At 40.3% G+C, this 72,089-nt stretch overlaps 2 protein-coding genes across 2 annotated transcripts in view; both read left to right on the top strand.

Moving 5' to 3' along the window:
- Window positions 1-12,853: 12,853 nt before the first annotated feature.
- On the top strand, window positions 12,854-20,582 carry LOC146730152 (homeobox protein HB1-like). The gene is made up of 2 exons (XM_085494626.1): window positions 12,854-13,361; window positions 18,372-20,582. The coding sequence occupies exons 1-2, from the start codon at window positions 12,926-12,928 to the stop codon at window positions 18,725-18,727; spliced, it is 792 nt and encodes a 263-aa protein (XP_085350752.1). The 5' UTR covers window positions 12,854-12,925; the 3' UTR covers window positions 18,728-20,582.
- Window positions 20,583-70,195: 49,613 nt separating this feature from the next.
- The window catches only part of hox6 (homeobox 6), a 3,530-nt gene continuing 1,636 nt past the window's right edge, over window positions 70,196-72,089 (top strand). The window contains 2 exon segments of the mRNA NM_001164939.1: window positions 70,196-70,661; window positions 72,049-72,089. The exon segment at window positions 72,049-72,089 is cut by the window's right edge and continues 1,636 nt beyond it. Coding sequence (NP_001158411.1) covers window positions 70,229-70,661; window positions 72,049-72,089 — 474 coding nt within the window. The 5' untranslated portion in view covers window positions 70,196-70,228.

The following is a 72,089-nucleotide window of genomic DNA, read 5'->3' on the forward strand; positions in this document are numbered from 1 at the left end:
TTTAATTTCTAGAATTTAAAATCATAATTCCATATTATTGAAAACATGAAGGCGTTTCGGGAGAATACGGCCTTCATCTGTCCCTCGACATACACGAGAAAAGTCGATGCCTCAATCGGTGCTCTTCGGCTATAATGAGACAGAATTTAACGAAACAGTTATGTCCATTTCACAATTACTGAACTACTTGATCCCGGGAGCAAATACGCGACGAGAATGTGTTAACGGGCATGTGATTCGAACTTGAAGTTTTCCTACTTTTTTTAGTCTCACACAGACGCCATTTTGTCGAAATAAACATTTACTACATTCAGAACGCTCCCACTCTTTGTTTATATTACAGTTTATATTACAGTTAATATTATATAAGTGCAGAAATTAATACTTTTAAATAACTAATTTTAATTAGTTTTAATTTAAAGAAATTAATGATGAACTGCGAAACCAGGACAAGTAGAGGTCACAGCCTCGTAGTAGCGTCAACACATCGCGTGGGATTCGACAAACGCGAAAATATTTTGGGGACATTTCCATGCTTAGTAATGTGCTGTACACATTTGGTGGTTGTAATTTTGATGAAGTGGTGATACTTTGACGCCATATTTCCCGCTGAAAAATCAGCATTTTAGCATACAGCTATAATAAACAAATAGTTTCAAGCTCAAACTCATACGACTTTTGTGACAGAAGTTCTCGCAACACGCGAGATCTCGCAGCGATCTTCTCTAATGAGTATGTAATGTGCCAGATATGGGTTTCATATAAACAGAGATGGCGATTTCGACTGTTGTGCATACCAACAAGTCAAATCGACTAGTTACCAAAATTTGCATTTTGAGAGAAATTTCGTACTTGTGATTGCAATAATAATAAATCGCAGTGGATTATGGGAAAATCAATGTCTATCAACACAAATGCCACACAAGCGCGGCGCGACAAATACTACCCTTTAAAAATACGAACGGACAGGCACAATATCTTGATGCAATATTTACAAAATCATCATTTTTAATATTGTAGACTATATCGAATTATGACTTAAATGCAGGACTCATTGGGTGAAATATTAACACCGCTAATACGCATGCGCACTGATTGTTATTGTACATATTGAAATACCAATGCACATACGTATTAGAGAATTGTGTTGTTTCATCAAACGAATATGTGCACTACAAAAACAGCGTTCTCAAGTTATGATAAATCGTGGTTCAATGGAATCCTCAATGTATAGTATCCAACAATATTAAAAAATCAAGCAAGTCAAAACAGTTAAATGAGTGTTTTCGAAATTTTTGGTTTGATAAAGAATGTTTAGTCACCAAACGTGCTGTCAGTAAAGCGCTTAATCATTATATACATACAAAAAGTCAGAACAGTCTTGAATATTACCTTCTATCTAAACAATCCTATCAAAAACTCATTAAAGAGAAAAAAGCAGAATTTCAAAAGCTCAGAAGGGATGAACTAATTAACCTGTCTAAACAGAAAAACTCTCATAAATTTTGGCAGAAACTTAAGCAACATAAAATTAATGTTTCAGAAAATATTACTATGGAGGAATGGTCACATTATTTCACTAATTTGTTTACCCCGGGTCTTGTGGAAAATGAAAATTACAATGATTTTTACGCTTCAATCGAAGATTATATGACTGATTTTGATATAGAGAATATTGGTATACCTGATGTAGATTTGGAATTAGCAGAATTTAACCAACCAATTACTGTGACAGAGGTGAAGAAAAATTTGGATAAACTGAAGGCTAATAAATCACCTGGCCCAGATGGAATTCCTTCTGAGTTTTGGAAATTTGCACCTTTAGATATCTGTGATCTGTTGTACAGTCTATATAACAAAGTTTTTGATCAAGGGGAGTTTCCTATAGAATGGAGCAGGGGATTAATTTCCCCAGTGTACAAAAAGGGTTGCAGGGATGACCCAGCAAACTATCGAAGTATAATGCTTTTGAATACTATAAGTAAAGTATACACAAGTATTCTCAGTAATAGGTTAAGTAATTGGTTGAATCGATATAATAAAATAATTGAGGAACAAAGTAGATTTCAAAAAGGTAAATCAACTTTGAATAATATTTTTGTTCTCTATACCCTTGTAGAAAAATATGTTTATACTCTTGGGGTTAGATTCTATTGTGCCTTTATTGATTATGAAAAGGCATTTGATAGAGTACACCATTGTTCATTATTTTATAAGTTGTCAAAAATTGGGATTAAGGGGAAACTGTTTAAATCATTTTATTCTATGTATCAAAATATTAAGGCTGCTGTGAAAAACCCAAAGGGAGTTACTGAATTTTTCCATATTAATGTTGGGCTGCAGCAGGGTTCTGTTATTTCACCTTTACTGTTTTGCTTTTATATAAATGACCTTAAGAGTGCCCTCCAACAAGGACGGGAATCAGTTGTGTATATAAATACTTTAAAACTTTGTTATTTGTTATATGCGGATGATTTGGTGTTGTTCAGCAGCACACCTGTTGGATTACAAAGATTACTTAATAACTTAGTGGATTATTGTCTAAAATGGAGACTGAATATTAATCTGAAAAAATCAAAAATAATTGTTTTCCGAAAAGGGGGTCGTCTGAAAAAATATGAAAAATGGTTTCTGAGGGGTAAAGAAATTGAAATTGTAGCAAAATATAATTATTTAGGCATAGTTTTTTCGAGTTCGGGAAAATGGTTTCAAACACAGAAAGATATCTCGGCGCGAGCTAGAAAAGCACTATTTTGTTTGGAAAAAACCATTATGGGGTTGGGGGGACTGCAGCCTGATCTTGCATGCAAAGTATTTGACTGTAAAATATTGCCAATTTTGTTATACGGTAGTTGTGTGTGGGGAATGCGGGGTGTAATAGCTGACATAGAAAAAGTACAAAATAAGTTTTGTAAATTTCTATTGAGAGTTAGTTTCAACGCTTCCAATGCTGCAGTAAGGGGTGAATTAGGAAGACACTCAGTTAGAGTTTATGTTAATATTGAAATGGTCAGATTTTGGCTGAAACTGATTCAAGAGGACGGCTCAACCATTTTAAAGGAATGTTATAATTATCTATACCATAAAGCAGAAGGGGGGTCTAGGTGTTGGGCTTTAGAGGTAAAAAATATTTTATGTACATCTGGTTATGGACATGTATGGTATGAACAAAGAATTGATAATAGCGAGATGTTCTTCAGTGAATTTAAAAGAAGATGTTTTGATATATCTAGACAGAATTGGTGTGCAGAAATTAATAAAAATGTAAAGCTTCAAACATATTGCATGTTTAAACAAGATTTAATATATGAAAGATATCTTGCTGCTATTTCGTTGGCTACTCCTATCTATTCATGTGCTATAACTAGACTTAGAATTTTCTGTCATCCCCTAGAAATTGAAAATGGTAGAACACTGGGTATTCCACGTGACCAAAGATTATTTATGTCCATTTGGTTGCAGGGTCACAGAGGACGAATATAATTTTACTATGGTTTGTCCAAAATATGAAGCACTTAGACAACAATTCTTACCAAAATATTATTTTTCACCACCAACCAAGATAAAATTCATTGCATTGCTACAGAGTACTAACTCGTATATTTTACTAAGTTTGGGTAAATATTTGTTTAAGAGTTTTCATTACAGAGAAACTGAAATGGAAGTATGATTTGAAGTATATGTATCTTGTAATTTTAAAGCGACCGTGTGTAATTTAAGTTTTGAAAAGTAACAGTACTTTAGGCCAGTGGCCATATAGTGCGGAATAAAGAAATAATTAAAATAATAATTAAATAATATTAAAAAATAACTCGTTCTCGTCCATATTGCATCTTCAAAATGAGATACAGAGTTTAGAAGATATTTAAAGCGCGGCAGTCGTCGCGCTGCGCATGTTCGACATTTGTGTTGATAAACATCGATTTTCCCACAATCCAATGCGCTCTTCAAATGGAAATGTATGAGGTTTGACCTGGGCGCGACTTGTACTGATAATCGCCGGTGACTTCTCGATACCTTCCAATCACATGAAAATTACCTAAATAAAGCTTGGAAACGTGTCAGTTCGTACTCGTTGATCTGCGCAACAGTCAAAGTCGCCATCTTTGTTTATATGAGACCCATATATCTCGCACATGCGCAGCGCGACGACTACCGCGCTTTAATAACACAAATTGTGGTTTATGGAAACTACTTTTAAAATTAATTTTTTGCGTATCATTAGATAGATTTTCCCCAGGAAAATGAATACTTTTTGATGATATGAAACAAAAAATATTCTATACAGATTTTTAAATTGAATATTGGAGTATTCGCTCTTTGAATGCCATGTTTTGCTTTGTTTTGCAAGCTGTTCTCTGATTGGTCTGTCTGTTAGATGTTGGAGCTGGTTAGCCAATCAGGTACAATCTTGTACGTAGCTTCGTATCAAATTTTGGTACAACACTTGACAAATGTTGTTGTTTGTTTCTATGATTTGGGACCAACAAGATTTGCCTTGCGTCTGTGTATTGATTAAAGCGCGGTGATCGTCGCGCAGCGCGTGTTCGAATTTCATGTAAATAAACAATGTATTTTACACGCGTTGTATACGTCGCTATGAGTCCCATATCGAACAGGACGCGACTTTAATGTAACTTTTAGACTTGAGAAACTAAGTTGTGAAAACTGTTATTAAAGGATTACTTTGTCGTTCAAATGGTCAAGAAATGTATCCAAATATGGCGATTAGAACGAGAAATAAATGCATGTTTCATTTATGTTGTTTTTATATTAGTACAAATACCATACTATAATCTATATTATTATACATCTGTCACCGCAACGCCATAAGTAACAACGAATCGTAATTTTGCGGTATTTCACGGGCTATTTTCATCTTACAATATTAGGAAATGCGAATTCCAAATATGGAATGATTACGCGCATAAGCGTCCTCTAATAATAAAAACAAACATGACTGCCACCAGGGTTTGACTCGAACATTACACTGTCGCATCGACCTCCGCTGCGCGTCGGTCGATACTCCCGCTGTACTGTCTTCGTGCATACTTTGAGGTATCCTCGTAATAACCTTATATTATTTCCATAAGACTGTTAATGACAAACTAATATATGTTTATATCACTATGAACTGATTGTTTTTTAAAGTTAAAAATGTTATAATGCAAAATACCGTTTCCCATTTAAAACGACGAGATTCGTTTATACCTTCAAGTTGAACTGAGCCCATTGATCATACGGCCTAGATAAATCAAAATGGCTGCCTAGATGACATTTTTAACAGAATCGAATTTCGAAATGGGAGAAATGAAAGTGTTCATGATATTAGTCTAATAATTGTATTCCTGGTTAAAAAAAATGAAAAATATAATGAATCGCAGCTCTCCGTGATATTCATGTCAGAACTAATGGGTAAAACCAATTAAATTGGTGGCGATAACAAAAGATGTGACGTTGAACCTCAGTTTCTCATCAAAAAATACGACGCCATATTTTTTTTTGAAATTAACATCTAAACGTTTACGTGGCGCGAAATGATTCAACGCAAACAGCAACTGTTCCCGGGGCACTTTTCGTCATTCAATTTGCGCCACAAGCAGTGTTTCCTTATCCCGGTAGCTAATTTGTCGCAGTGTTTCTTGTTTTACTGAATAGTAGTACAAATTATGATGAACTTGTCACGACATTCAGTGATTAATGAGGTTGAATTGCACGAACGAACTATATGACTGACATTAGCCCAATTTCCCGCGCCAAATTATTGGCACACAATTTTAATATATCTTTTTCACTGTGTTTTTTTTTTTTTTTTCAACTTTTGATCAAACGATCAAAATGTATAACATTAAGTCCGTTTTTGAGAATAATTAAGTGAGTTCTATCTTGTGAACTCGGTTAAGTCTAAAAACAATATTGACCAAAATATTGACCGCATGGTTTTGGGTTTTGCTAAAGTGAACCAATTCCGAAAACGCTAAATATTGGGGATGTAAACCATTGTTGGCTCGTCCCTATTTACAGTGTATGTGCCTTCCCTATAGTACCCCCCCCCCCGATCATTGTCTAGTTATGAGACGTTAATGACCGCAGTGAAAAATAAACTACATTCCAAAAGTAAGGGAATATCTTCCCTTGCGTCCATTGCCATATAATTGCACGCAACAAGCAAACATCTCCACGGGAGTATGTTTGGTTGATGGAAAAGCGCAAGCTTCCCAGTGGCGCGCGCATGTAGGCGAACGAAACCGTAATTGCAATTTTGTTTTTTTGTGATTGTCAATAATACTTTGTCGTAAAATTTACGACAATATGAGAATAATGAGACGCTGAAACTTGTAAGATTTAAAACCGAATCAGATGCATGACCAGAAGCAATGTGTTTTGTAATAAAGCAATAGATCAAAAACAACGAGTCTGTCAAAATGTACAGACTCTGGAGAGCCAACCTGCCTCGCAGCCAAACATCTCAGAGGACACCGAGACGCACGGGCCAAACATATAATTGCCAGCGTCGAGTTTACAGCGATAAAGAACTCCTGGACGTGAATTAACGCTTTTGACAGCTTGCCGAGTGCTAGAAAAAGAAAACTATTACCAACCACTCATTGACCTACGACCTGAAATAACATTAAAGACAATACAAACTGCGCATGCGCGTTTGAACGTCATATTCAACGGACGACAAAAAATATATAGGTTGGCAACATCAAATTGTTGGGTGATTATTTTGTGTTTGCAGTGAATCCACGACGTATATTTATAGATGCGCGATGTTATATGTATATTTGCATAATACAAATTTGATATTGATGTCATAAACTCGGATTATGATTTATCAAAAACTAAAAAAAAATGTCGCATTTGCGAGACAGCAGTATTCTTTAGATGAAAAATCACTGATACGCATGCGTAGTACCAAAACAAAAAGGTTTCTCAGATATGTGGTCAGTACAAGAAGAGCGTTCTCTTGCCATGACAAATCAATGTAACATGCAGTAAAACATCACTATATTAAAAATGCTCTTGTCGCATGTCGCATCTTTAAACGATAGAAAAACAGGTTAAAAAACTGTATGCACTAACGGGTGCTTCACCGCCGAATCAATAATATGCAATACATTTTACAAATCTTTGGTTTTAATTTGGTGTTAACTAACTGTTAGCAAATTTCAAACTAGCGTTTTAAATTGTCAATTAGATTTTCAGCGATATAAGCTGTTCATATTTTGTCAAAACATAATAATCACTTTTAAATATGAATAAACAGGCAAAAAAAAGTGTTTGTTTGAAAACACCTCGCGGTTTTTAATATCACCATGGGTTGACCTTCGAAACAAACTTGAGAGCGAGATATCCACAAAACTCGTTTGTGACTTCCAAATAGTGATCTAATGTCTCCCCGTCATCGTCGTTATTCACATGACCTGCGTTCTCGACCTCGACGAGATTTCGACGAGATTTCGGCGGCCATTATCGTCTACGAGCTCTATTGTGCACTATATTATTAATTGTTGCCGCATCACTACATGTCACGGTGGCTACGTCCTGAACAATAAACATGTTATCAGGCTTGGGAGGATTTATACCGTGACCTTCGGATCATTGGTCAAAAATGAAAAATATCGGAAACTACTATTTGTCACATGATACCCATGCATTTGCTTTCATTATATTTTGACTCATCGAAATTTTGGTGCAGACGATTTGTTTTTCTATAATGTTTTAAATATTTGTTATAACTATATAAATAGTTCAAAGCTGGATAAATATTTTAAAAGAAATACAAATATGGAAAATTTAGTGAATTGTAATAATGCAAGGCGATAAGGTGACTTGCAACTGAAAACCGTGACGTTTCCACGCTTTCAAACAGTTGCGCATGCGCTGTATACGACGAGGTTAACGTTAGTTTCGTAATTCGACTTCGATAAATAGAAAAATTTCGTCTCAATGCCTGCTCCAATTACACACTTGATTCCGCATGAGAGAATGTGCCCGTGTATTTTTAGTGCTATGCAGATGTGCAAATCCCCTGATGTCTAAGGGTGTTTGTTGCGAGTTTTATCTCTATTTAATGAAATTATTACACATCGCAAGAAGTCCAAATGATAGCTGTTTTACTTGACACACTTTATATTGACATACTATATTATTGTTAGTGACCATCACAGCATACACGTCTCTCGATAACTTACGCTCTGCTCACATTTAATGTCGTTTTTTAACCACGCCGATTTTATTTTTGATTTTTCTCCGAGCTACTTAAATAAAAATGCAATGGAAACATCGACTCACAAAGAACGTTTCATGATACTTAATTCGATATATATAATGATCGGTAATTCAATGTTTTAAAAAACATACGATTGTTTCCAGTCATGTTATGAACAAATACTAGTAGTGCTTTTCAGATTTCACTCGGCTGCTCTTCTTTGCGAATAAATAATAAATTATTCGATGAATTAATTAATTAATTAATTAAAGTACTCAAAAACCTATTTTACCGGACAGTTATTTTGTTTACGTTTCAATGCGATATTATTGGTATATATTGGTTTATTATCTTGCACTGTCCACTTCCACATCTAAGACTCGTTGCAAGCAATGCGTTTTACATTATGCAAATATATCAGATTTTATAGCATAAAATGTTAGGTATAGTAATGAACAGTAGATGAGCATAAATCATTGAATATACGACCATTTTCTTTATTTTTAGACGTAAAATATAAAAGATACTCAAAGACAATATCGCCGAGTGTATGATCTCGTGTTTCTCATATTAATCATTATGGCGGTGAAGCCAGTCATTTATTTTTAACATTAGAAACATTTAACTGAGTGTTACACTTGACTGCGTTCAATTAACTCACTGCCGTTTAACCGTAAGCTGTTACCAAGTGCAACAGCCATGTGACACCACTCGTCAATGGCACGAGCTTGGTTTCAATTATCCGCGAAGCCGACGAACGCGTGCGCTGCAATAATACCAGTCATTGTACCAGCCAAGGTCAAGAGAGAGGGCACACTTATCGTGGTTTTGAGAAGCTAAACAAAGCATACCACAAAAAAACGATTACAAAGTAAAGACCTCGATGACGGGTGTATGTATACGTGTATAGCCGTTATACGCACAGAGACACGCATTTTAAGCGGGTATTTTGTTCGCTTCTGAAATCTCGATCCTTACTGCAGTGAGATGGCGTACTATTAGAATCAAACTAAGGCAAAAGGAAAAAACTGTAAATATATAATTGGATTAACAACTGATAACAAATGAAAACTCGCATACTACGTATACATGGTGCAGTACTTTGGCCCTCTCCGCTCTAAAGTTGGGAATCGGGTATTTGTCCATTTGTCCATTTGTCCAACTTCGCCGCCCATTCACTTACCGGTCGAAAGCGGGCTCCATAGAGGAACTGAAGCTAAATCAAGGATTTTGTTGTATTTCAAAAAAAAAAAATCGAATTACAGATTTTCTTGGTTCATAACTGATGCACGAATAATTAGCCCTGTGCTGTAAGAATTACGTGTTTTGTTTTCAATCATGATAAATTATTATTCAATGTATTGATAAAAGTTTAGTGCGAGAAATAACTATTAAAATGGCATGTTGCATCTTTAATTGCTGACATGGGTTGTAAATTTCATGTTATTTATATTAATCATATCACCGTCACGCGGCCATAAATTACATCATTGACTTTTTATAGTACAGTACGTGGTTACAGCGAGTGATACGTAGTAATTTATAAAGTTGTGGTATTTACACAAGGTTTCTACGTCTTACTCGTGAATTAGAAAATGCGAAATACAAATACGGAATTTTAAAGATGGCGGACGCTTTTAATAATAGCATACATGACGAGAAAGTTCCAATGATTTCGGACCCATCCTCTTGTTCATTTCTTGGCGTACTATACCAAGCAATTAGACTGGGAAGATGTATAATAATAATATGGTTATTAGATAGTACCGCAAAGTATTCACTCGGACAGTACGTAGTCACATCGACCTCCACTGTGACTGTGAGTTGATAGTCCCGCTGTTCTGTCTGTATGCACAATTTGTGGTATCGTTTTAATACCATTATAGTCTTAATATATATTTTAAAACAAATACTTTAATTTATTGAGTTCCCAGTGTGATACGATTCCGCTCTTGTAATGCATTACCCATAACTCAGGAGTGCGCAATTTAAATTTTGTTCGAAATCTCTCGATTGCCCTTGTTTTTGTATTAGTAAAACAAAATTGCAAAGCTTCAACGGTGCTATCATAATCAATGAAAAAACATCTCCCATAATGCATTGCGTATATGACTGCGGTCAGAACTCATTTCTCAGCCCGATATTTTTTTTAAACAAAATTTTTCTTCAAAAACGTGAAATGGCGAAAAGCTCGGTTACGGTATTGACTATAAAAATATAAAATAATAATTAATTAAAAATATCTATTTGAGACATGCATCGAATCGATTCTGTCAACACGCCTTGTGTATGGATCTGTCTTAGAGAATTACGAGTAATACACTGCATTTAATTTATAGCGGAGATTTACGACAGAAGCAGATCGGAGTTGAACTGGTCGGTTGTAAAATCGAGCAATAAAAAATACGACTGCCTCTGTGGTTCATTCATGATTTCAGTTGCCTAGTATGAAGCCTTGATTCATAAATGTAAACTACGGAACCTGACTTGAGATTTTCCCCAAAAGGGGCTCATCGGCTATTCGTTAAATCCGAGCACGAAATAGTAAGCGTTATTAAAGCGTGGTGGTCGTCGTGCAGCGCGTGTTCGAATTTCATGTAAATAAACAATGTATTTTACACGCGTTGTATACGTCGCTATGAGTATCATCTCGAACAGGACGCGGCACGACGACTGCCGCCCTTTAAGTTACGCTTTTGAAAGCAAGTTCGTTATTCGTACCCGTTAATACAGTACACAGTAAAGCCAGTGGGGAGCCTTAATCAACAGAAATAATGGAGCTTATAGTTATTAGTAAAAATCCAATAACTGTAAGTCTACGATTGGAGTGAGCACCCCTCCCCCTATATTCTCATCAAGGGATTTTTCTTAGCGTAACTTCTCAGAAGCCAATTCGTCCACAGGAGCGCGTCAATGAAAACGCCATCGGTGTTTTTCAAGCACATATACGTATTACTAGCTTATTTAGTGCTTGTTTTCACACCTTCCCAACCAGCGGGTGGTTTCCAGAGCCAGTTTAATAGGATTACTGTCTAGATCCTAGTTTGAGTGTTTTAATCATTTGGGTACACTGATATCGGCTGTACAATTTAGCTCGGGGTGCTAGGCACACCAGAGGTGGGTGACGTTACACCTGTGACCATATCAGGGTGTGTCTGGTCGACACATTTCTCTGTATTCAACGTCGTGAGTGATAAAACTCACCCATCAACCACTACACACAGCTCTTGAAAGTTGACACCACATGTTACATGTAATTTATTGCCCCCAGTGTTTCTATTGTTTGTCTGTTTTGCCAACTTCTTGATCATAAGTGGAAATAAAAAGTGTCATAATTTATTCGGGTAGTTAGCGACAAGTGTGACTTACCGAACCGGTTTTGGCACGGCAGGACAGCGCTCTAAACGAGCAATTACCTGTTGTAATGGTCCTCATGGTGTACACATTTTCAACATATTTTTATAATTCTTATACAGGTTCCTATACTGTGGACAAGCGATCACTCAACTTACTTGAAACAGTCAGTCAGTCAGTCAGTACAAAGGGCACGCAATTGTAAAAAAACGTGAGGAGCTTACAAACACCGCCAACGAAATTGACGTAACGTCATTCATAATTATTTAGAAATGTCTTCGATATGTCACTTTGTTGCAAGTTAAAATACGCTGTATTGATACGACCGTTATCAATCAGCTCTGGTATTGGCGAGTTGTACTGTAGTTAAAATGAAAACGTTGCCAGCGGACTCGTTCTCCTTCTCCAAAAATCAGACATGAAGGGAAAGTGGCAGGAAATGTCAGCAGACGATATAATATGTTCATTTTTTTTAGAAGTTGGTTTATTTCCCGCTCAATATTCTCTTTGCGACTCGCGTAATGTTTGTAAATGAACACTTAATGATACAATTGAGATCCAATTTAGAGGCGGTTGAGGAGCTTTATCACGGCTACGGTTGAGGGGCGACACAGGTGTGGAAATTCTCAACTTGGCCGTCAATGTCCGTATCCTTCTCCATATCATATTACAATACAGACGACTTAGTTTTACAACTTCACATGGAAGTTGAATTCAATGAAGTTTTGAAGACAAAACCGTTCGAAAGATGTTACAATTCCACAGAGAGGTAACGGACGTGGTTTTATGGCCTCAACACATCGGGGTACCTCATTTGGAGAAAAATTTAAACGACATCATAAAAACACCCTCCGAAATCGAACAATTTGCGCGGACATAAAATAAATATGGTGAACGTTTTAATTGGCTCTCTTTTGTTCCCTGAGCTCTGGTCTCATACACGTCCCAAACTTTCTATGTTTTACACTACATCGTTCCCCACTTTCACTTGCAAGACAAATCGACTTACTCAGTCTGCCACCAGGAGACAAAAGGGAAGTTTATTGAATGTGTTACAGACAACGTTTCGCAAGAGAAATGGCGTGTTTGACCCTTGACCTGTGCAGCTATAAGAAAAGTCAACAGACAAACATCTGAATGATTCCTTGCTAATGAATATTAATTTCTGCTCTTGCGTGGAAGACGGCATCTGATTGGCTGCTCTTGCGTGGAAGACGGCATCTGATTGGCTGAAACAAGGTAGTAAGTATGTACGATTCCTTGTGGATCTATGCAGTGTAGTCGCGCTTACTATACATCAACGGGCAGTAAACGCCACTGTAGACCACAAATCAACCCCCGAGTACTAAACTTGTGATGAGTTCTTACTTCGTAAACTCGTTATTCGCGAAATACCAGCCAGGCGATTCGCTGTATCCAAGCGGATTTGAGCTGCCGTCCTGTGCCTATAACAACGGACCTCCAAACGTTGCAAAGAGAAGACCCAATGGATATCCGGGAGCCGCTTACTCGCCCAACGGTACCAGTCCACAGGGCTACTGCGGGGCAGTTACCAACGCAGCCGGGTACGACACAGCCACGAACTACGGCGCCTTGAATCAAAATACGACGTCGATCGCATCGTGGGACTCCCGCTTACAGGGCTACACGACTGCCTGGAGCACGCATTCTAATGATCTGGTGGACGGACTGAAGGACCACTGTTCGCAAATATCGAGTGCCGACAGTATCAACAATGTTATGTCTGCAATGCAGAATCCAACAACTCTCTACCCCTGGGTCAACGCTACAGGTATGTTGCGTTTACTTTTTTTTTTTCATAATTCGCACAAAATATGAACGCAGACGACAACTTCGTTACAGAAACACGTATGATAAAATGCTGATCGAAACTACAAGCAGTAGTGCTCGTCGGTGGCTTGGATTTATGAAAGTTTTCAAAAACGACTAAAAGTTATGTAGCCAGGACCATTGCCGGTGAAATACGGATGCGTGTGCGCGGCGAAATAGTAAATAGTAGTTTGAGGGTATTACGTGTGAGTGTGTGTAGTGTGGCTCTTTTATTAGTCCATAAAGGCACACATTAAGGTCAGTGGAGACAAGAATTACAATGTAACCTATGACATCGTTCACAAAAGACTTACAATTAATGAGAAATCATGTCAAGTGAAGCAGAAGAAAAGAACAAACTTTGCCGGTATCGATCTTAAAAACTCTGAGCAGGAACTAGAACATCCGGAGAAAATTAGGTTTTCGCAGAGTTTCGGGTTGAACGCCGGATTAGGACGTTTATCTACGGGGCGTAGAATCGTTTTACCAATAGAGCAAACCATTTACAGATCGTAGGTTCATGAACTCGGCAAATCGTCACAACGGCTCGCGCTGTTTCACGAATTATTGTCGCTGCATTTTTAGAACTCCGACGTAAGTGACTCGCAGGTGATTTTGTATCGTCGGTCAAGTTCAAAAGCGTCATACTAAAAATAGTTCGATTTCGATGTTAGGTTAGTATTAACCCTCAGAAAGCCAAAGTCTATTTTTTCACATTTCAGAAATCAAATCTGCATGTTTTTTGTTTTTTTTGTGTTTTTTTTTGTCATTTTTTTATAAGAACTTGCAGTCAATGAGAAAATATGCCCATTCTTTCCAAAAAACAACAACATTATATTAGGTAAAACTATGCCCCACAATGTAGGCTGAATGAAATATAGCGTCCAAAAGGTTTACGATTAGGCGGCACTCCAAAAGCAAGCTCGAGAAGATGAAGTGCAAACAACATTTACATAAGCGGCTCTTTGCAGTATTAGTTAGCCAATAATCGAAAATGAGAATTCGTCAAATTATCATGATTTAGAATACGGTACTAAACTTGTTGAGATCTTTTGTCGCCGCGAGCGGTTGATCAATTCGACCAGTTTCTTCACAAAAAACGAATCGTACTCGTGTTTAATTGTTCGCTCCATGGTAACAATAGACCGGCGTGTTTCGGTGTGTGAAAGCTGAAAGTGCCGAACTAAAACATAGTTCCACGTCCGAGGCGGCAAAACCTGGCACCTAACCTCATACGTAGTTCAGTAGTGTGAAAAATTGGTCTCAGCATTTCCACGAGTCCTGACGTTTTGTTGGTTGTTGAAGTGTCACGAACTACTGACGGCTACGTCACTGTACAAACAAAATCGACGCAAATACATTCACTGGTTTGCTTGGCACACTAGATCATTAATTTGACTTTAACCGTCACATCGAGCTCCAGACAATGTCGCGAGCGTTCTTCTGTTTCACCCTGACTTTTAACCACGAAATACCAGCAATTTAATCTTTAACCCTGTACCGATCGATCAAATTGGAATGGCATGGCCGTTTTCATCTGACCACCAGTCGTCCCGTACGCACGTTGTTCTACTTTGGCGTGCATGCTGGTTCATTTATAAACCATTCGTTAGGGCTGTCCTATCATTACCGGGACTCTCTGAATTTTAATAAATGACATCTACCCTACCGTTGACTGATCTCATTTCTGCGTGCTGGTTGCACCATACGGTTATAGTTATTGCCCGCGTAATGCGTGTTTTTGAACTAACTAATGTCGTCTGCTTTTCAACGAATTAAAAAAAAAATCAAATTCGTAAATATTGTTGATACTGCACAATTGTGATTAATTTGTTTTATTTTGACTTAAATTTACATTTTCACTCTGCAAATTTGAGAAATATAACTTCCAGAAATTTGTTAGAAAAATGTTAGCTTAATTTAAGAGAACCGCTTAAATTTATACTCTGAGTTGATTTCTCCTTCCTTGCTCATCAACAATCTAAACATGTTATGGTGTATACATTGGTCAGTTGATAGTACGTCACAGATATGCAAAGTGGGAAAGCATCGTTAAAAATGAAAACAAATACTTTCCGCACAATTAAGAATTTATTTTGAATCTGCGTGAATAGTTGCACAGTAATATAGTTCAAAAATGAATTTCTTTGGTGGATGGGTTGGTGGTGATGGGGGGGGGGGTAAGAAAAATGAACAACCGCTGCTAAATTAATTTCCGTCTGCTATTAATTTCAAATATTTTAAAATAATTAATTTTCTGTGAAATTCAGAATCAATTTGAATTGAGCGCGAATAGTTTATATAATATAATATTAACACGACCCCCAAATGTGCTACTATGGTTCAAAATTTAAACTTCGCACAAATAAACAACCGCAGCGGTGGTTGATTGTCGTCCACCCAAATTCCGACTAATATACTGTGTTGATATGATTGATGACGAGAACTCTATTATGCCAGCGTGCCGGATGGTGGACATTTCCGACTTAATAAATGTTTCAATATTCTTCAAAAAACACTTTGGTCGGAGTAATTACAGAGTACCGACAGATGGAACAATGGCCGTTGTAATAATGTTTAAGGAACTCGAAAACGTTAACTTTGCATTCCCATTCACGCCGTGTCCCTTTGTCCGTGAGACTCGGTTTTGGTTTTTGTAAATAAACGAAGTGCAGGTAATTGGTGATAAAATTGAATTGTGTGAGTGTGCCTAACACGTCATTATGTCGATTGCCAACGGTTATGCCATGGTATATCTATTGTCAACGTGTCCCGTAAAACCAGTTATTTAACTGCGTTTTAAGTTCACGGACATGGCTGGACAAGTTTTGAGTTATTTTACGTGTTAATTTTGGTTTAATTTAGTTGATTTTTCTTATCAGCAAATATAGTGCATATATATAGTAAAAATACAGCAAAAAACACAATACTGGATGTGTTTAAAATATGTAACGATATACCTATTGCTGACGTTTATGTTACGATATACCAATTATCAACGTTTATGTTACGATATACCTATTATCAACGTTTATGTTACGATATACCGATTATCAACGTTTATGTTACGATATATCTATTATCAACGTTTATGTTACGTTATACCTATTATCAACGTTTATGTTACGATATACCTATCGCTAACGTTTATGTTACGATATACCTATTATCAACGTTTATGTTACGTTTTACCTATTACTAACGTTTATATTACGAGATACCTATTATCAACGTTTATGTTACGATATACCTATTATCAACGTTTATGTTACGATATACCTATTATCAACGTTTATGTTACGTTATACCTATTACCAACGTTTATGTTACGAGATACCTATCGCTAACGTTTATGTTACGATATTCCTATCGCTAACGTTTATGTTACGATATATCTATTATCAACGTTTATGTTACGATACACCTATTATCAACGTTTATGTTACGTTATACCTATTATCAACGTTTATGTTACGACATACCTATTACCAACGTTTATATTACGTTATACCTATCGCTAACGTTTATGTTACGATATATCTATTATCAACGTTTATGTTACGATATACCTATTACCAACCTTTATGTTACGTTATACCTATTACCAACGTTTATGTTACGATATACCTATCACCAACGTTTATGTTACGATATATCTATTACCAACGTTTATGTTACGATATACCTATTGCCAACATTTATGTTACGATATACCTATTGCTAACGTTTATGTTACGATATACCTATTACCAACGTTTATGTTACGTTATACCTATTAACAACGTTTATGTTACGTTATATCTATTACCAACTTTAAGTTGCGATATACCTATTACCAACGTTTAATGTTACGATATACTTATTACCAACGTTTATGTTACGATATACCTATTATCAACGTTTATGTTACGATATACCTATTATCAACGTTTATGTTACGTTATACCTATTACTAACCTTTATGTTACGATATACCTATTATCAACGTTTATGTTACGATATACCTATTACCAACGTTTATATTACGTTATACCTATTACTAACGTTTATATTACGAGATACCTATTATCAACGTTTATGCTACGATATACATACTATCAACGTTTATGTTACGTTATACCCATTTCAACGTTTATGTTACGATATACCTATTATCAACGTTTATGTTACGTTATACCTATTATCAACGTTTATGTTACGTTATACCTATTTCAACGTTTATGTTACGATATACCTATTATCAACGTTTATGTTACGTTTTACCTATTACCAACGTTTATATTACGTTATACTTATTACTAACGTTTATATTACGAGATACCTATTATCAACGTTTATGTTACGATATACCTATTATCAACGTTTATGTTACGTTATACCTATTATCAACGTTAATGTTACGTTATACCTATTTCAACGTTTATGTTACGATATACCTATTATCAACGTTTATGTTACGATATACCTATTACTAACCTTTATGTTACGATATACCTATTATCAACGTTTATGTTACGTTTTACCTATTACCAACGTTTATATTACGTTATACCTATTACTAACGTTTATATTACGAGATACTTATCATCAACGTTTATGTTACGATATACCTATTATCAACGTTTATGTTACGTTATACCTATTACCAACGTTTATGTTACGATATACCTATTATCAACGTTTATGTTACGTTATACCTATTATCAACGTTTATGTTACGATATATCTATTAATATTAAACAAACATATATATTTAGTCAGGACCTGTGAGCTTTTCAAATTTGCGCAGTAACGCACAAATATTTTAGGCAAACAAAAAATTGTGTCACTACAACTTTTAAACTAATAGTTATATACTGATAGCTTAGCGCACGTACTGTATATTATTAGTGTGTGTGATTAGAATGAAAACGTGCACCCACTGCATTGTGACCTATTGACCTATTGACCTATGGCCTTCTTTCCTCTACAGGTGCACCGGAAGTTCCCAAAAAACGATGCCGCCAAACGTACACCCGATACCAAACTTTGGAACTGGAGAAGGAGTTCCATTACAATCGATACCTGACGAGACGGAGGCGAATCGAACTTTCTCACCTTCTGGGGCTCACTGAAAGACAGATCAAAATATGGTTCCAGAACAGGAGAATGAAATATAAGAAAGAAAGTAAGAAAGATGACGGTGAAAACAGTAACCAAGACAACAACGAGGAAGATGAGAAGGACAGTGAAGATAAATTGAGTGAGACAACAGTTGTTGCCGTGGCAATGAAGGGAGATTCGTTAGAAGAAGACATTGTTCTCAATTTGAAGGTAGAACAAGACTGATTTGAATACAACAGAAAAATTTATTTTGTAACCCCCAAAATCTCAGATGATAAACAAATTTGGGTTACGTTGGAAAAACTACGTGCCAGACGGAACGTCGTCTGTTGCATCAAATCACAGTCAACCCACATTTTGCTACGTCGGACCACACTGGTCGTTACTGATATGATCAGTTGGTTTATTCCCAGTGTGAAATACCACGTATCCTGCTTGTTTTCGTCATTCACATCATTCGAACCAAGTAACCCACCATATCAAACAAACCCGTATCTGAAGTGTGATTCCTCGAATTTTGAAAGATGCGAGCGATAAAAATAGTGCCAGGTCGGCCGGCTGTAGCTGTGGAAGTATTCTGCGATTATGGCGGGCTGTGCTACATACAATTTACGGGAGACCATTAAATTTAACTGTCTTCATGATCGAAACACGTAAAAGTGACTTGAGTCAATGAACACGACCAGTGTATCACCAGGCACCTCGTCTTCTCGGTTCATTCACCTACCGAGTCCACTCACGTTATTCGTTTCAGCCCAGAACGAGCCATTTTTATAAACATACAATTCTGCGCACGCTCGGTAAAAATCTGAATCGTTCATCGTCGTTTGTTCACGAGCTGAGCTTTCGCGATAATTGATAACCGAATTACAACGGCGAAGTGTCGCTGGTATTACCCGGCAATCGCAAAGGATTGTGGTATTGTAAAATGGCGTGTTGTACTACTTTGTTATGGGCTAAACATTTTTGTCACTGTGGATGGCTTGAGCGCAGTTAGCTGTAGACCGGACCGACATATGCGGAGACAAGCAATGGATATGAAATGATACACGGGAAAGGCAAGCTGTTCCAACGGAACTATATTCTGGTACGCGAATGAATACATACCACTGACAGAATAAATGGTCCGTTCCCGAGAAGAATTTAACCGACCTTATTACTTTTTAAAATTAATGGCGTTCGGAGAAAAATGTTATCCAATGAACACACGACTACGACATTCAATAAACCATTTGTGGGTTTCTAGCGCGCGTAATATTTTGGCAATTTGTAAGCTTGTCCGATGTCTTTAATCCTGTTCGTACACATTTTCACCAAACAATTCCCCCAATTTAAATCGTCCAGTCGTTGTTCCGCGTCTTGTTTGATATAGAACCCATGTTAAGTATTTAAGCATTTAAAATACATTGTTTACACGCAATTCGAACGCGCGCTTTGCAATTGTGGCGTTTCAAAAGATCTATTTTTGAACGAGTCGCAACTAGCTACAAAACACGATAAACAAGATGGCGGAATTGATGACGTACTCGAGTAAAATCACGTGACACTGAACCCCACAAATGGTCCACGGACGGTAAAATCAACCTTTATCACGTGAAACTGCGTATTGTGATATTGTTTTCATCCAATGTGAAATTTTGTTCATGTGGCTCACAATTAAAAATAGGCGTCAACATATCCAAATTTATGGCGGGAAAAGAATGGCGTTCAAAAGGTTAAATTCCGAACCGTGCCTTCAGAGGTATCAGAAGTTTGACTATTTTAATAATTATAGCCAGATTACGTCATAATATATATCAATTATATATATATATATATAAATATACATTTTCCGTCTAGTATTTTTAAATATTTAAAAAAAAATGTTGATATTTAGCATTTTCTAGAAACTAGAAGTTTTTCTCCAGAATTATTTAAATTTTCTTTGTTTATCAAATATAACTTTTTTCCGTCACGGTGCCAGCGTTGGTGCTAATATTACATGAATTTTGTTGCAATTTTCTTAGTAATTATGCTCTATTTTCGGTGTCTCAGGATCTGTGTGTTTATTTCGGAGGAATAAAATGTTTGTTTAAAAGAATATCGATGTACAGAGATTTGTGTTTGTGTGTGTGTGTGTTGAGTGCCGTTACCACTAGTCTTCTGGTTTCGTAACTATTTGGCGTCGGCTACAGTATCAGCTCCGATTCAGAATCAATGCGAAGACTGTGTCTGATTGGCTGCCCAATCCTAACACCTAACAGTCAGACCAATCAGAGAACAGCTTTCATTGTGACAAGATTGGCTACCCAATCCTAACATCTAACAGTCAGACCAATCAGAGAACAGCTTTCATTGTGACAAGATTGGCTACCCAATCCTAACACCTAACAGTCAGACCAATCAGAGAACAGCTTTCATTGTGACAAGATTGGCTACCCAATCCTAACACCTAACTGTCACACCAATCAGAGAACAGCTTTCATTGTGACAAGATTGGCTGCCCAATCCTAACACCTAACTGTCACACCAATCAGAGAACAGCTTTCATTGTGACAAGATTGGCTACCCAACCCTAACACCTAACTGTCACACCAATCAGAGAACAGCTTTCATTGTGACAAGATTGGCTACCCAACCCTAACACCTAACTGTCACACCAATCAGAGAACAGCTTTCATTGTGACAAGATTGGCCACCCAACCCTAACACCTAACTGTCACACCAATCAGAGAACAGCTTTCATTGTGACAAGATTGGCTACCCAACCCTAACACCTAACTGTCACACCAATCAGAGAACAGCTTTCATTGTGACAAGATTGGCTACCCAACCCTAACACCTAACAGTTAGACCAATCAGAGAACAGCTTTCATTGTGACAAGATTGGCTGCCCAATCCTAACACCTAACAGTCAGACCAATCAGAGAACAGCTTGTTAGTTGACAGATTTCGTTTCGACGCATCATATTTGCCTTTTTTTTTACCGATTTCAAATATCATTTGTGTAGTTAGTATGTCATCCAATCATAATATTCAATTTTTACTTCAACCTTTTGTTAAATAATTATATTTCGCTGGAGAACAGTTGTAGTTTATTGAATAATAGACACGTTTATCGAGCGAACGCATCCACACGCAGGGTCGCCTTAATTTGCATATGATTATGCACCTGTCGTGTGTCACGCGCGAAGGAATACCCGGTCAGGAAATACACGCAGACGATATTGGCTGATCTTGACTTCGGTCTTGCTATTTTTCTCAAACGGGGGGGGGGGGGCAATAATCATCTAAAACTCTATATTTGTCACCGTCAAGACTGGGTCCAAGTACGGGACTAGTATGCACAGACATGAGTATGTTCGTTAAAAGAATGCACGGACGTCTGGGTTCAATTAGACGGCAACATTTCGAAGGTCTATTTGCCTATGTAATGTTCAAGTTAGTTCTCCCCTCTCTCGCACAAGTGTGTGATTCACACCTCGGGACAAAAGAACAACAGACTGGCAACCTTCGAACATGCTTTCTCTATTTGAGTGTTTCTGACGGTTTGAAGTCACCGCGTATTTGAATAAATACAAAATATGTATTCATTTATTTGACTGAAAATATCTGGACCAAGTACTGATGTTGCACCCTGGGATTGGAGATGACAATTTACTAGGGTACATATGGAGAGCATTTGGATTCGACCCTGTGCAGGTATCTATGGAATGTTCGATATAAGTCAACATAGCCGTGTTTTAAGATATTCACAGGCCCGGATGTAAGAGGGTAACTAGACGGTAAAATTCGATTAACAGCCTTGATAATCCTAGACACATCCGCGCATATTACCCATCATGCATAGAGTCCAGATGGACCGGATGTATATTTACAATCCAATCATGCAATATATATTTTAGTCAATAAAATCGCTTAATTCTGCGAACCAGACCACCGCCGATAAAAATGCACCCATCGAATAAATATGCAGGTAAAATTGTACAACTCTATGGGGGAAAGAATGCTCGCCTATAATCATAGCGGCCGAGTGAACTTTTCCCAACCAAAGATCGAATTGGACACGCCTAAACAAAGAGCCATGTTGAAGTTCGGTTGCGACTGAAACTGTTTTTAAACATATTCGATAATAAAGAGAGGCAAGGCAAGTCGTTGCCGTGATAATATTCTTGACACGTCAAACTGCGAGACGGGGCCTTTTCGCGCAAAATTGCGTTCTAGTTTTAATAAGGATGCAGCATAGACGTTGACATCGAAGCGCCCCAGCCCAGTTTACCATGGGTGGAAATGAACTACGACTTGCAAACTTAATCAGACTACTAGTATAAATCAAGGTTGGACACACTATCCGACATAAAATGGCGTCAACTTAACATACAGAAACACGCGCAGTTTATTAGAGTGACTTTGTAATTCACACGGACAACCTCCCTGATCCACCACTAAGCCGCTATAATCACTATTATGGCGTAAACTCTTACTGTAATTAACAGGAAACACACCAACTGCATTTTACTTTGGGGTCAAAAAACTTGATCATGATATTTACGAGTCTTTTTTTACGACACGCCAGACGTTTGATTTATTGTCACCCGAATCCGAGTCTAAGAAAATCCTTGATATGTCACGTGGCATGTGCGATAGTGAAAATGGCCGGCGTCCACGTTGTCTCGTGATTTACGACCCCTGATTGGTGAAATGCGAGGAGTAGCTACGACACTTTTATTTCTGTGCTGTGAGATGAAATTAAGAGCACATGTTTTTCTAAACTTAGAACGGGGGCATCTCATTCAATAAGGAATTATCTATAAACTTGGTGGGTTTCTCTGGAAATCAAACTGACATCTGCGCCTAAATAATCACAATGGACAACGTCAGATACAAAATAGAACATACAAAACTGATACACATCACCGGGGGGGGGGGGGGGGCAGCAACAACCATAACAAGCCATCGTCTCCGAAATAAAAATACTACTTCGAAAGCTAAGTGAAAGAGACAATAATTTTCCCAGTTTTCTTTTCAGCTTTCCTTCCCCAATGATCACCCCTCTCATTTAAGTTCAATAACGGACCTTAGAATACCGACCCTTTTTTTTTTCAAAGACGTATTTACAATTTGTTTAAAACCAAAGATGGTTCAAATTTATTGAACATCGACAAAATGAATAGAAATGCAACGGTACGTTCTGCAGACGATTAGCAGACTCACAGGGAAAGTATCGCACGGATTTCCTGTCATCTCGCCATTTTGTGGCGTCCAAGTAAAGATATGTGCGATAACCCCATTTTCTTTTTTAAAAAAAAACTTTGAAACGTTGTCTTGTAGCAGTCCAAACACCGTCATATATTACAGTAATTCGGAATGTATACTGCGCTCAAAACATTATTTTAGCGGGAAAGTATCCGATTCGTTGAAGTGGTTTAGATAGTGTATAACTACGTTTTTGGCGCGTTGTTTATGAGTGAGCGGGTGACAGTAACGAGGAAGTGTGTCAAGTGGCAGGATGGGTTAAACCGATATGCTCTACGACCGATCGAGAAGCGGGCAAGGGAATAATTGTGGGACATTTAAAGTTAAATAAAAACCTCGTTTAAATCCTTATGGCGTCGTTTTCGCCTGCTAACGAGATAGCGAGTTTGACTGTTAAACGTTTAGAAATTGATCTTCAACAGTGAGCAGAGTTCATTTGGAATTTTAGTGTATTCATGCACGCGTTCAATTTGTAGTTTTGTCATTCAAAAAAATAAATTTCGTAAACGAAATAACATCTTTCCTGAGAATAACTTGAAATTCACGTGTTTGATTAATTGCGCGCATGGATACAACTATATTCATTGAGTTAACAGGTGAATACAAACAAGTATATCGTATGAAGTATAAATAAAATACTAGTCCAATATTTTATAATACAAGTTAAAAGTTGACGATTTTGAAGACGGTGGTGCCTTTCTCGTCAATTATTAATGAACCGACTAAGTTGTGTTGTTCCACGCAGGGCGGGTGTCAATGGCATGTCTTTACGATATATAGTTGGCAGTGAGTGTCGCGGTCGACGTTGGACGTGGCGCGAGGATTATTTATCTAAACGTCGAACAGTCAATGGTTACTATATTATATAATGTACTAAAATGCAATCTCGCTCGTCGGCTGACTTTGTTAGATGTTGTGACAGTTGTGCGTGTACGGTCGGTGACAGCGTCTTGCCGTCTGTCGTTGAGCTTAAACAAAACGACATGTTTGAAGCCCGAGGGTCTGAAGTACATTTTACCCGCACATTGTCGGTTAAACGATGAAGTTGCACGAGGCATTGTAGTCAGTAGACAATTCAATATCGGCAGCCGCCCGTGTAGTCCTTAAAAAGACTGCAAGGCAGTTCTATGCGAACGCGCGCCGCCATTTTGCGTACGTCATAGCCTCTACGATGGCGACACCGAAAGACGCGGGGGGGGGGGGCATTATCTACTGTATGTGTTGAGTACAGTTTTACACAATTACAAAAACATGTGTGAGAGTGAAATCTGGCGCATGCCATCAAAATAAAAGCGAAGTTAGAATCAGCACTATCAAGGCTTCAGGGGAAAACCCCAACATGGCCGTAAAAAAGTCGACGAGATTTACGATCATCCTTGGACACAACATAAAAATGTCACTCACTTACGGCGTAATAAGCGATGGGAAATCCCAGTCAGATGTTGTGATTTTGAGGGAAGTTACAAAATACGTTTGAGGAGAAATATTTTTTTTTCCGACTTCGAGATGGGGATGATGGGAATTATCAACGAAAGTTAGTGTTGTGCGGTTAATAGCCGCAGTCTAAAACGATTTTATTTTTTAACTTTATCAGGGAAAATTTTAATCCATTTTCTGTCCTGAAATTAGAAGGCCCAGGCACTGTTCATGTTTCGCGTATACTTGTGGCGTCTGGGGTGAGAACGTTGCCATGGTGTTTAGAGCACTATAAAGCCGAGTCTACTGAATCCTAGCCTACATCTTGCATATACAAGAATTTGAGCTTTTCGACCAACCAATTATGTTTTTTTTTTAAAAAATAATGGAAATCCGACATTTGTAGTTCGAGTAGATTCAAGTAAGTGCAATTTGTGTCCATTCTCGTTCACAACAAGTTGTGCTATAATCACAAAAAAGTTTCCAAAACATGACATTTATACCACAACTAGGCAATTCTGATATGAGGTAGCCGTAATGCTGAAAAAATGCGTTATTTTGTTCAAATTGTTGGTAGCGTGACATGAGCATGTGAGTAACCACCGAGCAAGTGGAACTTACGAGGTTGCAAGTTGATGACATAATCAAAAGAATATGCCACCATGACGCACCGGGAACCCGCAGGTGGTGTCTCGCGTCATCCGTAGCAGAAATAAGTAACGTATTTGGGTATCAATTTAACATCGTCACAACTAAACTCGGAATTATAGTTCTCGATGGCACAGTGGTTGCATCTGAAAGGTTTCGGCTGGTTTCCCGGAGCCGCCTGGTTACTTAGAAGCATAACTAATAAAAGACTACTCTACCTTGAAAACACGCGATATTGGTTTGACAGGTTTGCACGCGCATTTGTAAGTAGCATCGATACAAAACGCCAGGACAGAGAGAGAATGCAATGACATATGTGCGGAATTGTCGCCTGAAACAGACAATATTCCAAAAACGAACGAACAATAACATCTATCTAGCAGTGAAACTTAATTTTTACATTGCATAACTTTATAACACGGTGAGTTTTCAAAATCACAAATCAAGTTAAATTACCGATTGTTTTTTTGAACATCTTTAAGTGTGTTTGATATTATATTTTGTTAAATAGTAGAATAAAAATAAATAAAATAAAAGCGTTGTTTTCACTCATTCATAACGCTTGTGTGTGTGTGTGTGCATTTCAATTTGCCCGTACGTAAACCAAGCCATATATGTTGTTCAAGTTAAAATCACTCTTTTATTTTGCATTAAATAACGTTAAATCGTTTCATTATTTAAAATTTTTAAATAAATTTTTCTCACTTTACAACGAAAACAATCATTTTAAGGAAAATATGCTCGCAATTCCGATGTCTTAATTGAAATCATAAAACGTTGTCTAGAATTGTAATGAATACCGCAAATTATCGGCCTATGTGTTACGAAGGGGGCATAATTTTGTCCGTCGAACGAATTACTCCACAGAAAATATTTGTCAATTTAAGAGGGAAATGTTATTATCACGCAGACACAACGTCAGGAAAGTTAGAAAACATCCATTAGAACCTGCAGGTTAATTGAGAGCGATTGGAGAACAGGAAACGAGGGGGAAATTTGAAGTAGTTTCGATCTATATTAACAGCAAGTGAAGGGAAATCAGTGACGTCATCAATATGAATTAATGATAAGGGTCGTGGAGAGTACAGGAAAGAGGTTTTACATGGTGGGACTGGGTTGATGACGTCACTATCCTGGGATAACCGGGGAACGATGAATGGAGTCGAGGTGATGGGAGGATGTTGCCTTGAGACGGTGGTTATAGAACGAACGGTACAATCATGCCTTAAAAGCGCGGTGGTCGTCGCGCAGCGCGTGTTCGAATTTCATGTAAATAAACAATGTATTTTACACGTGTTGTATACGTCGCTATGAGTCCCATATCGAACAGGACGCGGCACGACGACTGCCGCCCTTTCATAACGCCTGTCTGGTGTGCGTTATCTGAACTAAACTGCTATTAGTGAGTTGGCTGCTAACTGGGACGCCTAGCATTGAGGAGGCTGTGAAATAAAGAGTTCTGTCTGGGTTCGAGGAACTTTTTGGACTGAGATGAGTGATATCAGGTGGTACGAAAGGGGCTGGTAGACTACTGTGGGTCCATGCTAACAGGATGAGGTGATTGGTGTGTTTCTGGGCTGAGATGGGTGGTATGCAAGGAACTGGTAGACTATTGTGGATCCAGACTGACTGGGTGAGGTGCTTGGTGTGTTTCTGGGCTGAAGTGGGTGGTATGAAAAGAACTGGTAGACTACTGAGGGTTCCTTCTGATTGATTGAAGGAGGCGATTCGTGTGTTTCTGGGCTGGGTGGGTAGTATGACAGGAACTGGTAGACTATTGTATATCCAGAGTGACTGGATGAGGTGCTTGGTGTGTTTCTGGGCTGAGATGGGTGGTATGAAAGGAACTGGTAGACTATTGTGGATCCAGACTGACTGGATGAGGTGTTTGGTGTGTTTCTGGGCTGAGATGGGTGGTATGCAAGGAACTGGTAGGCTATTGTGGATCCAGACTGACTGGATGAGGTGCATGGTGTGTTTCTGGGCTGAGATGGGTGGTACGACAGAGATTGGTAGACTATTGTGGGTTGCGACTGACTGGATGAGGTGCTTGGTGAGTTTCTGGGCTGAGATGGGTGGTATGAAAGGAACTGGTAGACTATTGTGGATCCAGACTGACTGGATGATGTGCTTGGTGTGTTTCTGGGCTGAGATGGGTGGTATGAAAGAGATTGGTAGACTATTGTAGGTTGCGACTGACTGGGTGAGGTGCTTGGTGTGTTTCTGGGCTGAGATGGATGGTATGACAGAGATTGGTAGACTATTGTTGGTTGAGACTGACTGGATGAGGTGCTTGGTGTGTTTCTGGGCTGAGATGGGTAGTATGACAGAGATTGGTAGACTATTGTAGGTTGCGTCTGACTGGATGAGGTGCTTGGTGTGTTTCTGGGCTGAGATGGATGGTATGAAAGAGATTGGTAGACTATTGTGGATCCAGACTGACTAGATGAGGTGCTTGGTGTGTTTCTGGGCTGAGATAGGTGGTATGGCAGAGATTGGTAGACTATTGTAGGTTGAGACTGATTGGATGAGGTGCTTGGTGTGTTTCTGGGCTGAGATGGATGGTATGACAGAGATTGGTAGACTATTGTAGATCCAGACTGACTGGATGAGGTGCTTGGTGTGTTTCTGGGCTGAGATGGGTGGTATGACAGAGAATGGTAGACTATTGTAGATCCAGACTGACTGGATGAGGTGCTTGGTGTGTTTCTGGGCTGAGATGGATGGTATGAAAGAGATTGGTAGACTATTGTAGATTGAGACTGACTGGATGAGGTGCTTGGTGTGTTTCTGGGCTGAGGTGAGTGGTATAAAAGAGATTGGTAGACTATTGTAGGTTGAGACTGACTGGATGAGGTGATTGGTGAGTTTCTGGGCTGAGATGGATGGTATGAAAGAGACTGATAGACTATTGTAGGTTGAGACTGACTGGATGAGGTGCTTGGTGTGTTTCTGGGCTGAGATGGATGGTATGAAAGAGATTGGTAGACTATTGTATGTTGAGACTGACTGGATGAGGTGTTTAGTGTGTTTCTGGGCTGAGGTGAGTGGTATAAAAGAGATTGGTAGACTATTGTAGGTTGAGACTGACTGGATGAGGTGATTGGTGAGTTTCTGGGCTGAGATGGATGGTATGAAAGAGACTGATAGACTATTGTAGGTTGAGACTGACTGGATGAGGTGCTTGGTGTGTTTCTGGGCTGAGATGGATGGTATGACAGAGATTGGTAGACTATTGTATGTTGAGACTGACTGGACGAGGTGATTGGTGAGTTTCTGGGCTGAGATGGGTAGTATGACAGAGATTGGTAGACTATTGTAGGTTGAGTCTGACTGGATGAGGTGCTTGGTGTGTTTCTGGGCTGAGATGGATGGTATGAAAGAGATTGGTAGACTATTGTAGGTTGCGACTGACTGGATGAGGTGATTGGTGAGTTTCTGGGCTGAGATGGATGGTATGAAAGAGACTGGTAGACTTTTGTAGATCCAGACTGACTGGATGAGGTGCTTAGTATGTTTCTGGGATGAGATGGGTGGTATGGCAGAGATTGGTAGACTATTGTAGGTTGAGACTGATTGGATGAGGTGCTTGGTGTGTTTCTGGGCTGAGATGGATGGTATGACAGAGATTGGTAGACTACTGTAGGTTGCGTCTGACTGGATGAGGTGCTTGGTGTGTTTCTGGGCTGAGATGGATGGTATGAAAGAGATTGGTAGACTATTGTGGATCCAGACTGAATAGATGAGATGCTTGGTGTGTTTCTGGGCTGAGATAGGTGGTATGGCAGAGATTGGTAGACTATTGTAGGTTGAGACTGATTGGATGAGGTGCTTGGTGTGTTTCTGGGCTGAGATGGATGGTATGACAGAGATTGGTAGACTATTGTAGATGCAGACTGACTGGATGAGGTGCTTGGTGTGTTTCTGGGCTGAGATGGGTGGTATGGCAGAGATTGGTAGACTATTGTAGGTTGAGACTGATTGGATGAGGTGCTTGGTGTGTTTCTGGGCTGAGATGGATGGTATGACAGAGATTGGTAGACTATTGTAGATCCAGACTGACTGGATGAGGTGCTTGGTGTGTTTCTGGGCTGAGATGGGTGGTATGACAGAGACTGGTAGACTATTGTAGATCCAGACTGACTGGATGAGGTGCTTGGTGTGTTTCTGGGCTGAGATGGATGGTATGAAAGAGATTGGTAGACTATTGTAGGATGAGACTGACTGGATGAGGTGCTTGGTGTGTTTCTGGGCTGAGGTGAGTGGTATAAAAGAGATTGGTAGACTATTGTAGGTTGAGACTGACTGGATGAGGTGATTGGTGAGTTTCTGGGCTGAGATGGATGGTATGAAAGAGACTGATAGACTATTGTAGGTTGAGACTGACTGGATGAGGTGCTTGGTGTGTTTCTGGGCTGAGATGGATGGTATGAAAGAGATTGGTAGACTATTGTATGTTGAGACTGACTGGATGAGGTGTTTAGTGTGTTTTTGGGCTGAGGTGAGTGGTATAAAAGAGATTGGTAGACTATTGTAGGTTGAGACTGACTGGATGAGGTGATTGGTGAGTTTCTGGGCTGAGATGGATGGTATGAAAGAGACTGATAGACTATTGTAGGTTGAGACTGACTGGATGAGGTGCTTGGTGTGTTTCTGGGCTGAGATGGATGGTATGACAGAGATTGGTAGACTATTGTATGTTGAGACTGACTGGACGAGGTGATTGGTGAGTTTCTGGGCTGAGATGGGTAGTATGACAGAGATTGGTAGACTATTGTAGGTTGAGTCTGACTGGATGAGGTGCTTGGTGTGTTTCTGGGCTGAGATGGATGGTATGAAAGAGATTGGTAGACTATTGTAGGTTGCGACTGACTGGATGAGGTGATTGTGAGTTTCTGGGCTGAGATGGATGGTATGAAAGAGACTGGTAGACTTTTGTAGATCCAGACTGACTGGATGAGGTGCTTAGTATGTTTCTGGGCTGAGATGGGTGGTATGGCAGAGATTGGTAGACTATTGTAGGTTGAGACTGATTGGATGAGGTGCTTGGTGTGTTTCTGGGCTGAGATGGATGGTATGACAGAGATTGGTAGACTATTGTAGATCCAGACTGACTGGATGAGGTGCTTGGTGTGTTTCTGGGCTGAGATGGATGGTATGAAAGAGATTGGTAGACTATTGTGGATCCAGACTGACTAGATGAGGTGCTTGGTGTGTTTCTGGGCTGAGATAGGTGGTATGGCAGAGATTGGTAGACTATTGTAGGTTGAGACTGATTGGATGAGGTGCTTGGTGTGTTTCTGGGCTGAGATGGATGGTATGACAGAGATTGGTAGACTATTGTAGATGCAGACTGACTGGATGAGGTGCTTGGTGTGTTTCTGGGCTGAGATGGGTGGTATGGCAGAGATTGGTAGACTATTGTAGGTTGAGACTGATTGGATGAGGTGCTTGGTGTGTTTCTGGGCTGAGATGGATGGTATGACAGAGATTGGTAGACTATTGTAGATCCAGACTGACTGGATGAGGTGCTTGGTGTGTTTCTGGGCTGAGATGGGTGGTATGACAGAGACTGGTAGACTATTGTAGATCCAGACTGACTGGATGAGGTGCTTGGTGTGTTTCTGGGCTGAGATGGATGGTATGAAAGAGATTGGTAGACTATTGTAGGTTGAGACTGACTGGATGAGGTGCTTGGTGTGTTTCTGGGCTGAGGTGAGTGGTATAAAAGAGATTGGTAGACTATTGTAGGTTGAGACTGACTGGATGAGGTGATTGGTGAGTTTCTGGGCTGAGATGGATGGTATGAAAGAGACTGATAGACTATTGTAGGTTGAGACTGACTGGATGAGGTGCTTGGTGTGTTTCTGGGCTGAGATGGATGGTATGAAAGAGATTGGTAGACTATTGTATGTTGAGACTGACTGGATGAGGTGTTTAGTGTGTTTCTGGGCTGAGGTGAGTGGTATAAAAGAGATTGGTAGACTATTGTAGGTTGAGACTGACTGGATGAGGTGATTGGTGAGTTTCTGGGCTGAGATGGATGGTATGAAAGAGACTGATAGACTATTGTAGGATGAGACTGACTGGATGAGGTGCTTGGTGTGTTTCTGGGCTGAGATGGATGGTATGACAGAGATTGGTAGACTATTGTATGTTGAGACTGACTGGACGAGGTGATTGGTGAGTTTCTGGGCTGAGATGGGTAGTATGACAGAGATTGGTAGACTATTGTAGGTTGAGTCTGACTGGATGAGGTGCTTGGTGTGTTTCTGGGCTGAGATGGATGGTATGAAAGAGATTGGTAGACTATTGTAGGTTGCGACTGACTGGATGAGGTGATTGGTGAGTTTCTGGGCTGAGATGGATGGTATGACAGAGATTGGTAGACTATTGTAGATCCAGACTGACTGGATGAGGTGCTTGGTGTGTTTCTGGGCTGAGATGGGTGGTATGACAGAGATTGGTAGACTATTGTAGATCCAGACTGACTGGTTGAGGTGCTTGGTGTGTTTCTGTGCTGAGGTGAGTGGTATGAAAGAGATTGGTAGACTATTGTAGGTTGAGACTGACTGGATGAGGTGATTCGTGAGTTTCTGGGCTGAGATGGATGGTATGAAAGAGACTGGTAGACTATTGTAGATCCAGACTGACTGGATGAGGTGCTTAGTATGTTTCTGGGCTGAGATGGGTGGTATGGCAGAGATTGGTAGGCTATTGTAGGTTGATACTGACTGGATGAGGTGCTTGGTGTGTTTCTGGGCTGAGATGGGTGGTATGAAAGAGACTGGTAGACTATTGTAGATCCAGACTGACTGGATGAGGTGCTTGGTGTGTTTCTGGGCTGAGATGGGTGGTATGGCAGAGATTGGTAGACTATTGTAGGTTGAGACTGATTGGATGAGGTGCTTGGTGTGTTTCTGGGCTGAGATGGATGGTATGACAGAGATTGGTAGACTATTGTAGGTTGAGACTGACTGGATGAGGTGCTTGGTGTGTTTCTGGGCTGAGATGGGTGGTATGAAAGAGACTGGTAGACTATTGTAGATCCAGACTGACTGGATGAGGTGCTTGGTGTGTTTCTGGGCTGAGATGGGTGGTATGGCAGAGATTGGTAGACTATTGTAGGTTGAGACTGATTGGATGAGGTACTTGGTGTGTTTCTGGGCTGAGATGGATGGTATGACAGAGATTGGTAGACTATTGTAGATCCAGACTGACTGGATGAGGTGCTTGGTGTGTTTCTGGGCTGAGATGGGTGGTATGACAGAGATTGGTAGACTATTGTAGATCCAGACTGACTGGATGAGGTGCTTGGTGTGTTTCTGGGCTGAGATGGGTGGTATGACAGAGATTGGTAGACTATTGTAGATCCAGACTGACTGGATGAGGTGCTTGGTGTGTTTCTGGGCTGAGATGGGTGGTATGACAGAGATTGGTAGACTATTGTAGATCCAGACTGACTGGATGAGGTGCTTGGTGTGTTTCTGGGCTGAGATGGGTGGTATGACAGAGATTGGTAGACTATTGTAGATCCAGACTGACTGGATGAGGTGCTTGGTGTGTTTCTGGGCTGAGATGGATGGTATGAACGAGATTGGTAGACTATTGTATGTTGAGACTGACTGGATGAGGTGCTTCGTGTGATTCTGGGCTGAGGTGAGTGGTATAAAAGAGATTGGTAGACTATTGTAGGTTGAGACTGACTGGATGAGGTGATTGGTGAGTTTCTGGGCTGAGATGGATGATATGAAAGAGACTAATAGACTATTGTAGGTTGAGACTGACTGGATGAGGTGCTTTGTGTGTTTCTGGGCTGAGATGGGTGGTATGAAAGAGACTGGTAGACTATTGTAGATCCAGACTGACTGGATGAGGTGCTTGGTGTGTTTCTGGGCTGAGATGGGTGGTATGGCAGAGATTGGTAGACTATTGTAGGTTGAGACTGATTGGATGAGGTGCTTGGTGTGTTTCTGGGCTGAGATGGATGGTATGACAGAGATTGGTAGACTATTGTAGATCCAGACTGACTGGATGAGGTGCTTGGTGTGTTTCTGGGCTGAGATGGGTGGTATGACAGAGATTGGTAGACTATTGTAGATCCAGACTGACTGGATGAGGTGCTTGGTGTGTTTCTGGGCTGAGATGGGTGGTATGACAGAGATTGGTAGACTATTGTAGATCCAGACTGACTGGATGAGGTGCTTGGTGTGTTTCTGGGCTGAGATGGGTGGTATGACAGAGATTGGTAGACTATTGTAGATCCAGACTGACTGGATGAGGTGCTTGGTGTGTTTCTGGGCTGAGATGGGTTGTATGACAGAGATTGGTAGACTATTGTAGATCCAGACTGACTGGATGAGGTGCTTGGTGTGTTTCTGGGCTGAGATGGATGGTATGAAAGAGATTGGTAGACTATTGTATGTTGAGACTGACTGGATGAGATGCTTCGTGTGATTCTGGGCTGAGGTGAGTGGTATAAAAGAGATTGGTAGACTATTGTAGGTTGAGACTGACTGGATGAGGTGATTGGTGAGTTTCTGGGCTGAGATGGATGGTATGAAAGAGACTGATAGACTATTGTAGGTTGAGACTGACTGGATGAGGTGCTTGGTGTGTTTCTGGGCTGAGATGGATGGTATGACAGAGATTGGTAGACTATTGTATGTTGAGACTGACTGGATGAGGTGATTGGTGAGTTTCTGGGCTGAAATGGGTAGTATGACAGAGATTGGTAGACTATTGTAGGTTGAGTCTGACTGGATGAGGTGCTTGGTGTGTTTCTGGGCTGAGATGGATGGTATGAAAGAGATTGGTAGACTGTTGTAGGTTGCGACTGACTGGATGAGGTGATTGGTGAGTTTCTGGGCTGAGATGGGTGGTATGACAGAGATTGGTAGACTATTGTAGATCCAGACTGACTGGATGAGGTGCTTGGTGTGTTTCTGGGCTGAGATGGGTGGTATGACAGAGATTGGTAGACTATTGTAGATCCAGACTGACTGGATGAGGTGCTTGGTGTGTTTCTGGGCTGAGATGGGTGGTATGACAGAGATTGGTAGACTATTGTAGATCCAGACTGACTGGATGAGGTGCTTGGTGTGTTTCTGGGCTGAGATGGGTGGTATGACAGAGATTGGTAGACTATTGTAGATCCAAACTGACTGGATGAGGTGCTTGGTGTGTTTCTGGGCTGAGATGGATGGTATGAAAGAGATTGGTAGACTATTGTATGTTGAGACTGACTGGATGAGGTGCTTCGTGTGATTCTGGGCTGAGGTGAGTGGTATAAAAGAGATTGGTAGACTATTGTAGGTTGAGACTGACTGGATGAGGTGATTGGTGAGTTTCTGGGCTGAGATGGATGGTATGAAAGAGACTGATAGACTATTGTAGGTTGAGACTGACTGGATGAGGTGCTTGGTGTGTTTCTGGGCTGAGATGGGTAGTATGACAGAGATTGGTAGACTATTGTAGGTTGAGTCTGACTGGATGAGGTGCTTGGTGTGTTTCTGGGCTGAGATGGATGGTATGAAAGAGATTGGTAGACTATTGTAGGTTGCGACTGACTGGATGAGGTGATTGGTGAGTTTCTGGGCTGAGATGGATGGTATGAAAGAGACTGGTAGACTATTGTAGATCCAGACTGACTGGATGAGGTGCTTGGTGTGTTTCTGGGCTGAGGTGAGAGGTATGAAAGAGATTGGTAGACTATTGTAGGTTGAGACTGACTGGATGAGGTGATTGGTGAGTTTCTGGGCTGAGATGGATGGTATGAAAGAGACTGGTAGACTATTGTAGATCCAGACTGACTGGATGAGGTGCTTAGTATGTTTCTGAGCTGAGATGGGTGGTATGGCAGAGATTGGTAGACTATTGTAGGTTGAGACTGATTGGATGAGGTGCTTGGTGTGTTTCTGGGCTGAGATGGATGGTATGACAGAGATTGGTAGACTATTGTAGATCCAGACTGACTGGATGAGGTGCTTGGTGTGTTTCTGGGCTGAGATGGGTGGTATGACAGAGATTGGTAGACTATTGTAGATCCAGACTGACTGGATGAGGTGCTTGGTGTGTTTCTGGGCTGAGGTGAGTGGTATGAAAGAGATTGGTAGACTATTGTAGGTTGAGACTGACTGGATGACGTGATTGGTGAGTTTCTGGGCTGAGATGGATGGTATGAAAGAGACTGGTAGACTATTGTAGATCCAGACTGACTGGATGAGGTGCTTAGTATGTTTCTGGGCTGAGATGGGTGGTATGGCAGAGATTGGTAGGCTATTGTAGGTTGATACTGACTGGATGAGGTGCTTGGTGTGTTTCTGGGCTGAGATGGGTGGTATGAAAGAGACTGGTAGACTATTGTGGATCCAGACTGACTGGATGAGGTGCTTGGTGTGTTTCTGAGCTGTGATGGGTGGTATGGCAGAGATTGGTAGACTATTGTAGGTTGAGACTGATTGGATGAGGTGCTTGGTGTGTTTCTGGGCTGAGATGGATGATATGACAGAGATTGGTAGACTATTGTAGGTTGAGACTGACTGGATGAGGTGCTTGGTGTGTTTCTGGGCTGAGATGGGTGGTATGAAAGAGACTGGTAGACTATTGTAGATCCAGACTGACTGGATGAGGTGCTTGTTGTGTTTCTGGGCTGAGATGGGTGGTATGACAGAGATTGGTAGACTATTGTAGATCCAGACTGACTGGATGAGGTGCTTGGTGTGTTTCTGGGCTGAGATGGGTGGTATGACAGAGATTGGTAGACTATTGTAGATCCAGACTGACTGGATGAGGTGCTTGGTGTGTTTCTGGGCTGAGATGGGTGGTATGACAGAGATTGGTAGACTATTGTAGATCCAGACTGACTGGATGAGGTGCTTGGTGTGTTTCTGGGCTGAGATGGATGGTATGAAAGAGATTGGTAGACTATTGTATGTTGAGACTGACTGGATGAGGTGCTTCGTGTGATTCTGGGCTGAGGTGAGTGGTATAAAAGAGATTGGTAGACTATTGTAGGTTGAGACTGACTGGATGAGGTGCTTGGTGTGTTTCTGGGCTGAGATGGGTGGTATGAAAGAGACTGGTAGACTATTGTAGATCCAGACTGACTGGATGAGGTGCTTGGTGTGTTTCTGGGCTGAGATGGGTGGTATGGCAGAGATTGGTAGACTATTGTAGGTTGAGACTGATTGGATGAGGTGCTTGGTGTGTTTCTGGGCTGAGATGGATGGTATGACAGAGATTGGTAGACTATTGTAGATCCAGACTGACTGGATGAGGTGCTTGGTGTGTTTCTGGGCTGAGATGGGTGGTATGACAGAGATTGGTAGACTATTGTAGATCCAGACTGACTGGATGAGGTGCTTGGTGTGTTTCTGGGCTGAGATGGGTGGTATGACAGAGATTGGTAGACTATTGTAGATCCAGACTGACTGGATGAGGTGCTTGGTGTGTTTCTGGGCTGAGATGGGTGGTATGACAGAGATTGGTAGACTATTGTAGATCCAGACTGACTGGATGAGGTGCTTGGTGTGTTTCTGGGCTGAGATGGGTGGTATGACAGAGATTGGTAGACTATTGTAGATCCAGACTGACTGGATGAGGTGCTTGGTGTGTTTCTGGGCTGAGATGGATGGTATGAACGAGATTGGTAGACTATTGTATGTTGAGACTGACTGGATGAGGTGCTTCGTGTGATTCTGGGCTGAGGTGAGTGGTATAAAAGAGATTGGTAGACTATTGTAGGTTGAGACTGACTGGATGAGGTGATTGGTGAGTTTCTGGGCTGAGATGGATGATATGAAAGAGACTAATAGACTATTGTAGGTTGAGACTGACTGGATGAGGTGCTTTGTGTGTTTCTGGGCTGAGATGGGTGGTATGAAAGAGACTGGTAGACTATTGTAGATCCAGACTGACTGGATGAGGTGCTTGGTGTGTTTCTGGGCTGAGATGGGTGGTATGGCAGAGATTGGTAGACTATTGTAGGTTGAGACTGATTGGATGAGGTGCTTGGTGTGTTTCTGGGCTGAGATGGATGGTATGACAGAGATTGGTAGACTATTGTAGATCCAGACTGACTGGATGAGGTGCTTGGTGTGTTTCTGGGCTGAGATGGGTGGTATGACAGAGATTGGTAGACTATTGTAGATCCAGACTGACTGGATGAGGTGCTTGGTGTGTTTCTGGGCTGAGATGGGTGGTATGACAGAGATTGGTAGACTATTGTAGATCCAGACTGACTGGATGAGGTGCTTGGTGTGTTTCTGGGCTGAGATGGGTGGTATGACAGAGATTGGTAGACTATTGTAGATCCAGACTGACTGGATGAGGTGCTTGGTGTGTTTCTGGGCTGAGATGGGTTGTATGACAGAGATTGGTAGACTATTGTAGATCCAGACTGACTGGATGAGGTGCTTGGTGTGTTTCTGGGCTGAGATGGATGGTATGAAAGAGATTGGTAGACTATTGTATGTTGAGACTGACTGGATGAGATGCTTCGTGTGATTCTGGGCTGAGGTGAGTGGTATAAAAGAGATTGGTAGACTATTGTAGGTTGAGACTGACTGGATGAGGTGATTGGTGAGTTTCTGGGCTGAGATGGATGGTATGAAAGAGACTGATAGACTATTGTAGGTTGAGACTGACTGGATGAGGTGCTTGGTGTGTTTCTGGGCTGAGATGGATGGTATGACAGAGATTGGTAGACTATTGTATGTTGAGACTGACTGGATGAGGTGATTGGTGAGTTTCTGGGCTGAGATGGGTAGTATGACAGAGATTGGTAGACTATTGTAGGTTGAGTCTGACTGGATGAGGTGCTTGGTGTGTTTCTGGGCTGAGATGGATGGTATGAAAGAGATTGGTAGACTGTTGTAGGTTGCGACTGACTGGATGAGGTGATTGGTGAGTTTCTGGGCTGAGATGGGTGGTATGACAGAGATTGGTAGACTATTGTAGATCCAGACTGACTGGATGAGGTGCTTGGTGTGTTTCTGGGCTGAGATGGGTGGTATGACAGAGATTGGTAGACTATTGTAGATCCAGACTGACTGGATGAGGTGCTTGGTGTGTTTCTGGGCTGAGATGGGTGGTATGACAGAGATTGGTAGACTATTGTAGATCCAGACTGACTGGATGAGGTGCTTGGTGTGTTTCTGGGCTGAGATGGGTGGTATGACAGAGATTGGTAGACTATTGTAGATCCAAACTGACTGGATGAGGTGCTTGGTGTGTTTCTGGGCTGAGATGGATGGTATGAAAGAGATTGGTAGACTATTGTATGTTGAGACTGACTGGATGAGGTGCTTCGTGTGATTCTGGGCTGAGGTGAGTGGTATAAAAGAGATTGGTAGACTATTGTAGGTTGAGACTGACTGGATGAGGTGATTGGTGAGTTTCTGGGCTGAGATGGATGGTATGAAAGAGACTGATAGACTATTGTAGGTTGAGACTGACTGGATGAGGTGCTTGGTGTGTTTCTGGGCTGAGATGGGTAGTATGACAGAGATTGGTAGACTATTGTAGGTTGAGTCTGACTGGATGAGGTGCTTGGTGTGTTTCTGGGCTGAGATGGATGGTATGAAAGAGATTGGTAGACTATTGTAGGTTGCGACTGACTGGATGAGGTGATTGGTGAGTTTCTGGGCTGAGATGGATGGTATGAAAGAGACTGGTAGACTATTGTAGATCCAGACTGACTGGATGAGGTGCTTGGTGTGTTTCTGGGCTGAGGTGAGAGGTATGAAAGAGATTGGTAGACTATTGTAGGTTGAGACTGACTGGATGAGGTGATTGGTGAGTTTCTGGGCTGAGATGGATGGTATGAAAGAGACTGGTAGACTATTGTAGATCCAGACTGACTGGATGAGGTGCTTAGTATGTTTCTGAGCTGAGATGGGTGGTATGGCAGAGATTGGTAGACTATTGTAGGTTGAGACTGATTGGATGAGGTGCTTGGTGTGTTTCTGGGCTGAGATGGATGGTATGACAGAGATTGGTAGACTATTGTAGATCCAGACTGACTGGATGAGGTGCTTGGTGTGTTTCTGGGCTGAGATGGGTGGTATGACAGAGATTGGTAGACTATTGTAGATCCAGACTGACTGGATGAGGTGCTTGGTGTGTTTCTGGGCTGAGGTGAGTGGTATGAAAGAGATTGGTAGACTATTGTAGGTTGAGACTGACTGGATGACGTGATTGGTGAGTTTCTGGGCTGAGGTGGATGGTATGAAAGAGACTGGTAGACTATTGTAGATCCAGACTGACTGGATGAGGTGCTTAGTATGTTTCTGGGCTGAGATGGGTGGTATGGCAGAGATTGGTAGGCTATTGTAGGTTGATACTGACTGGATGAGGTGCTTGGTGTGTTTCTGGGCTGAGATGGGTGGTATGAAAGAGACTGGTAGACTATTGTGGATCCAGACTGACTGGATGAGGTGCTTGGTGTGTTTCTGAGCTGTGATGGGTGGTATGGCAGAGATTGGTAGACTATTGTAGGTTGAGACTGATTGGATGAGGTGCTTGGTGTGTTTCTGGGCTGAGATGGATGATATGACAGAGATTGGTAGACTATTGTAGGTTGAGACTGACTGGATGAGGTGCTTGGTGTGTTTCTGGGCTGAGATGGGTGGTATGAAAGAGACTGGTAGACTATTGTAGATCCAGACTGACTGGATGAGGTGCTTGTTGTGTTTCTGGGCTGAGATGGGTGGTATGACAGAGATTGGTAGACTATTGTAGATCCAGACTGACTGGATGAGGTGCTTGGTGTGTTTCTGGGCTGAGATGGGTGGTATGACAGAGATTGGTAGACTATTGTAGATCCAGACTGACTGGATGAGGTGCTTGGTGTGTTTCTGGGCTGAGATGGGTGGTATGACAGAGATTGGTAGACTATTGTAGATCCAGACTGACTGGATGAGGTGCTTGGTGTGTTTCTGGGCTGAGATGGATGGTATGAAAGAGATTGGTAGACTATTGTATGTTGAGACTGACTGGATGAGGTGCTTCGTGTGATTCTGGGCTGAGGTGAGTGGTATAAAAGAGATTGGTAGACTATTGTAGGTTGAGACTGACTGGATGAGGTGCTTTGTGTGTTTCTGGGCTGAGATGGGTGGTATGAAAGAGACTGGTAGACTATTGTAGATTCAGACTGACTGGATGAGGTGCTTGGTGTGTTTCTGGGCTGAGATGGGTGGTATGACAGAGATTGGTAGACTATTGTAGATCCAGACTGACTGGATGAGGTGCTTGGTGTGTTTCTGGGCTGAGATGGATGGTATGAAAGAGAAAGGTAGACTATTGTATGTTGAGACTGACTGGATGAGGTGCTTCGTGTGATTCTGGGCTGAGGTGAGTGGTATAAAAGAGATTGATAGACTATTGTAGGTTGAGACTGACTGGATGAGGTGATTGGTGAGTTTCTGGGCTGAGATGGATGGTATGAAAGAGACTGATAGACTATTGTAGGTTGAGACTGACTGGATGAGGTGCTTGGTGTGTTTCTGGGCTGAGGTGAGTGGTATAAAAGAGATTGGTAGACTATTGTAGGTTGAGACTGACTGGATGAGGTGTTTAGTGTGTTTCTGGGCTGAGATGGGTGGTATGACAGAGATTGGTAGGCTATTGTAGGTTGAGACTGACTGGATGAGGTGATTGGTGAGTTTCTGGGCTGAGATGGGTGGTATGAAAGAGACTGATAGACTATTGTAGGTTGAGACTGACTGGATGAGGTGCTTGGTGTGTTTCTGGACTGAGGTGAGTGGTATGGCAGAGATTGGTAGACTATTGTAGGTTGAGACTGATTGGATGAGGTGCTTGGTGTGTTTCTGGGCTGAGATGGATGGTATGACAGAGATTGGTAGACTATTGTAGATCCAGACTGACTGGATGAGGTACTTGGTGTGTTTCTGGGCTGAGATGGGTGGTATGACAGAGACTGGTAGACTATTGTAGATCCAGACTGACTGGATGAGGTGCTTGGTGTGTTTCTGGGCTGAGATGGATGGTATGAAAGAGATTGGTAGACTATTGTAGGTTGAGACTGACTGGATGAGGTGCTTGGTGTGTTTCTGGGCTGAGGTGAGTGGTATAAAAGAGATTGGTAGACTATTGTAGGTTGAGACTGACTGGATTAGGTGATTGGTGAGTTTCTGGGCTGAGATGGATGGTATGAAAGAGACTGATAGACTATTGTAGGTTGAGACTGACTGGATGAGGTGCTTGGTGTGTTTCTGGGCTGAGATGGATGGTATGAAAGAGATTGGTAGACTATTGTATGTTGAGACTGACTGGATGAGGTGTTTAGTGTGTTTCTGGGCTGAGATGAGTGGTATAAAAGAGATTGGTAGACTATTGTAGGTTGAGACTGACTGGATGAGGTGATTGGTGAGTTTCTGGGCTGAGATGGATGGTATGAAAGAGACTGATAGACTATTGTAGGTTGAGACTGACTGGATGAGGTGCTTGGTGTGTTTCTGGACTGAGGTGAGTGGTATGGCAGAGATTGGTAGACTATTGTAGGTTGAGACTGATTGGATGAGGTGCTTGGTGTGTTTCTGGGCAGAGATGGATGGTATGACAGAGATTGGTAGACTATTGTAGATCCAGACTGACTGGATGAGGTGCTTGGTGTGTTTCTGGGCTGAGATGGGTGGTATGACAGAGACTGGTAGACTATTGTAGATCCAGACTGACTGGATGAGGTGCTTGGTGTGTTTCTGGGCTGAGATGGATGGTATGAAAGAGATTGGTAGACTATTGTAGGTTGAGACTGACTGGATGAGGTGCTTGGTGTGTTTCTGGGCTGAGGTGAGTGGTATAAAAGAGATTGGTAGACTATTGTAGGTTGAGACTGACTGGATGAGGTGATTGGTGAGTTTCTGGGCTGAGATGGATGGTATGAAAGAGACTGATAGACTATTGTAGGTTGAGACTGACTGGATGAGGTGCTTGGTGTGTTTCTGGGCTGAGATGGATGGTATGAAAGAGATTAGTAGACTATTGTAGGTTGAGACTGACTGGATGAGGTGTTTAGTGTGTTTCTGGGCTGAGATGAGTGGTATAAAAGAGATTGGTAGACTATTGTAGGTTGAGACTGACTGGATGAGGTGATTGGTGAGTTTCTGGGCTGAGATGGATGGTATGAAAGAGACTGATAGACTATTGTAGGTTGAGACTGACTGGATGAGGTGCTTGGTGTGTTTCTGGGCTGAGATGGATGGTATGACAGAGATTGGTAGACTATTGTATGTTGAAACTGACTGGACGAGGTGATTGGTGAGTTTCTGGGCTGAGATGGGTAGTATGACAGAGATTGGTAGATTATTGTAGGTTGAGTCTGACTGGATGAGGTGCTTGGTGTGTTTCTGGGCTGAGATGGATGGTATGACAGAGATTGGTAGACTATTGTATGTTGAGACTGACTGGACGAGGTGATTGGTGAGTTTCTGGGCTGAGATGGGTAGTATGACAGAGATTGGTAGACTATTGTAGGTTGAGTCTGACTGGATGAGGTGCTTGGTGTGTTTCTGGGCTGAGATGGATGGTATGAAAGAGATTGGTAGACTATTGTAGGTTGCGACTGACTGGATGAGGTGCTTGGTGTGTTTCTGGGCTGAGATGGGTGGTATGAAAGAGACTGGTAGACTATTGTAGATCCAGACTGACTGGATGAGGTGCTTGGTGTGTTTCTGAGCTGCGATGGGTGGTATGGCAGAGATTGGTAGACTATTGTAGGTTGAGACTGATTGGATGAGGTGCTTGGTGTGTTTCTAGGCTGAGATGGATGGTATGACAGAGATTGGTAGACTATTGTAGGTTGAGACTGACTGGATGAGGTGCTTGGTGTGTTTCTGGGCTGAGATGGGTGGTATGAAAGAGACTGGTAGACTATTGTAGATCCAGACTGACTGGATGAGGTGCTTGGTGTGTTTCTGGGCTGAAATGGGTGGTATGGCAGAGATTGGTAGACTATTGTAGGTTGAGACTGATTGGATGAGGTGCTTGGTGTGTTTCTGGGCTGAGATGGATGGTATGACAGAGATTGGTAGACTATTGTAGATCCAGACTGACTGGATGAGATGCTTGGTGTGTTTCTGGGCTGAGATGGGTGGTATGACAGAGATTGGTAGACTATTGTAGATCCAGACTGACTGGATGAGGTGCTTGGTGTGTTTCTGGGCTGAGATGGATGGTATGACAGAGATTGGTAGACTATTGTAGATCCAGACTGACTGGATGAGGTGCTTGGTGTGTTTCTGGGCTGAGATGGGTGGTATGACAGAGATTGGTAGACTATTGTAGATCCAGACTGACTGGATGAGGTGCTTGGTGTGTTTCTGGGCTGAGATGGGTGGTATGACAGAGATTGGTAGACTATTGTAGATCCAGACTGACTGGATGAGGTGCTTGGTGTGTTTCTGGGCTGAGATGGGTGGTATGACAGAGATTGGTAGACTATTGTAGATCCAGACTGACTGGATGAGGTGCTTGGTGTGTTTCTGGGCTGAGATGGATGGTATGAAAGAGATTGGTAGACTATTGTATGTTGAGACTGACTGGATGAGGTGCTTCGTGTGATTCTGGGCTAAGGTGAGTGGTATAAAAGAGATTGATAGACTATTGTAGGTTGAGACTGACTGGATGAGGTGATTGGTGAGTTTCTGGGCTGAGATGGATGGTATGAAAGAGACTGATAGACTATTGTAGATTGAGACTGACTGGATGAGGTGCTTGGTGTGTTTCTGGGCTGAGGTGAGTGGTATAAAAGAGATTGGTAGACTATTGTAGGTTGAGACTGACTGGATGAGGTGTTTAGTGTGTTTCTGGGCTGAGATGGGTGGTATGACAGAGATTGGTAGGCTATTGTAGGTTGAGACTGACTGGATGAGGTGATTGGTGAGTTTCTGGGCTGAGATGGGTGGTATGAAAGAGACTGATAGACTATTGTAGGTTGAGACTGACTGGATGAGGTGCTTGGTGTGTTTCTGGACTGAGGTGAGTGGTATGACAGAGATTGGTAGACTATTGTATGTTGAGACTGACTGGATGAGGTGCTTGGTGAGTTTCTGGGCTGAGATGGGTGGTATGACAGAGATTGGTAGACTATTGTATGTTGAGACTGACTGGATGAGGTGCTTGGTGTGTTTCTGGGCTGAGATGGGTAGTATGACAGAGATTGGTAGACTATTGTAGATCCAGACTGATTGGATGAGGTGCTTGGTGTGTTTCTGGGCTGAGGTGAGTGGTATGAAAGAGATTGGTAGACTATTGTAGGTTGAGACTGACTGGATGAGGTGATTGGTGAGTTTCTGGGCTGAGGTGGATGGTATGAAAGAGATTGGTAGACTATTGTGGATCCAGACTGACTAGATGAGGTGCTTGGTGTGTTTCTGGGCTGAGGTGTGTGGTATGAAAGAGATTGGTAGACTATTGTAGGTTGAGACTGACTGGATGAGGTGATTGGTGAGTTTCTGGCTGAGATGGATGGTATGAAAGAGACTGGTAGACTATTGTAGATCCAGACTGACTGGATGAGGTGCTTAGTGTGTTTCTGGGCTGAGATGGGTGGTATGGCAGATATTGGTAGACTATTGTAGGTTGAGACTGATTGGATGAGGTGCTTGGTGTGTTTCTAGGCTGAGATGGATGGTATGACAGAGATTGGTAGACTATTGTAGATCCAGACTGACTGGATGAGGTGCTTGGTGTGTTTCTGGGCTGAGATGGGTGGTATGACAGAGATTGGTAGACTATTGTAGATCCAGACTGACTGGATGAGGTGCTTGGTGTGTTTCTGGGCTGAGATGGATGGTATGAAAGAGATTGGTAGACTATTGTATGTTGAGACTGACTGGATGAGGTGCTTGGTGTGTTTCTGAGCTGAGATGGGTGGTATGACAGAGATTGGTAGACTATTGTGGATCCAGACTGACTGGATGAGGTGTTTAGTGTGTTTCTGGGCTGAGATGGGTGGTATGACAGAGATTGGTAGGCTATTGTAGGTTGATACTGACTGGATGAGGTGCTTGGTGTGTTTCTGGGCTGAGATGGGTGGTACGAAAGAGACTGGTAGACTATTGTGGATCCAGACTGACTGTATGAGGTGTTTAGTGTGTTTCTGGGCTGAGATGGGTGGTATGAGAGAGATTGGTAGACTATTGTAGGTTGAGACTGACTGGATGAGGTGCTTGGTGTGTTTCCGGGCTGAGATGGGTGGTATGAAAGAGATTGGTAGACTATTGTAGGTTGAGACTGACTGGATGAGGTGCTTGGTGTGTTTCTGAGCTGAGATGGGTGGTATGACAGAGATTGGTAGACTATTGTAGGTTGAAACTGACTGGATGAGGTGCTTGGTATGTTTCTGGGCTGAGATGGGTGGTATGACAGAGATTGGTAGACTATTGTGGACCCAGACTGACTGGATGAGCTGCTTGGTGTGTTTCTGGGCTGAGATGGGTGGTATGAAAGAGACTGGTAGACTATAATTGTGGGTCCGTGTTGACTAGATGTGGTGGTTGGTGTATGTGGTTCCGGGCTGATATGGGCAGAAAAGAACTGGTAGACTATTATGTCTCCATACTGACTGGATGAGGTGCTTGGTGTGTTTCTGGGCTGAGATGGGTGGTATGACAGAGATTGGTAGACTATTGTGGATCCAGACTGACTGGATGAGCTGCTTGGTGTGTTTCTGGGCTGAGATGGGTGGTATGAAAGAGACTGGTAGACTATAATTGTGGGTCCGTGTTGACTAGATGTGGTGGTTGGTGTATGTGGTTCCGGGCTGATATGGGCAGAAAAGAACTGGTAGACTATTATGTCTCCATACTGACTGGATGAGGTGCTTGGTGTGTTTCTGAGCTGAGATGGGTGGTACGAAAGAGACTGGCAGACTATTGTTGATCCAGACTGACAGGATGAGGTGCTTAGTGTGTTTCTGGGCTGAGATGGGTGGTACGAAAGAGACTGGCAGACTATTGTGGATCCATACTGACTGGGTGAGGTGCTTGGTGTGTTTCTGAGCTGAGATGGGTGGTACGAACAAGACTGGTAGACTATTGTGGACCCAGACTGACTGGATAAGTTAGATGGGCTGAATGACCTGGGTCAATCGTTTTATCAGGTTGGTGTCTACACACAGGTCTTTGAAAGACATCATTGTAAACAGTCAAGTGTTCGTACAGTAAAGTACAGCGTGTACTTTTCTGGTTAGGAACACCTCCGACATATTTGGCTTAGTCACGTGACTCAAAGTGCGACGAAGTGTTCACATTCCAAATTAACTCTCTGTATACGACAACGATGTAACGACCCGAAATACCTACAATTGTACACAACAATTCAAAATCTTTTGTATAAATGTTTCTTAATTTTTGTGAATTAAATCAAGCGATTCCGCAAATGTAGATGAGTTTGCCTCACTGGTAAGTTGAGCCAGCCGGATATTAGTACTTGCTGTCAATACCGGCTGGTTTTCACTAAAATCCCACTTAAAAAACTGAAGATTGCTTATCATTCTGGTGTAGTACTTATCAAATACAAGCATACCTTCCCTTGCAAAATGTATTTTCGGAGAATTAAGCGAAATACGTGCCTCGTTGTCCGAATTAGTTCGCGCCTTGATACAAGTTCAATGATCGTGACCGCGTGATACTAGTACCTGAATATACCGCATTTCCCCCTACGTGGCGGTCATAAGGCCAGACTTTTTTATTCCTTGTTTCTCAAGTTTTTATAAGGCAATTTTTCTGAGGAGGGCGGAAAAAATAAAATTAATTCTTTTTTCCATTAGATTTGTGTGATTCTCAAAGAATTGTAAGTGAGATCATTGATCGGAGAGAAGAAATGAAATAAAATTTTATTCCATGTATAACCTTGTTTCTCATCTGCGCGAGACTTCGGTACTTTGATCATGATACTCACACGAAAATGCAACTTGGGTTTGTTATGCGGCGGGCGGAAAAAAAATGAAGATAAAAATAAGTTATTTTTAGCAATTTTTTGCACTTACAAGTCGGCGGGCGCGAGAAATTACCCTGAAATAAAATTTTATTTTTATTTCATTTTCGTCTCCTGTTCATTAGGCGGGTTCGCGAAACCAGGGATTATAAAAGTCTGGCCTAAGTGAAGGAACACAGGAACACTACCAAGACGATGATAATTGGCCCAGTTATAGTATGATCACTATAAACAAATCCATTTATGTTTACGTTACGCTTGCATTGTTTATTTGATATTAACACTGTCCCCTTTTTTTACTTTCGCATCGGATATAAATCAAGTCGACGCTCCAAAAAAAAAAATTAAATCCACATCGCAGCAGATTACTTCCACGCATCGCTTCTTCTGGAGAAAATTATAAAAGGCGACTGCGATGTGAAGTTCGCCTCGGATCCGTATGTCGTAAATTTTAAACCACAATTATTGGCAGAGTTCCAGGCGCCATTGCTTGTCTCGGGACTCGCGCTCGCGGCTACATCCCAATTCCGATAGCTTTTTTGTTTTCGACCGATGCAGTAAAACTTTCATGGCAACAATGAATTTGAACATGAAATGTAGTCCTATTCGTCTTCAACACTTTTTGAAGATTTCTGATCTAGAGATAAAAAAAAAACCACACGCTCGCAGCGCATTGGAGGAAATATGGTCGAACAAACACACTACAGTGAGCGCCCCTGGTCAGGTGGAATCGTATCTTTTTCTTTACCGGCCAACCAAATAAACAAAGAATAACTAACTGATAATCTAACTCAGGCTGGTCAAATTTGTATGACAGCCCAATAAAACTGAAACACGAAAGAGTGTGGAAAAACAATAAAGAGTTAATAATAACCCGGGATAAGAAACAATCCCTCCCCCTCCCAAACGCTAACCATTTGTGCGTTTTCTTTCCCGGCAGAGTAGTCGCCGAGTTCGATAACGTCTTCAAATCTAACCACTGAATACACCGAGTGACCGATTTCGTTCGAGGCAACTCTGTAACTTGTCAGATTGCCGTGGGGATCATAATTTACTATGACAACAACATAAACGTAAATCTTGTAAAGTGAAGCCCGAGTAAATCTCAAGACTATAAATTGATAAAACGAATGGCGGCGGGCCCCAGTCAAACATATATGCGTTTTACTACACGACGCGATGCTCGTATATTTCAAATAGTCTGCGCTGTCCATTAAGCAATCACCGCTTGTATGTCGTATTTCAATTGGCGTTGTGATATATAGATTCCAAATGAAAATCCCACGTTGCTTGATTGGGCTATGTTATGAAGATGTATTTTAACTAAGTTGGCACAGTTTAAAGGGCGGTAGTCGTCGTGCCGCGTCCTGTTCGATATGGGACTCATAGCGACGTATACAACGCGTGTAAAATACATTGTTTATTTACATGAAATTCGAACACGCGTTGCGCGACGACCACCGCGCTTTAATGTAATGTGGTTGACGTTGACGTCCGACGAGATCTCGTTGCCAGCGAGAGAGCCACGATATTTGCCACGATGCATACCATGGTTACATCGACAAGGGGAACAGTAGATGCGATGCCAGGAGAGAATAAAATATTATTTGAAGGAAGAAAATAAGTCTCGCCGAGAACTCGGCGACCATTTGTGTGGAGCTAAGGAGATTCCCAGATTTTAAATCTCAGTTATTTTCAGCGCGACATGTATACCTTTAACTGGGTTTATTAATTGCAACTTTTGATCCTAAATGTAAATCGCATAACCCGTCCCGTCTCTTAAAAAATGTCTCTTAATTGTTTTCTTGAAACGAAAGTCAAGAAATTCGTTAGAAATTTCGCAGAATGTTGCACAAACATTTTGGAAGGAGTGATTACGATTTTCAAAGGGCTAAAAGTCACGTACCCAATAAAGTCGTGGTTTTAGACTTTTAGTCTCGCGAGAATGAAACTTGGTATGCCACTTTCTAGACATTTCTATTCTATTCACCAGACCGGACATTCTCTTTAACTATTTAGTTATGCGGGATATTTTTTACAGAAGAATGACAGATGTTATAATAAATTAAAGGGCGGTGGTTGTCGCGCTGCGCATGTGTGCGACATTTGTGTTGATAAACACTGATTTCCCCACGATTCAATGCGCTTTTCTGAGGAAAGTACGAGTACGAGTTTTGATCTATTACCGACGGTGACTCCTTCGATATCTTCCAGTCATCTAACAATTCATCTAATCAAAGCTTGGTATTAAACGTCTCAGTTTATACTCGCTTTGTTTATTTGAGACCCATACATTGCGCATGTGTGGCACAACTACAACCGCCCTTTATTCACGTCCAAGTGCAGCTACTAATAAACACTAACAGTAGTTAATCAATCCTTAATAATAAACAAATATATTCGTCATCATGCCAAAGAATCGCGCGCGATATTACAAAACCAATACTAAGATAGAATTCTACACAAAAATACAAAATATTTCTCAATTTTCACATAGATGTTACAAATATGAAGAAAATGAATTACAAACAGGGGTCCACCGTACTCAGTTGGAAGAAACTCGATCAATTAAAACAGTGAAAATATAATGTTTCGTCTGTGTCAAAGAAATACCACTCTTTCCTAAAGATATATTTGAATATCTTAAAATTGTGAACATGCGGTAAAAAAGATAAGTATGTCTTAAAAGATACGTGTTGATGTCTAGAAGTACTAACAACGGTTATTTTGACGAGAATTCCGATTCTTTCAGTCGTCATTCAAGACAAATAAAAGGCAAAAATATAAAGAATAGCGCAAATTATACTTTTTCTGTAATATTCTTGTGTAATCAGTAATTATGAAAATAATTTATGATTGCATAGGGAATACATTTCGTTATGAATTATTCTTAATATAAATTTATCTTGTCAAAATCAGGTTTTAATTTTTTTCTCCCATTTAACGAAAGAGTTTCACAATATCGAAAACGGAAAGTCTTTATCGTAGTGCTGGGTAGCTCTATCTTAAATGCAAACATTTCTCGTTAAGACCCTGAGAGTTAGATAGGCACCTATATAGCCGTTAGGGTATCGAGTTTACTCTTATTCCACTGCGTCCGCGCAAACATCGAACATTGTGAACTCGAAATAGCAATGCATGACGGGATTGATTGTAGTACAACACGTCAGATGTTGTCTTTTCCATTCTTTTTGGAAATGACAATAACGAAAAATTCTTCCTTCAAGTTGTTTACTGGCATTTTATGTAGCTTTCATAGTTGAGACAACGATGTTTAAAAAACAGATATATATTTCGTTTGAAGTTGAATCATTCTCATCAGTGGACGAGTAGTGGTTCGTTATTTATTAACTCCAACCTAACATCAATTCTATACATTTGATATTGGGGACTAGTGAAATACATGTATAGGTGATTGGTTACCATGGAAATGAGAAACTATCTTTTCCAATAAAGTGTGATTCCTGAAATTTGAGTGACAATGATTTGAAACAAGCCTTGTTGTGCGATATTCTCCAAATAAATAATCACGCGAATAGTTCTTGCGTCATCATGTTTTGTTTGCAAATGAGAGTCTGACGTCATCAATCCGATATCATTTTGTGTAACCATCTTTTTCTTACTAGGCATACTAAGGAATGACGTGACCAAACTATTCCAGTTCCGTTCAAAAAGAAGCATGTCGTGTGGTCAATCTAAAATTGTTGGTTTACTCCATTGACATCAAAGCCTTATTCGTTTTGCGTGCGCATGCGCTCTAGCGTTTTCATTGCTTCGAACAAATACTGATATGTTTGTCGCCAAAAAAATGTTTTTATTTCATCTTGAATAATATCCTGCAAATTAAGTTATTTCACAACAATGAATCTTATAATGCTTGATTATTATTATTTTTTTCAATCTTGATATCGTTATCGAATTGGGCAAATCCGGTTATAACGTGGTAATACCGAGCGAATTTTGATTCCATTAATGTCACGTGACGAGGAAGGATTCGAGCGAAAGAAAATAATTCCGGCGTATCTGTTTAATGTAAAAATAAAAAAAAATAACTTGCTATTAGGGATCTAGAAGTGAAAAAAATCATGGTGATGAGCCATTTTTTTCCAATGGATTATGCAAAGTTACAGTTTTTACTGTTACTTACTTGTTGCTGGACGATATTAGAGGTAATTCTTTAAAATAATTTAAAACAAAGTTCGGAAAATCAAGTTGTGGAAAATCTGTAGAAACTCAGATCTCGTATTTCTTACATTGAAACAGTGCCACTCTGACCGATTTCCGCAAAATGACACCGGCCCGCAATCTCTTGGATGGGTTTCTTCGAATCTGCCGTTTAACTAATTCACCAAACTCACTTCTAGATATTCATGTACGAACCGGGGTACGAGGGCAAAGTTAAAATCGTGTGTGGCGTCTTTTTCACAGGCATTACAAAACAGGCGTAGTGATATACTAGTAGATCATATCACACCTGTGTCTGTCATTGCATCGGCAACGTGTTCATTTCTCTAGTCCACGCAATCGCCGTGATCCCAGAATCTCTCTTTACATTGAGTGTACGCGCATGCAGCGAGTGGCCTTGGGCAATTTTCCAGACATATACTGAAAACGGCTTGAATAACAAATAACATATAACATATTTCCTGATTTTCACTCAGTTCGTTCATCTACTCACTATCCAACTCGCATGGACGGTATAACGCGCCCGAATAATGGATGAATCGTAATTTATCTTTAGTTTTAGCATTTGTGGGCCGGGTTAGCATCGCGTTTTCCACGTCTTCTCGGTGAACTCGCCGTAGTTAGCGAGCATAATGACGGATCGCGCTTCTCAAGGTCTCTTGCTTCGACGTCACTTTTTCTTAGTCACAACAAAGCCACCGATGTCAATTGTAGCCAAGTAAGATGAATGTTTACAACGTGCGCGCTTTGCCTTTGATTACACGGTGATGGGGATCTAGAATCCTCCCAACTCATCACTGTTAAATCGACCTACAATTGTAATTTTAACAAGAAACTGCCAAAAATAGTAAATACACACGAGATGTCAACACTATCTATATGTTATTATATTATAGCTGTGGAATGGAAAAAAAATTGTCAGTAATTGCGTGAATATTTAAACAGTAGAAGGCTTATACCCAAAGTTGCTGACGTTACATGACGGATGAGAATGACAAACGCAATAGAAATACAAAAAATTAGCCTGTAATCAATTCTCATATAACCAACATTTAGCGTATGTAAAAAAAACGAAAACAATTTGCTCAAAAAAGAAATCGATTATTATATTATTGAAACACACCGTGAGCAGGGATTACCATGAATATACACGTCACCCTACCGTATGTGACGTCACAGTATTGATGAAAACCAGAATACTGCAACTTGCATGTCGCGTCCAAAAAAACATCCCCGTATAACGTTAGCTTCACAGTCACGTTTTCTCGGCGATTTAAAAAAAAAAATAACTTGAAATACTGACGACAATTCGATTTGGTGTCATGGCAACTAACACCGGTTCTGGACGGTTTTAATTAAATGTCCCAGACTGCGTTCAAGCTGGTCACACCATTCGTTAATCTGCGCGCCAAATCATGAATAATGCATGAGCGTTCTTATTAATATGCACGCGCTATATCTCCGCATACTCAGACGGTCTTCCCAGGCGAATATCGCGCGACAATGTCGTGATGAAAAAGGCGACATGTCATTGAATGTATTCTTCTATTGTGTTCAGGAAATCAACATAGAGGGGTTAACAAATTAACCGTGTAAGATAGTGGCGGTTCATTGGGTACAAATAGTACGTTGATCAGCAGTTAGTTCAAGCAGGGAGCTCCCTGATTCAAGAACTGACGCACCGCCCCGGGTAACGGATGCGCGGCGCCTCCTCTGTAAATAGTGTAGTGGGTACGGTACGAAGACCAGAGAATATCTCCAGAGACTCTACCACCTGTCCCGAAATTATACTTCTCCCCGTCACAGATTAGCTAAACCCGTGTCACCCAAAAAGCTCGCAAGTTATATCGTCAAATCGGGGACGCGCTCCACGAAGCCCGAAGTCGCTATCGGTGATATACTTCGAGGCGATGATTTCCGAAGCGAAACTGGCGGATACATCATGATCTTGATGGTACATCGGTATTAACGGAGATTCACCGCACAGTAATCCGAGATGGCGACAGTCGAAGTCTTCGATCCAGAGTAGTCTGTTCTCAACTACTAACTGCGTCGCTGACAGAGACTGACAATGCACAAACCGCAAACCGTTTTTTTTTATGGACGACCATTCAGTAAAGTAATGCTTAATAAATCTAAAAGTATTCTTTTATGCGGTCTTAAATGATAATCATAACATCATTCACTATATATCACAGCCTTAGTAACGCGTCTTTTTTAGAGCCGATGACGTTACTCTCGGCCGTCGTAAATCGCGATTTCGCGCACTGCAGATAGTAGTTTATTTACGATTATTAGCGAAGTGTGGGAAAAGTTATTATTATTACAAACACACTTTGGCTTTTTTGTTGTAATTTTTACGACCTGTTTATTGCGCCACTCTTATTCGGCCATAAAATAACTACAGTCAACCGTTTTCCAGTTTACCCATGATGCAACTTGGTGACGCGGTCGTCCACTGTGTGTGTACGTTTCATCTTCTCGAGGAAAAACGTGGCTGTAAACACAGGCACGTGACTAAAATCGTGACGTCATCCGATTAGTCTTACTCCTTGCTAAGTTGTAAAAGTGAATATTTTTTAATCTAGTGAAATGTCGAGGGCATTCGATTTCGTTATTGATTACAAGATATTTTTAAGCTATAAATACATATTTTTTTTTTCATGTTTGTTAGAGGTCGATTTCTATGAAAAATCCCAACCCAACGTAACTCAGGATACGGTGCTCATACGGTTCAGTCAATATTGTTTATATTGTCGGCGGTGGAGCAAACACTTGCTCATCGTGAAGGGTTGTGTTTCCTTGTTTGATTTCAGTTTGAAGAACAACGAAAGTTTGCTCACGTTTTATGGTGGTCATGATTACCCTGGTGTTGTTGAGCTACTCTCAGCATAACACCTCCATCTTTATATGAATATTCATAAATTTTAAATGGAACGAGAATTTCTATTGGCCGATTGAATAACATACGAACGTTTCCATCCAAACGACGTCGTTGCACATTGTGCTGGTTTGATTAAACTCACATTTAAATTTACATATGAAGATGAATAAACGCCTTTGTTGCGCCAAGAATACTTGTTAAATTCTGCTCTGAATATTCAAATACTTTTGAATCTTAAAGCGTGATATATAAGTTATATTAATTAAGTTCGTTGGACAAAATGTGGTTAATGCCGCCATTTTGAAATACTGTGTTGGACTACACTTCTGACATAAACTGTTCTAATACGGCCGTTTTACTCTTATCTGTACACTTACTATGATCAAACTGTTTGCAATGTCATATCCTACCTGTTTCATTCAAAATTGTCATTGAACTATCGACAATTTTACCAAAAAAAATATTATTATAAAATGTGATTCGTTTAAGAGCTATCGACACTTTCTGTCGCACGATGCGGTGGTCAAACGGAGATATGAACACGGGACGTGTTAACTACGTTTGTGTATGAACGTACCTAATAGTTGTCACTGAAGTGAACAGAAACATGCTCTTTTTCTAGAGCATTACACGGATTTGGTGGATTGAAGTCATTATGCTAATTTGGGCCTGCTTTTGTAACAGAAAAAAATAACTCGCCTTATCAGTAACAAACTCATCTATTTTCCGCCCATATATCAACCATTTTACGAGGCACTGAGATAGAGTAAAAGGAGTCGGCGCTTCAAAGAAATTCCAAGTACACAGAACGTTAGAGTGGCGTGGGTCATTCATACTCGGTAATTAGGCGCCCGCAAAAAGACCCCGACGAGACTGATCTGCATAAATAAGACTGGTGGCCAGATATTAGCGGTATCATCGGCCAAATTGTTGTCGCCTAATTTTGATTGCTAACAATGTGGGTGTAATTGTGCGCATTAATCGGGCAATTTCCACAACTAGACGATCGACAAATCGACGGAAATATGTGTTATTTATTCTGTGTATGGAATCCGACAGCGCCTCATCACGTGATTCGAACCGAGTGCAAGAAAACTCTCGGATAGGCGTTTTCAATTACAACGAGACCTGAGACGCGACGTATTCGCGTATTTGGTTTTTCAAAGTTTTCCAAGTAGATTACCTTCCCAAAGTACGAGCATTAATCACTTCGCACTATTTCACTTTTAGCAAAACAAAATAAAGAAAAAAAAATTAACCGCGTCCAGTCTTAAACTAGAATATATCGAGTGGGTAGCAAACACATTCCGCGAAACGGATTTATATGCGATACGTACACTCAGCGCGTGAATCAATTTCGGCGTAACAGTCAAATAAATATTTACGACGACCGATCGCCGTGTGTCTGCATTGTATAGTTATATAAACTCATCGATGCATAATTTTAAACATAAAACCCCGGCATAAAAACACCCCTTTACTGACAAATTAAAGGAGAATAAAGAGGCCCAAACAACGAAAATCACTGCAGTGTACTTTAATTCAGATGCAAGCATTTGAAATGAACACAGCGTCAGTTGCTTAAAATACGAGGCAGGTTAGGAAACAGCAATTTCGTTTCGGGGTGAATTCTTACGAACTCGGTAGCAAGCCCATGAAATAACAGCGTTCGTACGACTCTAAGAGTTTAGTCGGGTTTATTAGTACAAAGTTTGTCAGTGTAAGTGATACTTGTCACGTGGTCTGTAGATGAGGTGTACGGCGACACAGGCTATACTATCCATCACGCGTTCACTGATGTTGATACGGGGGCTAGTACTTGTACCGGTCAGCCGACTTAATCATTAAACACCATATCCCACCCACAGAAAGAGTACTTGTAACTTGCTAACGATAAAAAAGGTTAAGACAATCATGTGGAAAATAACATTTTTTTTTTCTTTTTAAGATTCTCAAAAGAACGCGAGTTTTTTAAACTTTTCCCGCAGCGTTTGGAGGGAGTAACAAACGAATGCATAGGCAGCACGTGTACGCTTTTAAAATAGATTATATAGATTGTAAATTTGTGGCTTTCGTTTGCGAATATTTTTATACGATTTTAATTTTTCTGTTCGGAATACAAACTTTGGTTGGTAGCAAACTCGCCAAACATGACGGCAAGTTAGAGTTACTTCTCAGCAATGCCAATGCGTTGTGTACGTCGGCACGGTAATATCGTGACTCGGCAGCCAAGCCGCGATTACGCTGTGTACACAACAACAAAAGTCACAACTGAAAATAATTTCAACGATCATGCCGTGACTGAAAGAAAATTATTGAGTTTACAAATGTATATTTGACTGCGTGGGGTTGTATGCGTCACGGTATTGGAGATTCAAACGTAGGTATCAGTCACAGTAACGTTTTCATTTGACAGCTTCCATCGTGACAACAAAATGAAATCTTCTTTGTTTTCAGCGTCTATCGTCGGTAAGAAGAACAATTTTCCTCCACTAGTTCGTTGATATAATCTTATCAATTTCGTACGAAATCCGATTGAAACTAAAGGGAAAATTCACAAAAATATAAACATTGGATTGCCGTGATGGAGGAACTAAATATTTCGTTTAGATTGTTCCCAGTTCTTCAACTCTATGCAATGAAAATAGCAGTGGGGAGAAGCGTGTCAATTTCGCTTAAAACAACAAAATCGTAGAAGGTGTTTGCTTTGTTTGATTTTGTATACCTTGACGTTTACGGAAACCGCAACCGTTATCCCCCCCACCACCACCACCACCACCACCACCACGGAGACGTTGTGATTCTCCCGTCATACACCGCGACTATGGATTGAACACCTCTGTTCGTAATAAATAAGAAACTATGCATATATAAGAACACTCTCGATATCCGTTGCAACTCTTCCAAAATGTCTGTTTAAACAGTTTTGCCATATTCTATATATTTCCACAATGTTAAAGCGCGGTGGTCGTCGCGCAGTGCGTGTTCGAATTCATGTAAATAAACAATGTATTTTACACGCGTTGTATACGTCGCTATGAGTCCCATATCGAACAGGACGTGGCACGATGACTGCCGCCCTTTAAGTTTGTACAACATGAACGTAATTTCTCATTGGATTGAATCGTGTTTTTTTTCTTTTCTTTTTTAATATGTTGCTCTATTCTGAGAACTTGTAACAAGCGTTTATTCACAAGGCTATAAGCTAGGCGTGTATCCAAGTCGTTACAGTAGTATTTCTGAATACACCTGTCCCAACAATGTGTTCATTAGTCGGGCCCCTGTTCAATTCATCACGACGATAAATCTCGGTCACACTACGCAAATTCTGGAGGAAGGAAATGGGAGGGAGACATTTCCTATCAAGCTCTCCCTCTTAATTATTCTCGAATTAAGTTTGGAATTTAATTAAAACGTGATTTTATTAATTTTCCAAACTCCAAGGTTGTCATAGCAGCCGACGCAACAATGTATCTGATTTTTTTTACGAACATAACCGACCCACCTATGTACGTATCTTCGGAACAGCTCACTAATGTCTCGTATGTACAAGAACAATACGATATCCTCGATTTTCATTTGAATAAATTCTGCAAGCTCGGAGAATCGCTAGGAACTTGAAACAAAGGAGGACACTTTCCCATAAAGAAATGTATGTCCACAACAACAGAATTACATTTCTGTACAATTCAAGCACAGACTCCGCGAATCATGTTATAATTAAAGCTTCAATTTCGTCGCTGTGCAGCGTGCGTTTCGAAATCAATTTCGTGTAAACAAACAAAGTTGTTTGCACGCGTTGTATAGCTCGTTGCATGGGACCCATGACGAAGACAGGCCAGTGCTGTGGAAAGTCGTGAGCTTTACCTCGCGACGTATACAGCGCATGTACAATACATTGTTTGTTTACATGGAATTCGAACGCCTGTTCATTAATATCACCATCGTGTACACGTACAGCGTGCAGGCTAGGAGCGTTATTTGGGTGATTAGAACGCGAAAGAAAAACTCTCAATAAAACACATCTAAATGAGTACGATTTTAATAAATATTCGGACATCCATCATACTAGCAGTCATTTTAAACGCCTTTTTTAACCCCGTGTCACTACGATTATGACAGCCGTGCTACGAATCCTTACCCCAAGAGGGCGCCGGTTTTGTGCACTTCTTGTGTTCTTGTTACGAATTAGTGCGCGTGTGGCGTCACACACACGCGCGAGCACGTGGTTTCAGGACGCATATCTGTTGTTTGGATGCTCGCCACCTAGGTTTGCGGCGCATAATATTTTCCAACGATCACCTGCAAGTTTTAGTTTCTCATATTTATCGGTGTCGTGTATTCGTATATCGACTCGTTCTGTATATCAACGTTGAGGATCGGGTCAACGAGAAAAAAACAAAACTGACATTCAAGTTTGATTTAGGGTGTTATCAGCAATCGGCAGTCGTCTGCGTGTACTTGACCTTTTTTAAGAGATCTCGACAAGTTTAAGTTCGTTGACTGTCCGATGACAGCGGAATGTACGTGAGAAACTACCCAGGCCAGCGAAAACACATGCTAATTAAAAATCGATAAACACTCCACGAACTGCCGAGAATTGAGGCTTCGTGGCGGGAAAGTCACGCTCGCTACACGATCAGTCGTCTGCATTGTAAAACGTTTAAAGATGTTATAATGTCCATCATCGCTTTAAACTATTCGGTATTATTTGATCCATGTGTTTCCTGAGTATTTTTGACAGCAACGGCCAAATAAATGGATTAAGATCGACCTACACTAATTCCAAACAACCAAAGCGATATTAAGTTACCCTAGAAAAAAGCTATTTGAAAACAAATGTCCGCCCAACCGTTGACAGATTGGTCTCGAACGAGGGTGTGGGAGGTCAACAAGAGTTTCGTTACTCGAAGAATTTTGATATTCTAGTTATGTTTTGTGTTAGATACGTCGCCCGGCTGTCCAAAACAAACGACAATTATCTTTAAAAAAAAAGTAGCACAATCCGGACTAGATCGGTTATCGTCTGCGGCGGACGTCGTCTTCGGCGAGTTTCGGATTCATACCGTACGGTCACATCATGATGAAACAGCAAAATCAGATTTTTTCACGTCTTGACAATAGAAACGCCAGACGTTACAGTGGAAGTATTTGATTAAGAAATGTGATACTATTTATTAGTTTAAAATTACATAATTTCAGAAAAATTCCTGCGAAACAAATTCGAGATCAGTTAACAATTCACGTGACCCCGCCAACGTTTCCATTTTTTTGAAAAACATACGGTGTCTGCTTGTTCATTTCAGTCGCTTTCACAAATAAATATTATCACAATCACTTTTCAACGAAACAGAAAGTTTCAAGCAATTACATTTTTTTTTTAATTTCTTTAACTTTTACGTAGTAACACAAATTTTATGTAACCATCACCTAGGCAGCTGAAGTCAAATTTTTCCCAAACAGAGAAAAAAAGTTTGCTACGTGCATGGAATAATAATAATTTTATGCGATATCACGTGACATAATACACTGAGTTTTATTTACAACGGTCGATGTTTTGGCTGGAGCAACAAAACAGCTTATTTGCAAAACAACACACGCTAAACAACCGTATTCAGGACAGCACTCGTCCCCAGTTATATTCCTCGCATATATATCTGTTTAGAATTTTGCGCCGGATCATCCCAACCTGAACGTCAACAGCAGAACAAATCCTACGAGGCTACGTCACGGTCCGCTGTCAACAGCAAGAACCGTGAACGTCAAACAGCAAAAAAGCGTCAAATCCCTACATGTCATAAACATCAAGGTTAATCGATATAATCAATCAATCGATTAGTTCGCTGAATATTATTATGATTGTCGTACGTCTCCATTAAATATTAGAGCCGGGGAAGGTTCCATGAGGGTTTTCTTTTAATCTTATACTTCTTCGAATATGTAATCAATTGTTCAGTAAATGATATTTGGTAGATAGCAACTATTATTTAACGCGGACGTCTCCTTCGATGAACCATGGCCACTAACGTTGGAGCTCATAAGTTAATTTCATGATCCCAATCTTAGTTATATTACTGAACAATTCCATAGTGCTTGCCCCCCCCCCCCCCTAAGGTTGCATATATCATTAATACACGTCTTTTGCTTTGCGGGGCCATTTTGTTTGGCGTTGCCATTTTGTTTGTGAAAAGATTACGATGACTTCACAATATCATAATGTCATTTTTTTTCTTTCTAGATACGTTACAGATTATTTCGAGTTTTTCAGGGTGAGACCGGGTTCTTTATTAGTGTTATGCACCATAACGGCAAACATTTTAAGAACAAAATTAGAACACTGAACCGGAATTTTCTGAAAGGCATTGGAATGTTTTGTTGAAATCAACTTCACTTGTGGAATCTTCGGGATGACTAAACCAACCCCACCATTGGCGGATTTAGAGGGGGCGAGGGGGGCGCGGCCCCCTATTTTTAACAACCAACAGGACTTCGCGCCATCGGCGCTCGCGAACATGGTCTTCGGCCAACTTATCGGCCCCCCTATTCCGGAATCCTAGATCGCCCCTGCCCACTCTCACAACCTTCCTTCAGTAAATGAATTTAAACTTGACAATCGACAACTAGCTCGCACATACAGTGACACATTGTGCTAAAACCGTCGTAGATGCCGCGTATACAACGCATTGGAATCACATCATGACACATTGTGGCGCCTGTTTTAATTTCAAATACGTGAATCGTAATTTATTCCCGCTGAACATAATACGGAACTACTTAATTACGCAGTACCTATTTTCATGACCCACATTTCGCTCAGTAAAATATAGAACGTATGACGCCTGTATCAAATATAGTCCTTCTTACCGGAAATATACCCATTTTTTTTTAAATATAATACCTCCTTTTCCCCGGGGATACACACATATCTATATGATACGCCAGCAGTACCATCACCCCACCACCCGTATTTATGTACTTACTTAGATTCAAATGTCCGAGCCGTTCTTTTGTTACGATTACTAATTCCCGTTAGCTCATTACATGTTGAAAATATAACTGTGATTCTTCTAATAAATACTTAAATGCAGTGATATTGGTATTGTTGGCGGGGTGTAAAGTTAAATAATATACGACATAAACACTTGATTGTGATCCAAATCTGGGATTGTATGCAGTATACGATGTAACACCGTACCCACTAACAGTTCGGTACAACACTATGATTTTTTTCATAATTTATTTCTTAAATAGACATCTCACTGGCCAAAGCCTTTATCCAAATTGATGAAAACCGTGGAAATAGTTATATTGTGGGGCTATTTTTGTGAAATGTTACATGATTTTAGTGTGTTAGAATACAGTTACGTGACACGATATTGCACCGTTACGCCGTCAAGAGTTCGAGGGAATACTTCTGAACCTTTGGGGATCGGCCAGAAAGATGCATACATGCTACCATCCATGAGTCTGTAAATATATAATCATCGTGGCGTTGCCATCCAATATCACTTTTTTTAAATGAGTCTTTTGGCAATCATTGATATTAGCTTTGGTTATTATATTTATAATCACTAACCAAATAAAATAAATGTATAAATGGTTTTTTTTTTTGAATAAAATTGAAGCGGATATCAGCGAAGTCAGTTAATAAGTGGCCTGGTGCAAAAGGCTGCATTGTGGCGATCGTAAATCTGTCGTGTTTTATGGCTCGATTTGGTAGTTTTTGACAATTTTATACGAGTTGTGTTTGCCCAATGTCTGGGTCTTTTTTTTCAGGCGAGCCACACACCTGCATGCCTCGATAGAATCATCGGTCACATCGACGTCCTCGTTCCACAGCAAATAAAATGTTTTTCCGTAATCCGGGCATTTTTCGCATTGGATAGTATCAAGAAAATTAGTGAACTTTTTCACGACATTTCAGACTTTGAATGTAACTAATAGATACTGAATTATGCAACAACAAAGTCTGCTTTAAATACATATTTGAAGTCAAATAAATCAGCATTCGTAAGCAATATATTCTATCTTTATAATCGAAATTTTTTTTTACCAAATTGATGTTGAAATTGGTTTTTAATGAACTCGATTCGTTAAAACCCCAGTCTGGGCTGACAGTATAATTCACTGGCGATAGCAACGAAGCATGTGATGATGGGATTAGACAAAGAAAGGGGTGCCGACTAGAGGGAGGGGGCGCCGACCAACTCATCATGAGTGAGTAGGAAATAGCACATAATTAAATATTGGGTGTTACTAGGAGAGACAGTGAGACTAGACCTAGGAAAGAAAATGATCTCGTTTTTTTATTGATTGGCTGTGATGATGTGATCAGAGCGAATTGCTGTGTTGCTACACACGAAGTTTGTTATCTAGCTACCCCGTCATTGATCAGTGTGCTTCTTGAAATTTCACTCTCTTTCCAGGTTTGGGTTGGAACGATAATGACACAGATATACACGCGATAAAAAGCTATAGAATAGAGTGGGCGGGGGGACGTTTCAGTGCGGTATTACTTCCGGTCCGCTAGTAGGTTTCGCGTAACGATATGACAAGTGATCTTACTGTTCCATATTGAAGAAAACGTGCTACAATTAAGTCCAAAAAACACAATCATATACTAAGATAGACCGCATGCCATAAACGAAATGAAACATCTGTACTTGTGCTGTAATATAGTGAATCGGCGAATAAAATCAGCTATTGCACGTGGTCACTGAAATCACCCTAAGCAAAACGGTGATTCATCGTGGCGAGTCGAGCGGGGGAGGGGTGGGGGTGGGGGTGGGGGTTGGTTGCTGTCAGATGTTGTACACCATCCACAGCAAAAAAAAATGAGTTTTCAAGTTAGATGTGTGGCTTCTGACTGGCTTGCACCACGCTCTTGGCTATGTTTAACGCATTACATGAAGGCGAATAATTGAATTAGTTCACATTCTTTAGCAAACGAATCGTGCTTGGATACGGCGCAACTGAAACATCTATGCACACCGGGTAATAAGAGCATTGTAGAATTAATAATGTATGAATAGTTACACACTGACAACTGAACCATTCGTCATATTGAATGAGTCCCATGTTAACACTATGGAAAGGTAAACCAACACATTTCACAAGTTGTCGATGGTTGTTTCTGTGCCCCATTAATGTTGAAAGTTCATTGAGCGAGTTGTTGTTGTTTTTGTTTGTCGTGGCCGTCCAAAAAGCAAGACGTTTCGCGAATATTGTCTATAGTTATGCACATGCACAGGTTACGTAAGAGTACGACAATTTTATATAATACGAGGTTATCCTTATTCCATAAATATTGACAGGTTTTATCTTTCAGACGTCTTTCCGAGAGTGCTTTGCTATAGTTGTATTGCATTTTGCAGCTTGAGATAGAATGCTACAATTTATGTGTGTTAGTGCATATAACAGAGACACTATTTAGTGACAAAATATGTCTACAATTAATCGTTTTATTACTATTCAACAAACGGGACGTGAATTTTTTTCGTTCACTGTCATTAAGTTTTTGGAGAAAAACGGCAAAATAATATGGCGCATGGAATGCAATTTTATCAACACTTTTCATAGACCACAATGGAAACCAAATTTCTCGTCAAAATAACCGCTAAGAATATTTGTTAATAATTCTAGACATCAAAAAGTATCTTTTAAAACATACATATCTTTTTTTTTTTCATCGTGTGTTACCGAACAAAATGTTGGGATATTGATATATTGTTAGAAACCAATGGTAAAACGCTCTAAAACAGACAACACATGCTTTTCCTAGTTTATTTTATCGATCGATTTATTTTTCCAAACTGAGTACGATGATTTCATATTTTAAATTGTTATGATATATTAAATATGTAAAAATAAAGAAAATTACATTTTTTTATTTTTATGTAGCATCCCAACTTGTAAAGATGCGTTACTGTTTAAAATGTAAATTTCAAAATGTGTTTAAGAGTAAATGTAGTATATTCTATATCGCTTTTGTGTCGATCATCTGAAACTATAGTCCGCTCTTGTCTGGAGTAGGAAATGTGGCATGGCTTACACGTCCTGCCGATAATTTATAGAAAGTATTTGAAAACGAATAATTCGAATAAAATTCATTTACTCGCTCTACAGTAAAGGGGACTACTTAATATGTGTACTACAGGAAATAAGGGTCAGCGAATATATAAAACATTTGGGTCAAATATTAGTCACTCGGAACACAGACGAGCAAATCTTAAACCAGATCAAACTGTTCATTAAAAAGGAAACCGTAGTCCACAAAGTCGAATTTTAAGTATGGAACCAAAGGCAACGACAACCACGTACTAGGTTATATTGTTTAGCTAAGAAGGTGAACCAAATACATGTTGTGTTATTTAATGTTTGTTTCAGTATAACTTGACCTATTATCACCGATACATGATGTAATAGGTGGTCGTTTGTAGTTATTGTTGTTAAGGCTTGAATGGTAACCTGATTTTGCATATGTACTAGCCGCGATGTATAGAGCGTTTTTCGTACATTGTGGGTGTTTGCAAAACGCACGCTTTGTTGAGATTCTGGCGAATAGAATACTACAAATACACACACGGAATTCGTTTTCAAGAAGGTGCATGAATGTTTCAATCGTCCTCTGATTCGGACGACGCTTTTCCGGGGTTGCGTCCGTTTTACAACGGCCGCATCCCTCTTTCTTATTTTTCGAAAAGGGGTCTAATTTAGGACTTGAACTCATGAAGAAAATTTCCGAAAATGTTGCAAATAGAGGAGATTTATACCGTCTCTGTCAAATACTAAAAACGAGTGTGCCTTACTTTGAGCGTGTCAAATTTCTGCAGAGAAAATATAATAAACTGTGCATTCTCCTTGTTTTGAGGGCATTTTAGAACACGCATGTTCACCGTCTACTTTGAACGAGTTGGATGCACAACGTATATCAGTCATATGTACAAGTTTGGATTTGATGTTCACTTTTCAAGACATTACCCCGGGCCATGATCCGAATCCGTTCTAGAAGTATGCTATTGCATACAGAATAGGCAGTACATTTTGAATGTGTCGGAACATGATGTTATATAATATGAAGAGAATAAAATACAAACCAAATAACGAAAATATAGTCTGCCGGGACATGTTATCGAAATATGTTTGACTTTGTACTCATTCACTAGCAGCATTTCCCGACTCGGATTTACCAAATTTGCTTTATGAATACTGGTTTAAATTTCTACAAATATGGGCAGTTTACTTCAGATTGCTTTGTCAAATACGATAGTAGATATTACGCAATTCCTCCGTGATTGAACTGATAAACTCTTCTATACCTCTGTGTAGTCTTCGTCACTATAATAATGAATTTCGCGTTCTCGCAGTTTGACTGGAACTACAAAGATATGGTTGCCGCGATCACATTGAATGTTTTCAATTGTTCAGAAAAAATCCATACTAAGGACATTTTTTTCACTTTCTAGAACTATAATTTATTTATTTATTTATTTATTTATTTATTTATTTATTTATTTATTTATTTATTTATTTATTTATTTATTTATTTATTTATTTATTTATTTATTTATTTATTTATTTATTTATTTATTTATTTATTTATTTGTTTATTTATTTATTTAAAGCGTTCATATAAATATAGATGATTTTATTCAGACAGGAGTTAATATTTCATAACTGTATTTCATGAACAAGCCTGTGTATCAGGTACTATGATTGTATTACGTTAAAACCTAACATTGTTATGTTTTACACTTGAACAGAAAATAAAACGTTATTAAAGACGGTAAGTTTTGTTTTACATATAACATAGTTTCAGTTAGAAATCACGAGTCGTCCGTCGTCATTCGTCCCTATACACTCTAGATGCTTTGAATGTAGTTCACGTCGATAACAGTGTCAGGATTCAGTGCACGTTTGAAACAACTTGAATGGTCGTGAACAAAATGCGCTAAGGACCAGACTTCTTGTCGGGCCATGGAGGTGGTGATATTTATATATTCGTTTTTATATTTTGTCTGTTATGATTTCAAAATCAAATATCCTTCAAAATAATACAAATGAAGATCTTATTATTCGAATGCCTGTTAAATAGTGTGGAAGACTGACAGTAGAACGCATGACCCAACACTGAAGATTTGATGTATTTGTTACCCCCATTTAGAGGGATCGGAGGGGTTATTCTTCCTAAAAAGTTTCAATCTGCGAAGGATTATAAATCGCGCAAGAATAAGCAGCCTCTCGGGCGTGGACTTCGAAGAAGACGACCTGCCTGTCGGGGTGTGTTATGGCGTCGAACACGCCGAAGGGACACAGCAGCGACTTCTCCGTCAAACGAATCGGAGCAATTGTAGACACAAATTCAAAATTATTTTAGTTGATATTAAAAAATAGAATATCTCCAATTACAAAGAAATTCAGTTTTTCGTATTCTTGTATTTCCCTAGCAACGAATACATTGTTATCTTACTCTCAGCGCCTATAGATGGCAACTCAGTCACATCTACCACGCTCGTACCACAAAACCCATGACAACTGAAAAGGAAGCATTTTTTTGTTTCCACGGAAACATAACATAATCAAATGGCAATTGGTGATGGGAGCGTACTCGTTATTTTATCAAGTATTCGTAAATTTGTTGGTAGTTCGAGATATCGGTACGATAACAAGTTGTCGTCTGCGCGCAATACTCACTCGCGTGCCGATCGCAAGCGTACCTATACATACCTATACTGCGCTGGTCTGCCGTACACTATAGAAACGATGAACCCACAAACATATTGTTATAAATCCGTTAGAGATGTACGCATAGTCTGCCAAGACGATACTGAATGTGACTATTGCGTAGAATTGCGCAATTTAAAAGGACGCGAGAGTCTTTAAAAAGATTTATTTCTCGTCAAGAATGTTAACTTCCTTCTTTCACGGTTTTATGTTTTGTTACTTTGCTGGGAAGTTTGCCTTCAACTCTTAGAAAATGAATGAGACCCCACCATTAAAAATGACGAGGTTAACGGGGAGATCGTTAAAATTTACTGATACGTGTGTTTTTATGGCACACCGATGCAACAACAACAGCATATCGACGCGAGAGCTAAGTATCGACTAGTATCCGAGTGTACAAACTACCTTCTGTTAGACTCGTTCTTCAAAGAATGGGAAGAATTGCTAAGAGACTTTCTCAAAAAAAAAAAGAGTACAAGTACGCGAGACAGAAATCGGCACTGATCTTTTTTTTTACATAAACTTGTAGGCGGACAGTGGCGCGGCTTCAGGGTCTACCACACCACGTTGGTATGCGTTGTTTTCGTTTACGTTTCTTTGTCTTTGAATTAATAGCACATTTTCGCTACAATTTATCGATAATCCGTCGTTTTGTATATTTTATCTGTCGTTTTTAAACGCTCCAAAATGTACTGATTAACCCCAGCTGTCTTGTCTTGTCAATTGATTTCTGTCGTATGCCAAGTTTCTGACTTCTGACTTTCATAATATTCGCGTTTTGTAGAATTTTGTTTAATATTTCTGAATATTTTTGATCGGGATTTTATTCATATATGTTTTCGATCCAGTTTAGGTCATTAATTGTCGGTTTAGGACAATTTTTTTGAAGATTTCTTGTAAAATGTGTCTATTCAGAGTATGCGGTTATAGATACGTGCAAAAACACCATGGGAAGTATTTTGCAGATGTGCCGTACTTACCCTAGTGGCTATCTAGCCGTTAATTCCTTCAAGTTGCCGACAGCTTTCAAAACTAAGACACACTGAAGGTCACGCGTTGCCAATCCAGTATGGCGACCCCAAATAGCATGTCCGTTTTCCCGCATTCTGCGCGCTCAACAAGTCAGTCCTTGTCGGATATGTTCGTTCGGGCCGCTGGATGCCGGATAACTCCCGCGCAGTACCCTGCGTTGTACCATAAATATCAGCTCAACTATACAGTCCGGCAAACAATAGTAAATAATCATTTTTACGACTTTTATGACTATAAAACTTCCTATTTTATTACCATGTCATTTATAGTGATGATTTCGCAAATAACGCATCCTCGTCTGTTTTTTTTTATAGATCTCTTAAAATTTTGGCGCGCGAAATTTCAAGCGTTAGAAAAAAAACAACATTCGAGCGCTTCGTACTTTGAGGTAGATTTAGGTATCTTCGGGGTTCGTGAAAGATTTATAATCCTCACATTTTCAACAACATCCATAAAAGCGGTCGTATTTTTAGTCTTTTTGTGGTCTGCCAAAATGCTTGAAGGATTTACTGCTCTGGCGGCAGCTGTAGTCTACTTGTACAACACAAATGTCAGTCGTTCAGAAAACAAACTATTCTGAATCGCTCCAACAAAATTAAACTGCGGGAAAGCTCGTGATGTATTGGCAAAATGCGGATAAAAAAAATAATAGAAATTTACACATTTTCAAATATTTCGATTTTGTAGTACTTTCTTTGAAGTCTTGCGCCGCGAGAATTTTAGCACAATGTTGCGAGCAATTTATTAAAAAGACTCGGGTGAAGAATTTAGAAACACCCGACTTTTTAGGGACACGGTTGAGAGATCTAAGGAACCGATAAAAAGCAACAATAGTCAAATCGATTTTTTGTTCACATTCAGAAACGCGCTTTTCAACAAAAAGAAAGAAAAAAAAAACTTTCTACTTCAGTGCTTTTCAGTCCTAGTCGGGGTGGGTTCAGAAGGACAGCATTCACGCACGTTTACAAATATTGTTATTCAAATGAATCTTTTTGGATATCATTAGCAAATGGTTCGATGCGATTACATCGAAGTCCCCCTATAAATCCTTCATTTTACATACACTTTTTTTTATTGCTATTTAGTTGACAATGACGTAATTATGACGTAAGTGTTTGTGATCCAGGTGGGGGTAGCAGACATAAAAATCAACCAGTGTGACCGCATGATTCGAAAACTAAGTAAGCAAGTATTAAACATGTGAGAGACGAAATGCATCTTGGGATGTATATGTGTGTGATTGACAACTCTCGGACGAGATGAGACCCGGAAAGTTTTTTTATTATTATTATTATTTCGAATTGCTTTCGAGGAGCTGGAATTTGCACGGTGTATATTAACGTGTTGGAAGTAGGCGCGATGATCGATAAAAAACTGCCAAAAGCTAAATAAACACATCAAACCCATATGCCAAAACATTTTATCTGAAATTTTGGTATCGCAGCAATCCACGAGTGCACCTCCAGGATTCCTATTTGTGATTGCTCAACGGGCACACCCTGATTGGTTAGCGGCGTCACGTGGTCTCACTCGGATGTCAAAATTGATAAATTGTGGGTAATGTCTGGACACAGCATATCGGCCACTTAGCGGAGCAGCGAGCCACAAATCAATCCCCCAACTCCCCGTCCGCGTACCTAGTAATGAGTTCGTATTTTCCAAGCCTCAATTCGTATCAGACGACACAGTCTGAGTACCCGTCTTCCCAAGTAGGACTGTACAGCGCGAATTATGATCCCATACGCCAACTACAGAGCTACTCGGTCCCCGAGAACCGTGGCTATGCCGGTTACAGCGATAAATACAACTACAGCGAACAGCGTTCTACTGCGGGTAGTGCAGCGAGCAACTACGCCGCTGTTGGGTACGTAACAGAGACCAACAATAACAACTACCATAATCGTCAGTTAGCGCATAACGCAAACTTACCCCATTACGATTTAAGCTGTAACTCAACAAGAAATAAAGATGTCGTCGTTGATGCGATGGAGGCGAAGAAAGACAAAGATTCCGACAGTGACAGCGGGAAAACACCGACGATTATATACCCGTGGATGCGAAGCAACAACTATTGCGGTAAGTGGGTCGGCCATGTTGTCTTCTCTTACCAGATTTGTGTTTAAGCTGTCCGTGCGATGTGTCTTTTTTTCTAGCGCACATTAGGTGCGTCTTCATCGCGAATTACTACGATTGTAAAAGCGACGTAACATGGGAGCTTTAAACCGAGGCTGTTTTATAGGGGATATGTTGTAAAAACTTCGTGCTTTGTGATTTATGTGGTTTATGATACCAATTCTGGTTTATGGCCGGGCAAGAAATCCCCGCAACATGCTACGTAATGTTAGTTGTTGATGGCGGCCTTTGAACGGTCCATTTAAGCAGCCTTCATACTTTCTTTTACTGCCACGTTAAGTATATATTGACAACAGAAACAATATTCGATAAAACAGTGCAGCGTCTGATTAGGACATCCTCTCTGACAGTGCACATGTTCTGTTACCCAACCACTTTATCAGTGACTGTTTTGTTCATTAGTAACCAAACACCTCTCATCCAGCCCATCAAAATATACTTCTTAATAATCTGTTGTTGCCGTGACACTACATCCGCATCTCCTGTTCCGCAATTTTCAGAACTTAAAATCTATGTTTCGATCACGGGTGACAATCAACAAATTCATTCCACATGTTTTTGTGTCCTTTTTGGTTTTCATTTTCAATTTAAACTGTTTATCCTGTTTTACCGAACCGAATTGTATTGTATTTTACAAGTGTGTTTGTTGCCAATATAAATAAAACTATGTTATTTCATCAAGCATTGCGCCATCTTCCGCGTCCTCGTGTTGCAGTGAATCATCATTGACTGTCAACAGCGCAGATATCGAACGATACCAAGTCACCCACTCACTGGACATCACCGACATTACAACTAACACACATATATAAATTATATTTATAACATTTTTTGCGATGTGAGACCAGTAACACTGTATTATAAAAATCTTACCTCGTTCCGCGGTCAATTCGGCTGTATCTGTTCGTAGTGACTGTGCTTCTTACTCAAATTCGAAGGCAATTTCTGCGTTGAACCGAAAATGTCCAGTTTCAATCCAATTTCTCTCATTGCGTGTCATCGCGACTATCGTTTCTAGGTAGATTGTTCTATGTATCATTGCGCAACTTATTTCAAATAAATAACTTTTATGGATATTTAATCCGTGTATGTGTGACAAGTTCCACGCGGGTGCGAGGGAAATAGGCGGCGAGACTGATAACAACAATGTCCGTCTGTCTGTTTGGTTTTATCATCGCTTTAAAAGTCGTTATTCGTCATAGATGACAAACAAATAACTGGTAAAAATTATTGCCACGCTCAGTACTTTATTGCGCAACGCGAGAATTTTATAGCTATTTACGACCAGTCTTGATATATGTGTGCTTGTTCACTTATGTATCTTTCACAGGTTCGGATCAGCGTCGTGGTAGGCAGACCTATACACGGTAT

The sequence above is a fragment of the Saccoglossus kowalevskii genome, chromosome 20 (assembly GCF_978046115.1).
Source record: "Saccoglossus kowalevskii chromosome 20, keSacKowa6.1, whole genome shotgun sequence".
Classification (NCBI taxonomy): domain Eukaryota; kingdom Metazoa; phylum Hemichordata; class Enteropneusta; family Harrimaniidae; genus Saccoglossus; species Saccoglossus kowalevskii.

Coding starts and splice junctions, on each gene's coding strand:
- LOC146730152 (XM_085494626.1), top strand. CDS start 12,926: ATGAGTTCTTACTTCGTAAACTCGTTATTCGCGAAATACCAGCCAGGC. Junction 13,362..18,371: donor CCCCTGGGTCAACGCTACAG/GTATGTTGCGTT, acceptor TTTCCTCTACAG/GTGCACCGGAAGTTCCCAAA.